The 72089-nt window shown below is 41.2% G+C and overlaps 1 protein-coding gene across 1 annotated transcript; it reads left to right on the plus strand.

Moving 5' to 3' along the window:
• The first annotated feature begins 20948 nt into the window (after positions 1–20948).
• On the plus strand, positions 20949–56725 carry LOC124621373 (zinc finger and BTB domain-containing protein 17-like). Its single transcript, XM_047147135.1, has 5 exons — positions 20949–21454; positions 45304–45510; positions 54783–54924; positions 55009–55123; positions 55303–56725. Exons 1-5 carry the CDS (start codon positions 21355–21357, stop codon positions 55486–55488), a joined length of 750 nt encoding a protein of 249 aa, XP_047003091.1. The 5' UTR covers positions 20949–21354; the 3' UTR covers positions 55489–56725.
• The last annotated feature ends 15364 nt before the right edge of the window (positions 56726–72089 follow it).

The raw sequence follows: 72089 nt of genomic DNA on the forward strand, positions 1-72089 counted from the left end.
GCGACGATACTAGGCACTTCTGACGGGGGAATACAAATTCTTTGAGATGCTCTACAATGTGGTGCATTTTTCATTGTCGTTTCAGTGGGACACCCTGTATTTGTATGACATTTGATTAAATAAACTTTCAGTGCCTCAGCTATAGTGATTCACTGTAGTTTGCCACTTCACTATCATTATTTTCTATGTGCTCTTACAGGAAAATTAACTGAACTGATAGCAGCAGATGCATTTGATTGCATTCCTGTACAGCTATATCCCGTGGGACTGTATATCCATATCAACTTGAAATTAGCACATCAGTGTCACCAATCCTCTACCCTGTTGCACTTCTCTGGAACGTCGTCATGCATCCCTTGGAACCAGCTCATCTAAATCTTCGTGAGTTGTCGGTGATGGTTGAATGGTCACGCATAGACATGACTTCACATCTGTCTGGAACCAAGCGGAAAGTACTAAAACACGATACAGGTTTCCATGTGCACAAATGAAATTTAATGGATCAGAGAAGAATACTATGTAGCATCAGCAAATCGATTGACAGACGCGACATGAGAAGTTAATTCAATTTTAGTATAGCTTGAACCACACGCAACATTTCACCAAAACAAATGAAATGCGAATGCATGCACAAGGACATACATCAACAAATCCTGTGAATCTGCATGTTGAAAGCGCACGTCTCAAAACATACAAGGCAAGCGACTACTTTAAACCACTTCACAGTGGGAGCTCAAGCAAAATTTTACAAGTGTGCTACAATGTGGGGGCCTAGACCGTTTTAACTTACAAGGGCAGTAATCGTGACTAAATTGAATGTATTAATTTTGCGTATATAAATCGAATTGTTTAAATGCACTGAAGAGCCAAAGAAACTGGTACATCTACCTAATACCATGTAGGGCCCCCACGAGTACGCAGAAGTCCAGCAACACGACGTCGCATGGACTCGACTACTGTCTGAAGTAGCGCTGGAGGGAACTGACGCCATGAATCTGGCAGGGCTGTCCATAAATCCGTAAGAGTATGAGAGAGTGAAGATCTCTTCTGAGCAGCACGTTGCAAAGCATCCCAGATATGCTCAATAATGTTCATGTCTGGGGAGTTTTGTGGCCAGCTGACGTGTTTAAACTCAGTGTTCCTGGAGCCACTCTGTAGCTATTCTGGATGTATGGGGTGTCGCATCGTCCTGTCTGGAATTACCCAAGTCCGTCGGAATGCACAATGGACATGAATGGATGCAGATGATCAGACTGGATGTCTACATGCGTGTCATCTGTCAGAGTCGTATCTAAACGTCTCAGGGGTCCCATATCACTCATACTGCACACGTCCCATACCATTACAGAGCCTCCACCAGCTTGAACAGTGCCCTGCTGACATGCAGGGTCCATGGATTCATGAGGTTGTCTACATATCCGCACACTTCCATGCGCTCGATACAGTTTGAAACGAGACTCATCCAACCAGGCAACATGTTTCCAGTCATCAACAGTCCAATGTCAGTGTTGACGAGCCCAGGCGAGGCGTAAAGCTTTTTGTGTCATGCAGTCATCATCCGCTTGATACAGTTTGAAATGAGACTCGTCCGACCAGGCAACATGTTCACAGGCCACCTCCCAATAATTTAAGAAAATTATTAGTTATATTATGCTTTGTAAAATCACAAAATTATATTGGAATTTTTTATTTTCTTTGTTAAACGATAATTACCTTTTAAAATCATTCAGTAATGAGATAAAACAAATAATTATTACGGCAGTAAGCAGGTTAACTGAAAACGAGTGGTATGAATCATGACAGTGTTACGGTGCTGCGGGCACACTTAGAATTTGTCTCGGTGGGCGAACCGTCGTGTAAAGTCTGGCGCCGGCGGGCCAGCGCTGCGGCCGCGGGAACATCAAAAGGACTGGAGCAGAAGCGCCTGGAACCCTCCGCCTTGCGTCGCCTTGACGCTTCGAGACTTTACGGCGCCGCGGCTATATTAAGCCCACCTTTCTGTCGCAGCCATTCAGTGTGGATACTTTCGTTCAGTGCATGCGACAGACGTGTTAAGTATCTAGTAGATTATTTTATATGAATATATTTTATTCGTTTACTTCAGTCTCTTAGTGTATTGTGAATTAAGTTTGCAAGGATAAATTTGTTACCAAAAGGGCGCGCTTGGAAGTTGATGATGCTGCAAGTCAACCTGCAACAATTATTGTGTCATCGATTACTTTGTCGTCTTCAGGCGAGAACCGTTCACAGCCGAAACCTCGACAATACGGTAAGGGAAGATCATTTCAGAAGTCTTGGTTGATCAAATATACATGGCTATAATATGAAGCATCTACCGAAAAAGGTTTTTGCAAAACCTGCAAAGAGGCATATGCTAAAAATCTATTACAATTTTCTTCAAAAAAAGAAGATGCATTTACTTCCATAGGCTTTTCTAACTGGAAAAAGGCTTTGGGAAATTTCCGTCTTCGTGAAAATATGTTTACGCATAAAGAAGGTGTTCTGAAACTAAATTCTATCACTAACCGAAGTTTGGCCTCCCAATTGAATGAACAGTTAGATAGTGATATGAAGAAAGGCCGTTTAGTCTTTGAGACAATTTTTACTACCGTGCAACTTCTATGCCGACAAGGACTAGTAATTAGAGGACACGAAGATGTAAACTCTATTTTTTTTCAATTGTTGGAACTCCGAAAGAATGACATACCTGAGTTTAAAGATTGGTTAGGGCGTTCGGGGTATAAGTGGATGTCCCACGGTATTCAAAACGAGATCATTGATCTACTAGGAAAGTCTGTGTTGAGAAAAGTATTGGCTTCAATCAAGAAGACAGAACATTTTTCTGTTATGGTTGACAAAACAAGTGATTCTTCGATTCACGAACATGTGTTATTTAGTATTCATACTGTCGATAATTCCTTACTCATCAGCGAAGACTTTATTGGCTTGTATGAGACCCCCAACACTAAATCACAAACTCTGTTTAGTATTTTAAAAGACGTTTTTGCTCGTCCTGATGTGTCAATGGATAACTTTAAGAGGACAGCTATGATGGTGCCTCGAATATCAGAGGTAAGTTCAAAGGACTAAAAAAGTTAGTTTTGGATATACAACCAAAAGCACGTTATGTGCACTGCACTGCTCACAGTTTATACTTGCCAGTTGTAGACAGTCTCTGCCATCTTACGTCTATGAGGGATGTTATTGCTTTAGCCAAGTGCTTAGTAAACACTGTAAGGGAGTCCAACAGAAGGATGGGACTTTTCAGAAACATGCACAGTTTGAGCGCCAACGACCAAGCTGGTCTACGACCCCTTTGCCCGACTAGATGGACCATGTGAGGTTCTAGCATCTTGAGAATATTGAAAAACTTTGAAGAACTTCTAGAGTTATTTGAAACATTCACTGCAGAGGACGAAACAGAGGCAGGTTACAAAAGTTACAATTCAATGTTACAGATCAAGACTTACTTCTTTTTACGTCTTTCTTGCCATGCAATGAACCCAGTAGAGAATGTCAATGAAAAAATTCAGTGCCGTCATCTAGGTGTTGCTGATCTGGAAACACTATATGAGGACTTGACTTGTATATTGAATGGAAGGCGTGATAGTTTTGAACACTTTTGGGAATTGTGTTTAAAAGAAAAACCTTCACAAGTTGATGATTCTTCTCTTCCTCAGAACCGAAGTATACCAAAGAAGTAGGAAAACAACGAAGCAGCTCACCGCACACTTTCAAAACCCCAAAGGAATACTACAAAGCGATTTACATTGAAGTTTGTGCACTCACACAGGTCATTGAACTTGAACAAGAGTGCTTGCTTTTAATAAACAGAGATGAAACAAATTAGGAAAAACCAAATGAGTTTTTCAAAAATGACCTAGACATTGAGAGACTGCGCTTACACTTCAATATGTTAGCCGATATCGCTAATAAAAAAGAACTGGTCTTAAAAAAATGCGTAGTGTAAGAAAGTACATTACACAAGAGCCTGCAGTTGGAGAAATGTTATGTGAAGTGTAGACGTCTGAAGTCATATCTCCAATCAACAATGGGACAGAAGCGATTGAACAACTTGGCTGTTCTTCATGCCCACCGAGATGTTGAACTGGGTATCCGACCAATCATCAACGACTTCAAATTCAGTAATCCAATCAGACGGTCGCCATTTGCACCTTTCTAAAGACGCTCTAGCCCTAATAATGGCACTTAGAGCAATATTAAAAATCTTTATAAAATATTGTTGTTGTTGTGGTCTTCAATCCAGAGACTGGTTTGATGCAGCTCTCCATGCTACTCTATCCTGTGCAAGCTTCTCCATCTCCCAGTACTTACTGCAACCTACATACTTCTGAATCTGCTTAGTGTATTCATCTCTTGGTCTACCTCTTCGATTTTTACCCTCCGCGCTGCCCTCCAATACTAAATTGGTCATCCCTTGATGCCTCAGAACATGTCCTACCAACCGATCCCTTCTTCTAGTCAAGTTGTGCCACAAACTTCTCTCCTCACCAATCCTATTCAATTTTCCTGTAGGCAGTATCTATCTTACCCCTAGTGATATACGCCTCTACATCCTTACATTTGTCCTCTAGCCATCCCTGATTAGCCATTTTGCACTTCCTGTCGATCTCATTTTTGAGACGTTTGTATTCCTTTTTGCCTGCTTCATTTACTGCATTTTTGTATTTTCTCCTTTCATCAATAAAATTCAATATCTCTTCTGTTACCCAAGGATTTCTAGTAGCCCTCATCTTTGTACCTACTTGATCCTCTGCTGCCTTCACTATTTCATCTCTCAAAACTATCCATTCTTCTTCTACTGTATTTCTTTACCACATTCTTGTCAATCGTTCCGTAAGGCTCTCCCTGAAACTCTCTACAACCTCTGGTTCTGTCAGTTTATCCAGGTCCCATCTCCTTAAATTCCTACTTTTTTGCAGTTTCTTTAGTTTTAATCTACAGTTCATAACCAATAGATTGTGGTCAAAGTCCACATCTGCCCCTGGAAATGTCTTACAATTTAAAACCTGGTTCCTAAATCTCTGTCTTACCATTATGTAATCTATCTGAAACCTACTAGTATCTCCAGGCTTCTTCCATGTATACAATCTTCTTTTATGATTCTTGAACCAAGTGTTAGCTATGATTAAGCTATGCGCTGTGCAAAATTCTACCAGGCGGCTTCCTCTTTCATTCCTTACCCCCACTCCATATTCATCTACTACGTTTCCTTCTCTTCCTTTTCCTACTGTCGAATTCCAGTCACCCATGACTATTAAATTTTCGTCTCCCTTCACTATCTGAATAATTTCTTTTGTCTCATCGTACATTTCATCAATTTCTTCGTCATCTGCAGAGCTAGTCGACATATGAACTTGTACTGCTGTGGTAGACGTGGACTTCGTATCTACACTCCTGGAAATGGAAAAAACAACACATTGACACCGGTGTGTCAGACCCACCATACTTGCTCCGGACACTGCGAGAGGGCTGTACAAGCAATGATCACACGCACGGCACAGCGGACACACCAGGAACCGCGGTGTTGGCCGTCGAATGGCGCTAGCTGCACAGCATTTGTGCACCGCCGCCGTCAGTGTCAGCCAGTTTACCGTGGCATACGGAGCTCCATCGCAGTCTTTAACACTGGTAGCATGCCGCGACAGCGTGGACGTGAACCGTATGTGCAGTTGACGGACTTTGAGCGAGGGCGTATAGTGGGCATGCGGGAGGCCGGGTGGACGTACCGCCGAATTGCTCAACACGTGGGGCGTGAGGTCTCCACAGTACATCGATGTTGTCGCCAGTGGTCGGCGGAAGGTGCACGTGCCCGTCGACCTGGGACCGGACCGCAGCGACGCACGGATGCACGCCAAGACCGTAGGATCCTACGCAGTGCCGTAAGGGACCGCACCGCCACTTCCCAGCAAATTAGGGACACTGTTGCTCCTGGGGTATCGGCGAGGACCATTCGCAACCGTCTCCATGAAGCTGTGCTACGGTCCCGCACACCGTTAGGCCGTCTTCCGCTCACGCCCCAACATCGTGCAGCCCGCCTCCAGTGGTGTCGCGACAGGCGTGAATGGAGGGACGAATGGAGACGTGTCGTCTTCAGCGATGAGAGTCGCTTCTGCCTTGATGCCAATGATGCTCGTATGCGTGTTTGGCGCCGTGCAGGTGAGCGCTACAATCAGGACTGCATACGACCGAGGCACACAGGGCCAACACCCGGCATCATGGTGTGGGGAGCGATCTCCTACACTGGCCGTACACCACTGGTGATCGTCGAGGGGACACTGAATAGTGCACGGTACATCCAAACCGTCATCGAACCCATCGTTCTACCATTCCTAGACCGGCAAGGGAACGTGCTGTTCCAACAGGACAATGCACGTCCGCATGTATCCCGTGCCACCCAACGTGCTCTAGAAGGTGTAAGTCAACTACCCTGGCCAGCAAGATCTCCGGATCTGTCCCCCATTGAGCATGTTTGGGACTGGATGAAGCGTCGTCTCACGCGGTCTGCACGTCCAGCACGAATGCTGGTCCAACTGAGGCGCCAGGTGGAAATGGCATGGCAAGCCGTTCCACAGGACTACATCCAGCATCTCTACGATCGTCTCCATGGGAGAATAGCAGCCTGCATTGCTGCGAAAGGTGGATATACACTGTACTAGTGCCGACATTGTGCATGCTCTGTTGCCTGTGTCTATGTGCCTGTGGTTCTGTCAGTGTGATCATGTGATGGATCTGACCCTAGGAATGTGTCAATAAAGTTTCCCCTTCCTGGGACAATGAATTCACGGTGTTCTTATTTCAATTTCCAGGAGTTTATTTTGACCACAGAAATGCGTTCACTATGCTGTTTGTAGTAGCTTACCCGCATTCCTATTTTTGTATTCATTATTAAATCTACTCCTGCATTACCCCTATTTGATTTTGTATTTATAAGCCTGTATTCACCTGACCAGAAGTCTTGTTCCTCCTGCCACCGAACTTCACTAATTCCCACTATCTCTAACTTTAACCTATCCATTTCCCTTTTTAATTTTTCTAACCCACCTGCCCGCTTAAGTGATCTGACATTCCACGCTCCGATCCGTAGAACGCCAGTTTTCTTTCTCCTGATGACGACATCCTCTTGAGTAGTCCGCGCCCGGAGATCCGAATGGGGGACTATTTTACCTCCGGAATATTTTACCCAAGAGGACGCCATCATCATTTAACCATACAGTAAAGCTGCATGCCCTTGGTAAAAATTATGGCTGAAGTTTCCCCTTGCTTTCAGCCGTTCGCAGTACCAGCACAGCAAGGCCGTTTTGGTTAGTGTTACAAGGCCAGATCAGTCAATCATCCAGACTGTTGCCCCTGCAACTACTGAAAAGGCTGCTGCCTCTCTTCAGGAACCAAACGTTTGTCTGGCCTCTCAACAGATACCCCTCCGTTGTGGTTGCACCTACAGGACAGCTATCTGTATCGTTGAGGCACGCAAGCCTCCCCACCAACGGCAAGGTCCATGGTTCATTGGGGCGGGGGGGGGGGGGGGGGGAGCTTTATAAAATAGAGAATTAAATACATAATGTAAAATTTTCAGTTTCGAAATATTAGTACTATTTAGTATGACTATGGTACCATAGTACTGTATTAGTTATTTTCAAATACTTAAATATTTTTAGGGTGTAAGACCCAATTAAAACCCGCTATTTACGTACTTTATGACTGAAAGTATTAGGCATACTGTAAAACTTTATTAACTGTATTAATGCATTAACTTTGAGATATTGTTTTTATTTAGTGAACCCTGAGCCTTATTCAAAGTAAGCTTATATTAGCTACTTCACTTATTAATCAAAGTGCTATTACTGTGCGACAGCAATATTTTATGTTTTATTCTTTTAATGATAGTTTAGGATTTATTTGAATATAATTTAAGTCTTTTCAGAGCTATATATTCACTGCTCTGTAATAGTCTATAAGTATGATTATTAGTGTAAATTAAATTAGCTTTTACGAAAATAGACAACGACCTTGCCGCTGTGGATACACCGGTTCCCGTGAGGTCGCCGAAGTTAAGAGCTGTCGGGCGTGGTCGGCACTTGGATGGGTGACCATCCGGGTCGCCATGCGCTGTTGTCATTTTTCGGGGTGCACTCAGCCTCGTGATGCCAATTGAGGAGCTACTCGGCCGAATAGTAGCGGCTTCGGTCAAGAATACCATCATAACGACCGGGAGAGCGGTGTGCTGACCCCACGTCCCTCCTATCCGCATCCTCCGCTCAGGATGACACGGCGGTCGGATGGTCCTGGTAGGCCACTCGTGGCCTGACGACGGAGTGTTCCTTTACGAAAATACCGTGCGTGTTTATGTTTTGTTTCTTTTTTCAAAGCCAAAGGCTTGTTGAGTTTCCCGGTGTGTCAAGTTATCGAGAGTCCAGTTTTCGGTGTTCTAATATTGATCATATGACTCTAAAATGCTTAAAAAACTTTAAAACTCACTATTTTCCATCTAAAATTTAGAAAATTTTATGGGGCAAGACCGCCCTGTTTATAAGTCGGCGCCTCTGAAGATGTTTCCAGTCATCAACAGTCCAATGTCGGTGTTGACGGGTCCAGGCGAGGGGTAAAGCTTTTGTGTCGTGCAGTCATCAAGGGTACACGAGCGGGCCTTCGGCTCCGAAAGACCATATCGATGATGTTTCGTTGAACGGTTCGCACGCTGACACTTGTTGATGTCCCAGCATTGTAATCTGCAGCAATTTGCGATAGGGTTGCACTTCTGTCACGTTCAACAATTCTCTTCAGTCGTCGTTGGTCCCGTTGTTGCAGGATCTTTTTCCGGCAGCAGGGATGTCGGAGATTTGATGTTTTACCGGATTCCTGATATTCACGATACACTCGTGAAATGGTTGTACGGGAAAATCCCCTCTTCATCGCTACTCGGAGATACTGTGTCCCATCGCTCGTGTGCCGACCATAACACCATGTTCAAACTTTTTTAAATCTTGATAACCTGCCATTGTAGTAGCAGTGACCGATCTAACAACTGCGCCAGACACTAGTCGTCTCATATAGGCATCGTCGACCGCAGCGCCGTATTCCGCCTGTTTACATATCTCTGTATTTGAATACGCGTGCCTATACCAGATTCTTTGGCGTTCAGTGTACATGTTTGTTGTTGTTGTTGTTGTTGTTGTTGTCTTCAGTCCTGAGACTGGTTTGATGCAGCTCTCCATGCTAGCCTATCCTATGCAAGCTTCTTCATCTCCCAGTACTTACTGCAACCCACATCCTTCTGAATCTGCTTAGTGTATTCATCTCTTGGTCTACCTCTACGATTTTTACCCTCCACGCTGCCCTCCAATACTACATTGGTGATCCCTTGATGCCTCAGAACATGTCCTACTGACCGGTCCCTTCTTTTTGTCAAGTTGTGCCACATACTCCTTTTCTTCCCAATTCTATCCAATACTTCAGCATTAGTTAAGTGATCTACTCATCTAATGTTCAGCATTCTTCTGTAGCACCACATTTCGAAAGCTTCTATTCTCTTCCTGTCCAAACTATTTATCGTCCACGTTTCACTTCCATAAATTGCTACACACCATACAAATACTTTCAGAAACGACTTCCTGACACTTAAATCTATACTCGATGTTAACAAATTTCTCTTCTTCAGAAACGCTTTCCTTCCCATTGCCAGTCTACATTTTATATCCTCTCTACTTCGACCATCATCAGTTATTTTGCTCCCCAAATAGCAAAACTCCTTTACTACTTTAAGTGCCTCATTTCCTAATGTAATTCCCTCAGCATCACCCGACTTAATTCGACTACATTCCATTGTCCTCGTTTTGCTTTTGTTGATGTTCATCTTTCAAGACACTGTCCATTCCGTTCAACTGCTCTTCCAAGTCTTTTGCTGTCTCTGATAGAATTACAATGTCATCGGTGAACTTCAAAGTTTTAATTTCTTCTCCATGGATTTTAATACCTACTCCGAATTTTTCTTTTGTTTCCTTTACTGCTTGCTCAATATACAGATTGAATAACATAGGGGAGAGGCTACAACCCTGTCTCACTCCCTTCCCAACCACTGCTTCCGTTTCATGCCCCTCGACTCTTATAACTGCCATCTGGTTTCTGCACAAATTGTAAATAGCTTTTCGCTCCCTGTATTTTACCCATGCCACCTTTAGAATTTGAAAGAGAGTATTCCAGTCAACATTATCAAAAGCTTTCTCTAAGTCTACAAATGCTAGAAACGTAGGTTTGCCTTTCCCTAATCTTTCTTCTAAGATAAATCGTAAGGTCACTATTGCCTCACGTGTTCCAATATTTCTTCGGAATCCAAACTGACCTTCCCCGAGGTCGGCTTCTACTAGTTTTTCCATTGGTCTGTAAAGAATTCGCGTTAGTATTTTGCAGCTGTGACTTATTAAACTGATAGTTCGGTAATTTTCACATCTGTCAACACCTGCTTTCTTTGGGATTGGAATTATTATGTTCTTCTTGAAGTCTGAGGGTATTTCGCCTGTCTCATACATCTTGCTCACCAGATGGTAGAGTTTTGTCAGGACTGGCTCTCCCAACGCTATCAGTAGTTCTAATGAAATGTTGTCTACTCCCAGTGTACTTAAAAAATTTAAAATCAATCGTTTGATATTGCGAGAAATGAAAGGAAGTGAAAAAAAAAATTATGGTAGCAGCAGGAGTCGAACTCGAGCCAACAAAATTAGCGGTTAGTGCACTTCACCACTGCATTACCGAGCCGATACAGAATCACTTGTCAAAAATCCCTCATGATTTTCAGAGAGCGCTTTAAGTTTACTATTGGTCACAGGTGAAATATTCTAGGAACTTGAATCTACCTGCATCTACTCACATTGTTTGACGCAAATCGATGAGGCTGAAGTTAGATTTATATTCGAAATAGATCTACCTAACTCTTTAAATCTCACTTTCTCATTCAAAGATCGACTGGAAAAGACTCTTTTTAGCAGATCATCTACTTTCGTACTACATTTCCTTGCTTTTTTACCACGTGAATTGCCTTTTAACTTACAAGGATTGCGATAGAAATCAAATTTTTATATATCAATTTTGTGTGTATAAATTGAATTGTTTAAATAAATTTACATTTTATCATTATGGTTTAATATCGCGCGAAACAAAAAAAAAATGAAAAGAAAAAATACAGATGCAGCAGCAATAGAACCTGTGTTGACGAATTGCCAGTCTATGGTCACTCGGCCACAGCGGCTCTCAAGACTCTGTCGTACTCTACGCTTCCGCAATATGTTACACGCATTTTCAGAGAAAAATGCAGACTTGGTTCTATGAGCAACGTAGCACTCACAGTGCTGGAAGGGGTGGCATCTCATTATAGCACACGCAGTCAAAAACAGACAGCTGCGTCACGTCGCTGAGTTGACCGCACCGCGACTGACCATCATTTCAGCACGTAACACCGGTTTCTAATTATCACACACAGAGCGCTACAAAACATGTTTTCTATTTTATTTGCATACCAGTACGCATTCGAAGAGAAATGGGGTAATTTTAGAGTGATTTCCTGCTCACATTCAAAGAGAAATGGGATAATTTTAGCGCGATATTCACAATGTGCTACATCTACATCTACATGGATACTCTGAAAATCACATTTAAGTGCCTGACAGAGGGTTCATCGATCCACCTTCACAATTCTCTATTATTCCAATCTCGCACAGCGCGCGGAAAGAATGAACACCCATATCCTTTCGTACAAGCTCTGATTTCCCTTATTTTATCGTGGTGATGGTTTCTCTCTATGTAGGTAGGCGTCAACAAAATATTTTCGCATTCGGAGGAGAAAGTTGGTGATTTTTAACATTTTTATGCAGCGACAGCAGCTGATATTGTTTATATAAGAATATACAGCCTACAGTTGCTAATATAATTTACTAGCGCATTATAATATTAACTTGTTGCAGGTTCTGAAGAAGACGTTATTACTAACGTCGAAACCTAGGTAAACGATAAAGTTAACCTGCAACTGTAGGCTGTGTACAGGGTGTTACAAAAAGGTACGGTCAAACTTTCAGGAAACATTCCTCACACACAAATAAAGAAAAGATGTTATGTGGACATGTGTCCGGAAACGCTTAATTTCCATGTTAGAGCTCATTTTAGTTTCTTCCACCTACGCTCAATGCAGCACGTTATCATGATTTCATACGGGATACTCTACCTGTGCTGCTAGAACATGTGCCTTTAGAAGTACGACACAACATGTGGTTCATGCACGATGGAGCTCCTGCACATTTCAGTCGAAGTGTTCGTGCGCTTCTCAACAACAGATTCGGTGACCAATGGATTGGTAGAGGAGGACCAATTCCATGGCCTCCACGCTCTCCTGACCTCAACCCTCTTGAATTTCATTTATGGCGGCATTTAAAAGCTCTTGTCTACGCAACCCCGGTACCAAATGTAGAGACTCTTCGTGCTCATATTGTGGACGGCTGTGATACAATACGCCATTCTCCAGGGCTGCATCAGCGCATCAGGGATTCCATGCGACGGAGGGTGGATGCATGTATCCTCGCTAACGCAGGACATTTTGAACATTTCCTGTGACAAAGTGTTTGAAGTCACGCTGGTACGTTCTGTTGCTGTGTGTTTCCATTCCATGATTCATGTGATTTGAAGAGAAGTAATAAAACGAGCTCTAACATGAAAAATAAGCGTTTCCGGACACAAGTCCACATAACATATTTCCTTTCTTTGTGTGTGAGGAATGTTTCCTTAAAGTTTGGCCGTACCTTTTTGTAACACCCTCTATTCTTATAGAAAGTTGGTGATTGGAATCTCGTGAGAAGATTCCGTCGCAACGAAAAACGCCTTTTTTTTAATGATTTCCAGCCCAAATCCTGTATCATTTTGTGACACTCTCTCCCATATTTCACGATAATACAAAACGTGCTGCCTTTCTTTGAACTTTTTCGATGTACTCCGTCAGTCCTATCTGGTAAGGATCCTACCCCGCGCAGCAGTATTCTAAAAGAGGACGGACAAGCGTAGTGTACGCAGTCTCCTTAGTAGGTCTGTTTCATTTTGTAAGTGTCCTGATAATAAAACGCAGTCTTTGGTTAGCCTTCCCTACTACACCATCTGTGTGTTCCTTCCAATTTAAGTTGTTCGTAATTGTAATGCCTAGGTATTTAGTTGAATTTATGGCTTTTAGATTACAATGATTTATCGTGTAACCGAAGTTTAACGAGTTCCTTTTAGCAGTCGTGTGGATGACCTCACACTTTTCGTTATTTAGGGTCAACTGCCACTTTTCGCACCATTCAGATATCTTTTCTAGTCGATAAACGACAGCGTCATCTGAAAACTACCTAAGACGGCTGCTCAGATTGTCTCTCAGATCGTTAATGTAGATAAGCAACAGCGAAGGGCCTATAACACTACCTTGGGGAACGCCAGATCTCACTTCTGTTTTACTCGATGACTTTCCGTTAATTACTACGAACTGTGACCTCTCTGACAGGAAATCACAAATCCAGTCACATAACTGAGACGATATTCCATAAGCACGCAATTTCACTACGAGCCGCTTGTGCGATATAGTGTCAAAAGCCTTCCAGAAATCCAGAAATATGGAATCGATCTGAAATACCTTGTCAATAGCACTGAACATTTCATGTGAATAAAGAGCTAGTTGTGTTTCACAGGAACGATGTTTTCTAAACCCATGTTGATTGTGTGTCAATAGACCGTTTTCTTCGAGGTAATTCATAATGCTCGAACACAATGTGTGTTCCAAAACCCTGCTGCGTATAGACGTTGATGATATTGGCCTGTAATTTAGTGGATTACGCCCACTAGCTTTCTTGAATATTGGTCTGATCTGTGCAACTTTCCAGCGTTTGGGAACGGATGTTTCGTCGCGCGAGCTATTGTATACGATTGTTAAGTATAGAGCTATTGCATCAGCATGCTCTGAAAGGAACCTAACTGGTATAGAGTCTGGATCGAATGACTTGCTTTTATCAAGTTAATTAAATTGCTTCACTAGTCCGAAGATATCTACTTCTAAGTTGCTCAAGTTGGCAGCAGTTCTTGATTCGAATTCTGGAATATTTATTTCGTCTTCTTTGCTGAAGGAATTTCGGAAGGCCGCGTTTACTAACCCTGCTTTGGCAGCACTGTCGTCGATAGTATTTCCATTGCTAACGCGCAGAGAAGGCATTGGCCGTGTCTTGCCGCCACCATACTTTACACACGATAAGAATCTCTTTGGATTTTCTGCCAGGTTTCGAGACAAAGTTTCGTTTTGTAAACCATCGTGGTCATCTCGTCTTGAAGTCCGCTCTAAATTTCGAGCTTCTGTAAAAGTCGCCGAAACTCGTTCTTCAAAATTTCAGGGTTCGCTATTTTCCTACCATAATTCTTATTATTAATACAGTGACTGAAAGAAAAGTATAAATGTGAATAAAGAATAGTCATTGTAGAATGCATAGAAATGTACACGAATTTACCCAAATTATCAAATGCCTGGTTCAGTTAGCATTAAAACACAGAGAATAAAAGTTGCTGCATACGAAATATAGACATTGTTAACTTATAGCTACGGTGGAACATATAATAAAGATGTTTCTGCTGTTTCTTATACTATAGTTAAGACAGCGTAAGAAGGCCCTGACAGCTTGCACCACTGTTGCCAGCTTTCAACTGCGAAGCACTAACGGCTGCAGGCTAAAACTACAGCCATCCATAGAGCTGTGGCAACAATGTGGGGTTAACATAGAGACGTTTAAAAAATCGCGTTACGTTGTTGGCTAAATTAGGACCGCGATAGTACTGCGCACAGCGCACTGCAACTGCAGGAATCAACTTACCCCGACTCAACTACAGTTTTTAAACAGGCGTTATTTTTTTTATTCTTGCAATAAAATAGAGCAAGCATATCAGCGCCCAACGGCTTTGCCGCAGCGGTAACATCGGTTCCCGTCAGATCACCGAATTTCGGTGTTATCGGGCTTGGCTAACACTTGGATAGGTGATCATCCGCGTATGGCGAGTGCTGTTGGTAAGCTGGGTGCACTCAGCTCTTGTGAGGCAATTGGGGAGCTATTTGATAGAGAAGTACCGGCTACTGTCACGAAAACTGACAACGGCCGGGAGAGCTGTGTGCTGACCACATGCCCCTCCTTACCCGTATCCAGTGACGCCTATCGGCTGAGGATGCGGCACCGTTGGGCCTCCCGAGGGCTGTTCGGACGGAGTTAAGTAAACCAACAGGAGTGTCTGGGCAGTTCAACTTCTGTAACCAGACTAAATTTTTCGCCAGTTTTATTGAATGGTAAAAGTACGATTCCAGTATAACTGCACGATGATATTAATCATCTAAGAACCACTTCTATATTACACTGTACCCAGAGGTCAAAACAATGGATTATACTGGGAGTTCAAAAAGTCTCTCCGCAGTGCCGTATGATTGTTAGCCGTGCGTGCCGTATGATTGTTCATTGGCCTGGGTTAATTCCCTTCAAGTGGATTCTCCCAACATTCCACTGTTTCCTTTATCTCAGCCAGCGTCAGTAGTATCGCTGTTGTGTGTCGTTACGTGTTGACCTGAACGTTGAAGTTTAGTTCCTTTGTTTCGTTTTTGTCACTGCTAAAATACTTACCATTGAAGAACGTGTGTTTTTAGTCGAACAAGCGTTCAAAGCTGGCAGTAAATACACAGTTTCAGTTCTTCAAACAGTTAATTCAGTTTTCCCGGAGACAACATTACCACATCGCGATACTGTGCGAGATGTGATTAACAAATTTCGAAGTACCGGTTCAGTGTTTGGAAACATGATTAGACGAATTGAATTGTGTATTCAACAACAGGGGGGACTCTTTCAACATATAATGTGAAAATTTGTACGTAAAAATAGATATTCAATAAATTAATAACTTGTATTTCACTGAGTTCCTTTTCGGTAGATTCACTGCAGCATACTGCACGCGCGACTAACAATCATACGGCACTGCTAAGAGACTTTTTGAACACCCCTATATTGGAATATTGGTATATAAACATATGTGTATTCGGCGGATCTGTATGCGCAGTCTGTGCCTTAGACAGAGATCTTGTGTCTCAATATTTTTCTTGTATCTTGCAGAATATCTTAGGAGTTATGGTTCGAAAGGCTCCGTCAACACTTCTGCCCAATTCTTCATTAGTCTTGTACGAAAGAAGAGTAATACGGGACTTGATTATTCCCTGTACTGAATTACCCTACGTGGTAATTATTTCAGTTGTGCTGAAGAAGTATTCCAAAACGGAGGACTCAAAAAATTGTTCATCGAGGAACTCATGCTTGTGAATAGCAAAGTGTGCTGGAGCCCTGTTCTGCTGTAGCCACACACAATTCATGATTCCCTTGTCTTCGAGTTGAGGTATAAACGTCGTTATCAGCATGTATCGATAAGAATTTCCATTCACCTCTCCTTCAAAAACGTAGGATCCCAATAGGTATCGTAATGATAGTCCGGCTCATATCATAATACGAGGTGGGTTCCTTTCCAACTTTTGCACATAATGACTATTTTCGTTAGACGAGAGAACCACATTCCTCCCTTGTGAACTGCTATACATAGTACTTTCAGCATAGAATGACACCTTTGTGTGAGACAACGCATGTGGAAATTGTGCCAAGAAAACACGGCAGGCTGCAACTCGGTGCTCCATATCGTTGCCAAATAATTCATTTACAAACATCAGTGTAAATCTTGTAATGTGGCGATATACTGTTGACCACAGTACTTGGAAGTTCAGCTGCTCTTCTCCTGATGGATTTCATTGGACTAACTGAGCGACTGTGCCACACGTTTCCTCGCGCGTTTTCTTACATCCACACACACACACACACACACACACACACACACACACACACACACCCTGCTAATGGCTCTTTCTGGACTCCTGTTTACTAGAACATTATTGCTTCTGTTAAGGTATTCTTTGACACGTGTCAGGTTTCGCTATTAATTATGACGCGTCTGTATACAGGGTTACTCAGGAGGTATGTCACATAATTTGTGAGGCGATTGTACATGTGAAAACAAACCGAAAAAGTCCTATGAACATGTGTCCGATTTTCGATCATTACGGAACTGCAATGGGTTGAAGACTACACACATTCATGAATGATTACAAAAACAAGTGTGAATATTATTTACCGAAATGCTGTGTAGGTGCTATGCTGACAGAAAAATGGTGGGAGAGATGACTTATCTGTCGTACAAGAGGTGTTCAAAACGTCCCCCACCCATCTTAATGCACTTAACGCGTTCGAAGGTGTGCGTGCTGTGTCATTCATCAAATATCATCTCGGCGGGTTTTAACGTTGGCAACAGTGTCGGCGATGCGAGCGACAAGTTCTTCACTTGTATCCGCAGCGTACTAATCCCCCTTCAACCAGCCCCATAAACAGAAGTCTAATGGGGCTAAGTCGGGTGATCTGGCAGGGCAGTCCATGGGTTCGCCACGGCCAATCCACCATTGAGGAAATGTGTTATTCAGATACTGGGATGCTTGTCTGGTAGAGTGAATCGGTGATCCGTCATGTTGCAAGTACATCTGCTGTCGTTACTCTAATGTCACGTCCACCAAAAGTGAAGGTCGATTTTCTATCAGGAAATGTGCACATGCTGTGGCTGTCATACGATATGACAGGCATATAGTCCCTATCACCAGGTCATCGATACTACGCCGGCTGGTCACTGAGGATCTAACTCGAAATCTTGTTTCTCTAAGCTGAACGTGGGTTGTGTTCCAAAAATGAACAGCATAGAGACGGAAGTGATGACACTTTCTACAGGACCTGGCCATCATTTTTCAGGACAGTGCTCAAGCACGTACAGTGCAAGCTGTTACTGATTTGTTTGACTGATGGGGCTGCTAAGTGCTATATCACCTACTGCACTCCCATGACTTAAGCCCTCGTGAGTTCAACTCGATTTCTAAACTGAAGGAAACACTTCACGGCATACGCTTCAGAACTGCTACAAATTCGTCGGGCAATAGACCGCGCCGCTCGAACTGTCAACACAACTGGCACTGCTAAGAGTATCCTACGACTTCCACCTCGCTGGCAACGGGTTATACACAATGCTGGTGACTACTCTGAAGGTCAGTAAAACTTTGAAACACGTATCTATTTTGTACGAGCTGTAAATAAATAGTTGCCACTATTAAAGTTCCAACCCTTGTATTTGTAGAGTGATTGTACCGGCGATCACTGAGGAGAATTGTGACGAAAAATAAGAGCACGACAGCTGGGAAAGTCACTGCAGAACTATAAGTCGCACTCCCTGTCAGCACCAAAACAACACGAACATTTGTGAAGCAAAAGCCAGTAACAGAAGCCATAAAACCAACACTATGGAGCAATGGAAGACGTTTATTTGCTCGGATGAGGCGTTTCATTTTCTTACAACTTCGCATTTTTGTGACGACTAAGAGCAGCTGTTTCATTGTTACCAAATATACATTATTCAAAAATTATCATAACAACTGTGTCTTAGGAACTGTTATAAAATATTTAGTGTCAACAAATTAAAATCTCGGTTCGCGGAAATCGTCTGTAATGCAATATTATACGTTTCCTTGATTTTATTTCCTCCGATAGTGATTTGTGTGACAATCGCATTTGCAACAGTTTAACTGTCCATACGAACTGCAAATTATTTAAAAAATTAACGATTTGAAACTTTTTCTGTGGTTTAAGTGAGTAAATAAAATTCACGTGTGTGAACTTTAGACTTTGCGCTACGTCCCGCTCATTCGCAGATTCCGGCACCAGACAGGAATACCTGCACAAACCGCTGTTGTAAGCGGTTCCTCGTGCGGAAAAAATGAGTAACTTCGAAACGGGCTGCATATGAATAATTTTTCGGGTTACTCTGATTCCTTTATGTGAAAAGCTCATACGGTCGTTGTGTTCCGTAGACAACTTCAGGAAGGAGAACCATGAGGGATGAAGAACGTGCCAAGATATGCAGTAACAAAAGACAAGAAATCATACAAACTTAAGCTCTGTGTTCACCATTAGGTTTTGCTGCTATTGCACTGGCCGTGTTTACAGATAAAAATTACTGGCTACAATGGCCGCCCGTTACGCAAAACAGTTATTTTATATAGGGTGTAGGCATGGCTGTAACGGATAGTGCAGCCACATCTCGATCCCTGAGTCAACAGATGGGGACGTTTGCAAGACAACAACCATCTGCACGAACAGTTCGACGACGTTTGCAGCAGCATGGACTATCAGCTCGGAGACCATGGCTGCGGTTACCCTTGACGTTGCATCACAGGCAGGAGCGCCTGCGATGGTGTACTCAACGACGAACCTGGGTGCACGAATGGCAAAACGTCATTTTTTCGGATGAATCCAGGTTCTGTTTACAGCATTATGATGGTCGCTTCCATGTTTGGCGACATCGCGGTGAACACACATTCGAAGCGTGTATTCGTCATCGCCATACTCGCGTATCACCCGGCGTGATGGTATGGGGTAGCATTGGTTACACGTCTCGGTCACCACTTGTTCGCATTGACGGCACTTTGAGCAGTGGAAATTACATTTCAGATGTGTTACGACCCGTCGCTCTACCCTTCATTCGATCCCAGCGAAACCCTACATTTCAGCAGGATAATGCACGACCGCACGTTGCCAGGTCCTGTATGGGCCTTTCTGGATACAGAAAATGTTCGACTGCTGCCCTGGCCAGCACATTCTCCAGATCTCTCACCAATTGAAAACGTCTGCTCAATGGTGGCCGAGCAACTGGCTCGTCACAATACGGCAGTCACTACTCTTGATGAACTGTGGTATCGTGTTGAAGCTGCATGGGCAGCTTTACCTATGCACGCCATCCAAGCTCTGACTCAATGCCCAGGCGTATCAAGGCCGTTATTACGGCCAGAGGTGGTCGTTCTGGGTACCGTTTTCTCAGGATCTATGCACCCGAATTGCGTGAAAATGTAATCACATGTCAGTTCTAGTATAATTTGTTTAATGACTACCCGTTTATCATCTGAATTTCTTCTTGGTGTAGCAATTTTAATGGCCAGTAGTGTAATAGGGAAGGAAGGAAGGAAATTGTGGTAACAGTAATCAATTAAAATCTTAACAACAATTTACTCATGCTACACAATAAAGAACAAAAGTAGCTGATCTGACGCCTGTATCTACATAATGTGCCTTTATCTGCTTGTAGCCCTTGAAAACGGACAAGTTAAAACGAAAAACAGAGTTTTTTCAACTTATTCATAATGCCCAAATGATGGTACGATCACCGATTACAACATAACTTTTGAGCCGAGTTTCAAAAAATTGGGATCAGTTAGGAGAATACTGGTGACTTTTTGTAATAATCAATCACTTTTCGAGAAGAGTAGTGAACGGTGAACGGACAGAGGTTTCATTTATTTGTCTGCTTAATTCAGTATTTTGATTATACGTATCTGGAAACTGAGGAAATCAACATTTTTCAGCATTTGTACAATTTCGACGTTTGTCATGGGAAAAAGTAGGAACAAACAACCGAAAATCGGTTATTTCAGAATCCGGTTATTTTTGGCGGTTTTAAAAATTGGTTACTCTGGCGTGGAATAGAAATGGTTAAATAAAAACCGGTCGTTTCAGTGATAACTGCCGTCCTAATCTCTTGTCAGACACCCCATGGTGCTTTGGGCGGTTCTTCACAGTCGTAGACCAGGCGGGCCCAGTCGGCGACGTAGCGAGTTCTGAAGACATATTTGGAAGCCCCCCAAGTCACCTGATACGGCTGTGCTAGGGCCCGTGCAGCGAACGCGGGGGGCAGGCGCTGTTGTGGGGCCCCTAAAAATAGACCAGCTGCTCCGGATCTCTGCGCACCCGCCTCGCAGGAAGCATGGCGGCGGCGCTGAAGTTCTTTGCTCTCCGCCGCCGAAATTTACGCAAGTGTGTTGAATGTTGCCGCCAGCGGTGTGCGGAACTTGTGAGCGCATGCCTAAAGCTGCAGCCACGCTTCGCCGGTGACAGCTGCGAGGGGCATCTCCCCCAAGCCAGCGTGCTCCCGGCTCTGATGTGTTATCGATTGGCCTCAGCAGGCGCCGCTCTCAGAAGCGTCAGCTTCGGCGACGCAAGTGCATTTCGGGCAACTGCGCCGCGCGCACACTCGTCAGCTGTGTGAGGCCGGCGTAAACAAATGCCGCTCGTATGCAGGTAACAGGGGCCCATCTCCCGCAGCATTAGACACATGTGCTTTTACAACATGCGGTGTGTTTGCGCAGTGCTTCATGTGTGATTCGCAGTCAAGCAAACAGTCATGGCGATTGGGACCGAAGCAGCTGCCGGCTACGGCGCAGAGCCTTCGAGACTGAATGTTGATGGGGATGGCGTACGCGATGCTTCCTTGCCCGAGAAAGGTAAATCCCGGCGATCAATAGATGACTGTAGAAATAGTAGCTTCGTTAAAGAGTCTCTTTATATGTAACTAAAATTTGTTGACAGACGTTAGGGATATTTTTGCTAGTACTCACCATATTTTATTTTTATCTGGAAGTCCAAAGCGTTTAAGAGAGCGCGTCAAGTCAGTACAATACAGTTATTAGTTTTACGAGCACACTGTCACAGATGGCATTAACAAATAAATGAATAAAATTTAGGTTGTAGTTCTAGTCTGAAACGCTATTCTCGTATAAATCAATAAACCGTGTCTTTCGTTTACTATTTGATGATAAACTGAAGCAGTTGTAACGCCCAAAAATATCAATGAAGTCTGTGGAGTTACAGCTTTTTTTAAAAAGACTGAGTATTCCTTATGAATAGTAGAAATGTCGTCAGCCTATAAGCGACAATCTCGAACAATTTAAAACGAAATGTCTGTTAAGGACATTGTTGGCAGAAGTAAAAAGGTTCTGTGTTTGAAATACTTGCGTACTGTGGGGAGGAAATGGCTTCCAGGCTTCGAGGGCTGTGTGTGTGTGTGTGTGTGTGTGTGTGACGTTAAGATTATTATTGTTTTTGCCGTGTTCATTTCTTTGATGCTAGTAATAATATTGGTGATTCGCAAAAAAAATCTTCCACTGAACACATGCCCTTTTCTTAACCTTATCCGACATGCAGCTGTTTGAAAAACACGGGCGTCAATTGAATGTTCTTCTTCACCAGCATTCAAATGCGAATACAACCAAAGCGACATTAGGCTACGTAGTGTTGTCTTTACTGACCATTTCAATGTACATCTCACTTCGCTCGTATTTTACGTGCATGTGCTGTAGTAAATAAAGGACCGTGCAGACGAGGTCAGATCAGCAACACAGCAGCTCTCTGTAAGAGCTGCAAAGTGCCTTACGGAGTTGATGGTGGGGACTTTTTGAACATATTTTGTGACGAAACTTTTACAATTAAACAAAACATTAGGTTCAAATTGGTTCAAGTGGCTCTGAGCACTATACGACTTAACTTCTGAGGTCATCAGTCGCCTAGAACTTAGAACTAATTAAACCTAGCTAACGTAAGGACATCACACAAATCCATGCTCGAGGCAGGATTCGAACCTACGACCGTAGCGGTGACGCGGTTCCAGACTGAAGCGCCTAGAACCGCATGGCCACACCGGCCGGCAAAAAACATTAGGTCACATTTCATTTGCCATCGCCTGCAGCCTGCATTTGCCCTGTTCCCCACTGTTGTCATTAATTCCTCGGAACCCATTAAGAAGAGGACATACGTTCATATGACTTTTTGGTTCAGAATCACTGTCATCCTCAAAGCATGTACAATTCCTCGTGACTCGCCCTGTATAGGCCTACATGTTATGCGACAAACTTGATACCAAACGCATTTCTTCCTATAGTCACTCTTGATTCTTATACATATCACCTAGTAACAGACTATGTTGCACCATTACCATTACAATGTTGCAGTGCAACCAACAAGTGAAACTGAATAAATCCATTTACGCTTTCCCTATGGGTAGCTGGAGTAAACAAAAACTCGACATTGATGCTGCCTTCACAAGGCGAATTGTCTTTTGTGGAACATTGTGTTTATCCCTTACACATAAACAACAAATGCTAACGAATAATCAGTAAAATAATGTGATCGCCAGGTATTATCTACTTCTGGACGGCAGCTGTAGTGGGCCTTTGGTAACTCAAGACAGTGTTGGAAACAGAAAATTACGTCATGACAAATTCAGTAGACGTGTTACGGTAAGGTATTTTAGTTTCCAAAGCCCACAGATTAATCTTCAGGACCTTTTCTGGATGGTGAGGGACATCCACTGCGGTGTCAGTGAGACATCTGCTCCCTTCATTTTGATGTAGATTTACATATCAGACAGGTCATTTCGCTGTAGTGCAAAACACGCAGACATTACTCTTCTGTTTATAAAAGCAACTGCTTATCTGCCAACCGCTTATCTGTTGCTTGTCGTATATTCAGTCTTACGGGCTTCATACGAATAATTTTTCGGGCTACTCTGATTCCTTTATGTGAAAAGCTGATCTTTATATTTCGTACGGACATTTCTGCGGGGATTACTCCGTCTGTTCACTCATACATGTGACCATTGTGTGCAGGAAGGAGAACCATGAGGGATGAAGAAGTGCCAAGATATACCGTAACAAAAGACAAGGAAATCATATAAACTTTAGCTCTGTGTTCACCATTAGGTTTTGTTGCTATTGCACTGGCCGTGTTTACAGATAAAAATTACTGGCTACAACGGCCGCCCGTTACGCAAAACAGTTATTTTATGTAGACCCAAACATGGTTCATCATCTTTGTGCCATCCTCAATGGGTTTTCTTTATTTAAATCTGTATAATTTGAATATGTCTTATGTGATAATTAATCTACGAAAATTAAACCTAAAATAGTTTTCATTTGTTGTTGTAATTGCCTTAATTTTACGTTATAGGGTTTTGCAGTACCCTCTGCATATTAACGTTTATTGGTAGCTTCTTATCTGCAACTACATTTGTTAATGTGAATTTGATTGGCCTTATTCAAGAAATCTTTCAGGCATCAATTTGAAATAGTCGAGATACATAATGGCTAATGGACAGGAATTGGGAAACTGTATCTCCACAGTACGAGTAAATTTTGCCCGTGAGTGACTGCTTCGCGAGCCTTTGAATTGCGTCCATTGACGCCCCACTTTGCTGTTTTCCCCGTTGTTGACTACTAATTTACAAGCAAGAAGTTAACGTTTACCACTTACACAGTGCTACGTCTCTTGCAGATCTGATGGAACGTGAAGCGTAATACATGTATAAAAGAATGGAGACATCGAATTAATGTAAAAATCCAACATTTCTGTAGATGAGTAAGAATGTAGCCTAGGAGTATTCTCGCTGACAGCGAAGTAGTAGTGCTCTTAATGTGATCCACGAATTCCAAGCAAGTTCTGATGCTCAAGAACGGCAAAGACGTCAGAAGACCGCGATAGAAGTGAAGTGGCAGGTTACTCGCTGTTTGTCACGATGTTACGGTTAGAGCTCTCAGAGGTTCTCAAAGAGGCTTGAGTCTTCCAAAGCCTTCGTCGAACATTCTGGGTTTATTAGCGTTCAAACTTCCTGTGACGCGTTATTTTTGGCTCCCTTCATCACGTAGCCCCAAGGAAGTGAATGTCTTCATCTCACCCCAGATGACGATAAAATAATAAAGAGTAGGGGAGAAATCTCCTTCCCCTATTATCGAACGCTAATTGATTTGATTTGTTTTAGTACAAGTACTTAACTACGTATTAAGTGTCAAATATATCAGCATGTTCCCCTACATGCTTGAAACACGTTTCCATAATCCTTCATGTTCTTCTTGACTTTTTTTTGAGCATGTCCCTTGTTACAGAGCGAAATGCATGCTCAACAGCATTGCGCAGTTCTTCGTTTGTAGCATAACGACGTGTAGATACATGCGATTTAATAACTCCCAATAACGTGTTGTCAATGTGATGAGGTCAGGACTTCTGGTGGTCATTTCAAGGGAACAGGTGTTGCTGATGAACCATGATCTACACACCATCCTGGAAAGTGTTCATTTACGAGCTCACACACTGAAAAGAGTATAGTGAGGAGTCACTGCGTCTTCCTGCAACCATAAGCGTTCCTGAAGCTGAGATATTAACAATGTTTGTAACATGTTAAATAATTTGCGCCATTCACAGTCCCTCCAAAAAGCATGGTCCAAGCAGATGTGATGTCATCGCAGCCCATATCATTACGTGAGGGTTCTTTTGTAATTCGACCGTGCAATTGAGAACTCTCTGTGGCCCAAACGACAATATTTCTAGCACGTGAACCATGATAAATGGCACATTTATCTGACAACATAATCTTGGCACGGTTCACTGTATTTCGAAAGTGAGTTAATAAGCTTGGCACGCAAAAAAACGCACCCATTCCGGCCTGTATCTGATAACTGCCTTTACGAACGTCGGTCGAAAATGTCTAACCTTAAAGTCCTTTTTTCATGTGATCTCGCATTATTGTTCTCGGTATACGGAGTTTTGAAGCGCGTGTAAGTGTCGCCTACACAGGAGATAGTTCAATAGAAGCAGTGACTCCGGCATACATTTTTCTCGTCTCATTCCTTACATTCCTCGGCGTGTCTTCAACACGGCTAAAAGCGAAAACGCGCCTTTTTTCCACTCCAGAGATGTTGCGTTTCGCGCTGGAGCCTTGTTAAGTCTTTTCTGGAACGCTTCCATAATCTCTTAGTGTGTGCCCTGTATGATGTCGTTCGTGCATCCACACACCTGTCACTAAGCGTTCCTCAACAGTGTAACTGTGACCAATCACATCTGCCTTTCCACACAAAATTTGTTTCTAAGGTTGTTTTGAGGGTCTAAGAACGACAACGCCAGTCTTCTGTGATTAATTGGTGATTGCTACAGGCGATTTCTTTGGCTCCAGTAAGATAGAGGTGCTCAGCCAGGTCCTTCAAGGTAGAGGCATCGTGCATCACGCATGTGCGCTTAGCAGCACTGGTGATCACCTGGATATTTTCAGAGGGGTCCAAAGTTGCCGTATGCTTAGCACCATTGCATCGTACAAGGTCGGCGTGACAAAACTAGAGAAATTTCCGCACGCGTAAGTCCGTTTTACTCGAACAACTTTTTGTCAAAATCGACTGCTCGTTGTGAGTGCGTGTGACGTGCTTGCGTGTAGACCGTGCTATCACTAGGCCGGCTACCATGTCGCGTGTGGGCCAGTGATGTAAATGATCAACTGACTGCCGAGTATGGAGTTCTAAAATGTTGAGTGTGCTGCAGACTGCGCATGTGCAGGGACAGAGAGGACTGTTACGTCGTCTACTAACATCAAAGTTAACCACCACTAGCCCTGCTCACTCAAGCTGTAAGAAAGGATTTTGTGCTTTTGTGTCTTCTAGTCCTTATTTTATTGTTTGCTTTGTTTTTAAGACACATTGCAAAGGTTGCACGAATGTTCTTCTGATGTTTTCCCACAAGAGGGACGAAATATCTGTAAGCAAAAGTTACCTACGTTTTTATAGCGCCTAGACAAGGAAAAAACTTAGGCTATGTATAAATAAAACATAATTCAATTTTTTAATCAAAATAGCTTCAGTACCGAAAAATTCGCATCTGTTTAAGGGAAAAATAATAACACTTCTTTCTATTGTTTGAGTTCTCAGGAATATGGAGAATTTAGCATGTGACGATTCTCAACAACGCAACAATGAATTTTGCTTTGATAGGTCACATATTTTGTTACCGTAGCTCTTTCGTACATTCTGTTGTTACATTTCGCGCTTTTCACCAGAAGGCTTGCCCCTCATTTCATAGTCAGGTGGCGAGCTGCACAAGAGAAGTAAAAACCAGGGGCGCTGCATTAGACTCATTTGCCAGACAAGACCGGATCGAGGTGCACGTATGTCAGTTGCTGCTACTAATCGTGATACACACTGTACACAAATCTTGCACTTCAGCGCTCCAAGTGTTGACTTGTATCGCTTGGCCTTAAACCAGTCCTGTTGCCACAAGTTGTCACATAAGACAAGAAAGTCTCTCGTGTATAATGGGCTGTAGTCATAAAGCAACAGACACGTCCGCCAAACCGGTCTAAATAGTGCAGAACTAATACTTCCAGATACCTTTTCCTATACACGACTTAGAATCCAAAATTTTCGGGGCTGGTGCTGCCATCTGGAAAGTAGGAGTAGTATCTTTGCACCGCTAGGTGGCAAGTGTTGCATATCTGATGAATCAGTGTGCGGAGTGGCATTCAGCTGGAAGGACGTGTTGCGTGTCCACAGTGATTTCTGTAATACTCCGTGTTTGGTGTGTGGCGATTTTACAATGGATCCACGAACAGAACAGTGCGTGTGTATCAAATTGTGTGCGAATCTTTGGAAAAGTGCTACCGAGACCCTTGCAATGATTCAACAAGTGTTTGGGGGACACAGAATGAGCCCTGGCATGCTCAGTTCAGGGCCGTACAGACGTCGAAGATGATGCTCACACTGGAAGGCGCGTTAGCCTCACAACGCGAGACATTGTTGCCAAACTTCAACAATTGGTTCGTGCAAATCGACGTCAAACCATTCAAGACCTTGCAGATGAAGTGAGTATTGGTTATGGGACATGTCAACGAATGACTGATGAATTGGACATGCATTGTGTCGCCGCAACATTTGTGCCAAGGATCTTGACTCCAATCAGAATGTTCACAGTGTACACGGACCTTCGTCAGACTGCACCTGATGATCCAACCTTCTTGTCACAGTGAGAGGTGGATTTACGGTTATGACCCAGAGACAAAGCAACAATCATCCCAGTGGAAGAGCCCGGCTCTCCAAGACCTAAAAAAGCGAGACAGGTGAAGAGCATGATCATCATTTTCTTTGATACCAAGGGAATTGTGCACAAAGAATTCATCCCACCCAACCAAACAGCAAATTCCGCATACTATTGTGACGTTTTGTGACAGCAACATGAGAATGTGTGGCAATGACGGCCTGAACTTTGGTGTCAAGGGAACTGGCTGCTGCATTAAGACAATGCGCCCTGTCACACGTCCTTGCTTACCAGGGCCTTTTTGACAAAAAACAACATGGCGGTTGTACCCCCACCCACCATACTCGCTGGATTTGGCACCTTGCGACATCATGTTATTCCCAAAACTGAAACTCAGGTTGCAAGGCCGTCAGTTTGACAATCTAGAGAGGATTCAAGAAGCATTGCTGGCAATGATAAGCACACTCAAAGAACAGGACTTCCAGAAAATGTTTGACCAGTGGCAGAAACGCTGGGACCAGTATGTACATGCAAATGGGAACTACTTCGAGGGTCATGGTGACAATTAGTCCAAAGGTAAGGTTTTCAACAGATGGCAGCACCAGTCCAGAAAATTTAGGATAGCACCTCGTATTGTATGGTCTAGGCCATGTCCAGCAAGGGCAGGACGGCATGTAACCCACTGCCCCCCTTACCAAGGGGGGGGAAAAAAAAATTAACTGAATTCTTATTCTGCTTCGCAAGACGGACAGAGGCATCAATTCAGTATGAGTATGAAGGAAAACACAACTTCATTTCCAACCTTAACTATATTATGACCATTGTTGTTCATTGCTCACGATCAGCTAATTTTGGCGATTTGCCATTTCAAGTGTTTATTCACATAATCGTAATTTCAGACAGTCACGCTGTATTGGTGTATACAAAGTTGTTATGTCAGTGACAGGCATACTTTGAAAATGACACATTGCCAAAATTGGGTAATAATGTGAAATAAATGGCTGTGATTGTAAGACAGCCAAGGTTGGAAATTGAATTGTCTTTTGATAGATTTGTGGCTACGACTATGCTACCCCTCCCCCCTCCCCATTCATGAACTGGTCACACTGATGAGTCCAAAGTGAGTGATGAGAGTTCTATAATTGGCACAAGAGTAAATCTCGTACTTGGAGGAATGAGGTGCGAGTCCCTTGGTGGTATTTTTTTATACATTACCTGACAGAAAGAGTGAAGTACCCAGAAGGAGATTGGGAAACAAAATGATAGTACTCATGTTGAGGGGGTATGTGATGTCATTGCAGTACTTACAAAATAGTCAAATTTCCAAAGAACTTGGCATTATGAGTCCACTTACCAGTATGACCTTGCATCTCCCATGGCCATGATTCAATTTGTAAGGGGTAAAGCCATTGTATGCTGTTCTGAGGCAAGCTCACCCTCAGTTGCTGTAACTGATTCTTGATAATGTGGGTATGGGCACTGGGATGGAGCTGATGCGCGAGTTCATCCCACATATTCTGTCGGTCACAGACCTGGGGATCTTGATGGTCGTGGGCGTACCTCACCATCACAGAGACAGTTCTTAGACACACGTGTCAGTTGTGGATAAACATTACTCTGTTGAAAAATGGCACCACGGTGCTGTCACATGAGAAGTAAGACGAGAGGATGCAGGAGGTCAGTGTTGTACTGTTGTGCCTTCAGAGTTGTCTCAGTCACTGTCACCCATGACCTGTATTCATATACAATGGCTCCTCATGCCATGATGCCAGGAATAGCACCACTGTGCCTCTACTAAATACTAGAAGAAAGGGACAACTCTCCATGTTGCCATCATATTTGCTGACGCAGGTCTCCTCAGTAGTGCCGAACTGTGACTCATTCTTGAACACAGTATGATGCCATTCATCATAGTCCATGGTTAATTGCCATAGCATCACTCTGAAAACCACTGTTTGCACTGTTACTGCCTATGGACAGGATGGTAATTCACTAATCCAGCTGCTGTTACTCTCCGACCAGTGTGTGCGGAATGACTCACAATGGTGCGAGGAGTCTGTTACTTGTTCTCTGATCACAGGGACAATTGTGAAGGGTTTATAATGTGCTTGGTGCACAAGACAGTGATCATTTCTTGTGGTGGTCACATGCGGGTGACCGGAGCCTGGACCATAAGTATGTCTACCCTTTTTCCCATAAATTCCAACATTGGACCACTGTCACCAGACACCAGTTTTAAGCTGAAGTGTATGGAAGGGGATAGCAACTGAGAATTGTGAGGGATAGGTCTGCACCTTATGTACAATATTATTCAGTCTGTACATTGAGCAAGTAGTAAAGGAAACCAAAGAGGACTTTGGAAAGAGAATTAAACTTCAGGGAGAAGAAATATAAATTTTAATGTTTGGCAGCTACAAAGACAGTAAATAACTTGGAAGATCAGTTGAATGAAAATGATAGTGTCTTGAAAAGAGTTGAGAAAAGATTATTAGATGAACATAAATATAAGTAAGGTAAAGGGTATTCGAGTGTAGTCTAATTAACTGAGTTGCTGAGTGAACAAGATTAGGAAATAAGAGATGAAAAGAAGTAGATAAGTTTTGCTATATGGAGAGAAAAATAACATGATGCAGATTTTAAGAGGATACAATATGTAGACAGATGAAACAAGAAAGCTTTTCTGAGATAGAGAAAAGCGGTAATGTCAAATCTAAGTTTATTATGTTAAGAAGTGATCGAAAGTTTTTATTTAGAATGTAGAGTTATATGAAAGTGAAACATTTATGATGAACAGCACAGAGAAGAAGAACATGGAAGCTTTTTAATGGTAAACAGTAAAGGTAAAAAGAGGAAAGTGTCTTCTAAATGATGGTGTTACAGAAGAATGCTGAAAATTAGGTGGATAGATCGAGTAGCTGATGAAGGAAGGAGACAAGAAATATATGGCACAACTTGACTAAAAGGGGGATTGGTTAATAGGATGCATCCTGAAACATCAAGAAATAGTTAATTTAAAATTGGGTACATTTGAGGGGTTTTGAAAAACTGCTCAAGATAACATACATTGAGACTGGTGTCAAAATGGGGACACATCAAATTCATCACAAATGCTGAAATGGCAAGAACTGGGCTTGGAAACCAGTACATGATATCAAAAGCACCCACACGATAGTTTTTAGGGGAGGTGTGGGGAGGGGGAAGACCTGGGGCCTGGAGTATTTTCGGTACCTTGGAAGATGAATAGCAACTTGCAGGTAGCCATAAAAAAGATTCATTTTCATTGCTGTTAAATACCTCTGTAATAACGACTTTTCAATCATTTTGGTGAAAGAATAACACCCATATTTTTTCCTTTCTTTGTGAGCTAGGACGGGGTGGGGTGCGGCCACTCCTTAACTCATGGGTATGGGCGCCCTGGATCATAATTAGCAGCTAATCACAAAATACATGTGTCAACCTGGCTTACCAGGTGGCAGGCTGCACACTAACATCCACTGATGAGACGGAACACTATGACTACTGTCCACCGCGACGTTGGACGCCACCTGGTGGCGTTGTGTGCACATGATATGGTGACAAAAATATGTAAGCAGAGCAGACACGGATGGCTAATCACCCTAGTGAAGATATGGGCTGCAAATGAGGAAATCCATCAACATAAGGTACTTTGACAAAGGGCAAATTATTATTACGCAGAGCCTGTGAACGAGTATCTCAAAATCAGCAGAGCTGGTTGAATGCTCACATGATACTGTTGTGAGCATCTATAGAAAGATGTAGGACAGTGAAACTACCACTGGGTGCTAAGTGGTTGCACGTTAACAACTCTGCACAGAATGTGGAGTTCGGAGGCTTGTTGCCTCTGTAAAGTAGGATAGATGGTGATCTGTGGCATCTCTGCAAAAAGAGTACAATACTGGTGCATGCACAAGTGTTTCAGAGCATGCTGTTCATAATGCATTGTTGAATGTGGAGCTCCACAGCAAACCATCCCCACATGCTCAAATGTTGATCCAACATCATCAATTACAATTGCAGTGGGCATGTTACCATTAGGATTCGACCATTGCTCAATGGAAACTTGTCAGATCTTCGAGTGAATCACATTTTTGTTACAGTAGGTTGATGATCATCTCCACAAGTGCTGTCATCGAGATGAATGGTGGCTAGAAACATGCAGTGCGCTACGGACACAGGCTAGTGGGAGCAGTATTTTATCATTGTGTTCATCGTTGTCTTCAAGCCAGAACAAGCTTTTTGTTCAAGTGTCAGTGACAGATGAACCATTAATCCTACAACTGATAAAGGGAGACATTCTTCTACCCTTGTATGGGAGCTGTGGTAATAATTGGAGAGACACTGACAGATGCAAACCACTTGCATCCCTTCATGCTTGATGTCTTCCCTGAGGGTGATGTCATCTTTCAGCAGTATAACTGTCTGTATCACAGAACCAGAATTTTATTACAATGTTTTGAAGATTATAGTGAACTCCTGTTGATGACTCAGCAACCAAATTCGCCTGACATAAATCCTATGGAACCCAACTGGGTCATTGTCGGGTGCCATCAATGGGTACACAAACCAGTGGCCTGTTATGTACGGCAATTACATGACCTGTGCATAGGTATCTAATGCCACATACCTCCACAAACCTACCAACAAACTGTCGGATGCCTGATATGCAGAATCAGTGATGTCTTTCATTTCAAGATGGACAAACAAGCTAGTAAGCAGATGGTCATATTGTTTTGGCTCCTCAGTGTACGTAATCAATTCCAGCAAACTCTTAACTGCACCATGTGCTCCCTACATATTTGAGAAGGGCTGTCCTTGTGTGACTGCTGTGTGTTAAAGGGATGTCTAGAAAAATTAATGTGGGAAAAGGCTTAGTTTATAAGGAATGTTAAAGGATCCACACCACTGCAAATTTCCATGTTTCAATTGATTTTGTCAAGTTGTAGATACACTATGTCATGGTGTCAGTTGTACAGGCTGTTGGTGTGAAGGCTGTAGTAACCTGACTGTTACTACACCTACTGCCCACAGTGGACATAATTTGGGACAGTACAGCAAGTATAGCCTGCACTAATATTCAAATGGGCCACCAGGGCAGCTCGGTCACTGACAACAATCACCAAGTCTCCAGTGCATGCACAGTAATACCCCAGCAACACCTGCCATAGATAGTATTTTTGTAAGGACACACATGAGCCTCCAACTCTCAGTTGTTGAAGGTGATATAGATGTGTTCACTACTTTCTTTGTATTCTTGTCGATGCCATTCTGTGACCCAATAAATTTGAATCTCTTTTGTGGCCATGTTTTTCCTTGTGTTCGTACTTAGAACACAAGTAGTGATGAGTGAGGATCAAAGTTTCCCATGTTTTGGATTCTGTGGTTTCTCTGCTGTGAAGTTCTTTCATGGGTGCTTTACTTCATTCACTTCTGCACCAGCAGCAGGAACATACAGCCTGCTTGGAATGGTTGTTGGCTGTGCTGAATCAGGCTCAGCTGCTTGTTGTTCACCCACTGCCGTTTGCCATCTATAATGCATCTGTGAAAGACTGAGGCGCTTACAATATGTGGCTTCACCAACATTTCAGGTGTTCCGAGTGGTCAACAAAGAAATTTGTAAGGCACATTCCTTATCATAGATACCCCCTCATATGTGTCACTACATGTGTGAATCAGTGTCACTTTATTTTGATGATATGTGTAGCTTATTGCCCACCTATCACCACAAGTGTGTGCATGCAATTGCTACATGTGTTGAATTCCACTGTTGTTTCAAATAGCTGCAGCAATCATATCAAGCTTGGATGGCTGAGTTTCACAGCCTCAGTCTTAAGTGTTGGTATGTCATGATTAAGTCTCAGGAGTCTTATGTGGATACCACGGGCAGACACATGATCATTTGTTTGGCTCAAATAAGGAGGTGTGTCAACGTGCCCTTCAGTTTGAGAACTCTATGTTGGAAGAGGTTTTGAATATTGCACAGCTGATCCAGGGTTCTTACATCATGAGCCACCAATCAAAGGCTAGGGGTGTTGACATTGTTGACAGCACACATTCTTGGTGCATGAAGACCAGCATACTGGGGGAAGAGGTAGCTGCAGTACAAATAAGCCAACTGGGCCAACACTGACAAACATATAAGTGGCAGCAGAACAATTGAATGCCACTTCCTTCATGCACATTGTATTTCACACAACATGAGTGCCGCAAGCAGTGGCGCTCTTGCATAAATGTAAACAAAAAAGAAGTCGTATAGCAGTGGTATGTCGACCTCTATACTCAGGAGTCATTGCAGGACTCAACAGACACCGATACTCATATTGTTTTCTCACTGTGTTTTTCATTGTCTCCAGGCCAGAACAAACTTTTCGTTGAAATGTAAGTGATGGATAAACCATTAATTTTACAAATTGACACAGTGACCATGTCCCTACGCAACTCATTGATGTACGCCAGGAAAGACTTCCCACAGTTAGCATGCATTGAGCTTCAGTCGATAAGCTATAATAAACAGCAGATTCCTGCAGGCTACAAGTCAGTTGTCCATTCTGTTACATACTTGGTGATCAATGATGCGAATACTGAAAATTTGTTTGGGTTTGATGCTTCCCTACTTTTGGTTCTGCTGTTGCTGATGCAGTTCATCTGTTGTCAGACCAAGCGCCTTATCAGGAACTGGATTCCTCGTGTTCTGAGTCTACAGATCTGTTTGCTCCAGGGTTAGGTTGTGCAAATGGCCAAATGGCTTAACTCCGGCCACCCTCACCCTCCTTTTTTTTTGGTGCGGCCAGTCAAGATGGAACTTGATCGTTTAACTTCATTGGGAGTAATTAGATCGATTTCCTCAAGTGAATGGGCTATGCCATTAGTGATTGTAAAGAAGCCATCTGGTCAGCTTTGGCTCTGTTGGTGACTTCAGGGTCATTATGAATGCACAGTCACAGACACTTACTCCCTGCCTTGCCCAGAGGAGATGCTCGCAAAGCTGGCTGGGAGTCAATGCTTTTCGAAAATCGACGTGGCTAAAGCCTATCTTCAGATTCCATTGGCTGAACCATCAAAACAATTGCTTGTGATTATACACCTTTTGGCCTCTACCAGCATCAGTGGCTAATGTTTGGGGTCACTAGTGTGCCTGTCATCTTTCAACGTTTTTTTAGAAGACATGATGATGGTTGTGGCTCATTGCGTTAACTGTATCAGTGTTTACTTCTACAGACTGTGGGCCTTAAATGTGATCTCGTCAAGTCTCACTTTTTTCAGCCTTCCATTTTGTATTTGGGTCATGAAAGTTCCCAGCAGGGTGTATACCCCATGGAACATGTCACCACCATTTACAGTTTTACCTAATCCACCTAATCCACTAGAACTTCAGGTTGTTCTCAGCAAAGTGGCATACTATCACAAATTTATTCCCAGAGCAGCTGCTATCACCAACCATTTGCATCTGTTGCATTGGAAAGCTACTCCTTTTGTTTGGTACGCAGCTTGTGAGTGTGGTTTTGTGCAGCTTAAGGATTATCTTCCCTCTGTGCTGTTTCTTGTGACATTTCAACATGACAAACATCAGTTCCTGGTTGCAGACGCAGCCCGTTATGTGGAGGGATTAGACGTGGCCCATTGTCCTTGAGATGGCTCTGAATGTCCTATTGCCTCTACATTGAAAACACTCAACTTGGCTTAACAACATTATTCTCAGGTTGAAAAAGAAACTCTTGCCATTGTCAGCGCCTTTCCTGTATGGTGCAAAATTTCATTTAAATACTGACTATAAGCCCTTGGTTTCCTTGTTGGACCCACTGTCAGCCTTACCAGACAAATCTGCTCACCATCTTCGGTAGTGGACTCTATTATTATCCCAACACAATTATGAGATCAATTTTCATCCCACATCACAACATGTAAATATGGACACTCTGTCCCAGCTCGTCGTGGGCCCCAAGTCCTCATTCATCCAAGAGAAACGAAGGCAAAGCACAGATTGATGGCTGTCCTATCACCATTACCCATATTGCCTCTGGTGTGCTGGCAGATCTGGTGCTTTGGCAGGTCATATGCATGATACAACATCGGTGAATTGGGTGTCCTCCTGGCAGGGAATTGGACCTTCTTCAGAATCTTTATGCATTGGTCCACTGCCTTTCCCCCTTTTATGGTGTTACTCTCCTATCTATGGAAGGATGTACTCCCTATGTCATTGTTTCAGTGAGTCTGTGGTGAGAGGTCCTCCAATAACTATATCAGGGTCACTGGAGGCTCTCTCTTACAAAACTATGGGCTCACTCCCATGTTTTTTCAGCAGTACACACCTTGTTGCAGCCTTACACAAGTGTTCAGGTCAGCAAGTTGTGCTTCACACTGTTTTTTTTTGTTGTTGTGGCCAGTCCCTACACAGCTTTAGGAAAGAGGCCACATTGATTTTGAGGTCTTTTTAGATACATTATAGTTATTGGCCATTGATGCTTTTTCTTGATTTCATTATGTCTTGTGTTATGCATCGGTGATGGGAGACAACTGTCAGGCTGTGTCAAAGCTATTCTCCATAGAAGGCTTGCCTTGTACCTTGGGTTCTCAGTCCATGATGCAATCTTTCAAGGAGTTTGGTACACACAATGGTATTCACCACATCATGGCACCTTCCTTCCATCATCAGTCAAATGGTGAGGAGGAATGCCTTATCCAAAAATTTAAGACACAGGTGCACAAGTGTGTAGAAGACTTACTGGCAGAGGAGGCTCTCACATATTTTTTTTTTTTTTTTTCACCAATGGTGGGCCAAGAGTCCTGCTGAGCTGCTGCATGGATGTCAGCCATGGACTCTGCCCAACCTCTTGCTGCTGGGCAGATGTTCACTGAAAGCATCAGTTTTGTTTCTGAGCACACCAGTCGAGCAAGATCGATTTGTGGCTCACTACCAGAATCAGTAATAGCCCAGGATGGGCTATTACTCATTATTCGTCAGCACCGATGGCAGTTTTGCCAGTGCCAACACCTCCCACAGTGCTGTACAGTTGCCACTGTCTGTGGGGTCAGAAGCTTGGTCTCTGTCTCCAGAACATCTTCTCTCCAGCCCATCATTGCTGCCCAAGCTAGCACCCTTCAGTGTAGACTCAGACGTCCAGATGGCTCCTCTCGCCTGTCACTGGTCCTGTCCACCGATCGCCCCTGCGACCGCAGGCAGTGGGAGTGCCCTCATCCTACTCACTTTTACTCAAATGTTCCAATCCAGGCAGATGGGAACTTCTTGCACTTTTGGATGCAGCCCCCAGCACTGCCACTGATGCCACAGACATCTATCCAGTCACATAATTGTGGACGGAAATACCTTTTCTTTTTTCCTTCAAGGAAGGAGGAGTGTAGTAATCCACCTACTGCCCACAGCACCCACCCACAGCACCCATAAATACGGCCACTATGGGTAGCATAGTGCATGCTGACACTCAAATAGCATGCCCGCAACTACCAGCCACCAACTAGTCACAATATCAGCCATGTGTGTACAGCACTACCCCAGTGACATCTGCTGTGGATAGCATCTTTATAAGGACATGAACAGGCCACTGGGCCTTCTGTTGCTAAATGTATTATAGAACTGTACACTACTTTCTTTGTATTCTTGTTGATTTCACTCTGTATGACCCATTAAATTGGTATGTCTCTTTTGGTGCTGTGTATCCTTGTCTTCCTAGTTAGAATGAAGGCACATTTAAATAACAATTAGTCTGATCTCTACAGGATGTTTATAAATGAATATTGGGGTTTTAATGCATTATGGTATTTATTACATTAACCCTTTGTTGCCTGACGGTACTTAAAAGTACCAGTTTTGACTTTCATTATTTTCTCCTGGTTCAGTTTCGTGATCTGAGAGCCTGTCATTACGTAACAGTAACTCTGCTCTACTGTTTCGTAGATGTTATTGTGCAATACATAGACCTCTCTGGCGGTCAGAGCTTGAAATTGTTTTTCGTGCGCTGCTGTGAAAGCAGAAGATTGTATGTGCTTGTTTCCATGGTGTTGCCTGAATTTGTGCGCAATTTATTGAAACTTCCGTTCAGTTTTCCATTGCACGTACTTACCTTCTTTGTTTTTTTATAATAGTTTGAAGAATTACGTTACATGTGAATGAGATAAAGTGGAAAATATAAGGCGGACTTATTAGTACCGTCAGGTTGTGTGAACACTTTATTGTAGCAACAATGCATTACCTCTCACTAGTTGTTCTGTCCACTTTTTCTCACACAGAAATCGGTAAATACATTTGCCTTTGGAACAATTAGAACAAACAGGAAAGGTTTGCCAGGGAATTTACCTAAAGAAAAATGTCTAAATCAAATCACAGAGAGTCATCTTTATCATCTTTAGACCTAACAGTATTTCAATGGAAGGAAAATAAAGTAGTGTATTTCGCGTCAAACTTCCATAGCACTGAACAGAGCGTAGTGACAAAAAATCAGAAAGATGGAACTAAGATGACTATACCATGTCCAGTTATTGTATGTGATTACAATAAAAACATGGGTGGTGTGGATCATGCAGACAGATTACGTTCAACTTATGGTTTTGACAAGCGATGAAAGAAATGGTGGCACCGTCTCTTCTGTGGAGCAATAGAAATTGCTCTTGTCAATGCTTACGTCATTTTCAGTGATCTACATGGGGCACTGCCACTGCTGAAATTCAGGCGTGCTGTGGCACTAGGGCTAATGAATGAACAGCAAGTGCCAAATCTCAAAAAGAGAAACTCTGGTAAAGATGAAATAACTCTCCCAAAGAGAACGAAGGATAACTTTTCTGTTCCGAAGGATGTACGTCTTGGTAACCAAGGAAACCATTTTGTAGTGTTCAGTTGTAAAAGAGGACGATGCGAAATGTGTGCGAAAAATAAAATTCAGTCGAGACCACATTTACAATGTAGTACATGTAAAGTGTATTTGTGCTGCAATGAAAAAAAGAACTGTTTCCTACAATTTCATGAGGTATCACTAAATATGTGATATGTATACACTGTCAAAAATGTATAGCTAAGTTACTATGCATTGTGAAGTTGCTCTAGAATAAATTTATGTGAAATTTAAAAAAAAAATTCAGAAATATCATATTTCTGTTAATTAATTTACTAATGTAAAAATATTTAATATTTATGTGGAATAAAATACAAGTTATAAAAATTGGAGCATTTTTCTGCGCATGTTGTGATTCTGTCCATGGAGTCTGACGGTACTTCTGAGTACCAGGAGAGAAAAAAGTTGTGCAAAATAAAATAAAATTTTACAAAAAATCCTACCGTCATTTGAGGCCACAATAGCATAAATTCTGCAAAGAAAATGTTAAAAAGCAAATTTTTTCTTATGTCAGGAAACAAAGGGTTAAACTTACAGTTATAAATGACATGTCAGATGAAAGAGGAACTCAAACAGTTGTGTTTGGCACCAGTGTGCATGTGCAGCACTCAATATTTCGTCCGCAATCCACTAGAAGGTGGTAGCAGCAAAGATGGCGACTAGTGAACAGAAAGTGTTTTGTGTTTTGCAGTTTGCAAAGACCGAATCTGTAGTTACTGTGCAACGTGCCTTTCGGCTGAAGTTCGGGTGTGATCCTCCAAGTGATAATAACATTTGTAGATGGTATCATCAATTTGATGATACTGGCTGCCTTTGTAAAGGGAAGAGCACAGGACGATGAAGAGTTAGTGAAGAGACTATTGAGCGAGTGAGAGAGTCGTTCACTCGTAACCCAAAGAAATCAATCCGGAAGACTAGTTGTGAATTACAAGTTCCCGTGTTGACTGTTTGGAAAGTTTTAAGAAAATGTGTACAACTACGTCCTTACCATTTACAGTTATTACAGGCTCTAAAGCCGGCAGACCATGGATGATGTGCCAACTTCGCAAATGAAATGTTTCATGACAAAGATTTTCTGGATCATGTTGTCTTCAGTGATGAATTGTTCTTTCGCCTTAGTGGACATGTTAACACTCACAATGTGCGCATCTGGGGCTCCAAAAATCCTCACAAAGTGGTACAAGTGCAACGAGATTCCACTAAAGTGACTGTTTTTTGTTCTGTATCCGGCGGAAAGTTTATGGGCCTTTCTTTTTTGTGAACCTGCTGTAACTGGCACTTCTTACCTTGATACACTAGAGCAATGGCTCTTCCCTCAGCTGGAAGAAGATGAGCCAGAAAACTTCTTCCAGCAAGATGGTACGCCACCTCACTGGCATAGTGAAGTATGCGACTGGTTGAAGTCCGCTGTACCCAAGTGCTGGATAGACCGCAAGGGGCCCAATGACAGAGCTTGCTTTGCATGGCCTCTATGTTCATCCGACCTAACACCATGCAATTTTTTCCTTTGGGGCTTCATCAAGGATCATGTGTGTACGTGGCTGCGCTACCAGCAGACCTCCCTGAATTAAGAAGCCGGATTGAAGCAGCTGTTGCTACTATCACTGAAGACACCCTTATCAATGTTTGGGAAGAACTTGGCTATAGACTTGATGTGTGCTGTGTGACAAATGGTGCTCACATTGAACATTTATAAGGTTCTTGGTAAAACGGTTTGAGTTACTCTTTCATTTGACGTAACATATATAACTGTAAGTTTAATATAATAAATATTATAAAGTGTTAAAACCCTGATATTCATTTATAAACACCCTGTATTTTTGAATGAACTGTTGTGGTCTGGAGGGATTATTGTGATGCAGAGGAATTTCGAGACTTGGTGATCCTATTTCCTGGAACAATAAAAAGTTTTCCTAAAAGTCATCTACCTTGCTGTTGTTGCCTTTTTCTTCAACAGAGTCCTGCCTCTCTCACCTGCTGATCAAACCGCAATGCCTGGATAGGAGAGAGGTTGTGCCAGATCGAAGCAATCAACTAATATGCAACTGAATGCTTATTATGTATTGATAGCATAGTAATAGCAAACATTTATCTAACTTGGTTTCTCAGATGATCCTGCTCAAATCATCTCCTTAAACAGAGGAAGGTCCCTGAACCACTAACTCACTTTCACATTATATATGTACGACCACTCTTTACATTTTTGTCTACGTTTACATCTGCATCAACATGGATCCTCTGCAACCATGGCTGATGGTACTTTCTATGATTTATGATCATTTCCTTTTCTGTCCACTCACACAGAACACAGGAAAGATGATCTAATTTCCCTTACTCTCTCCTTTCTTGAGGTGAATATTAAATGCATTCAGATCATTCTGCAGTTTTTTGCAAATGCTGGCATTTTATGAAAAGATTGTCATTCTTCTTGTAAGGAGTCCTCGAAGCTCACAGAGCATGTCTGTAGCACTCCTTTGGCCAAATGGATCAATGAAAAAATCTAGTGACACACTTCTGAATTCCTTTGATGTCTTCCTCTAATGTGACCAGGTTGGAACCCCAAACACTTGAACAGTACTCCAATGCAGGCCACACAAGTGTGTCTATTCTGTGCTATATAGGTGTTGTACTCTTCTGCAGATATCTCTCAATTCATTGTAGTCAGCCATTAGCCTTCCCTTCAATTGACCTGATGTAGGCAATCCACTTTCATGTTGTTTTGCAACACTATGCCCAGATATTTAATCCACGTGAGTGAGTCAAGAAGCATACAGTTAATACTGACATTTATCCAGATTTATAGGCAGATTCATGAACGACGGTGGTTTGCACAGGTCAGGCATGGGCAGAGATTGCAGTATTGCCAGTTCCAAGTGACAGCTGCACTATACTCATACATAAGTTTTGCACCCAAAGAAAGCAAATTATTCCTATCACTTGCTTACGTAGAATTTTTCAGTTACTTCCACATTCAGCTATGACAGCTTGCAACCAATGGAATAAAAATTCACTAAATTACTCACAATGATCGCATTCACAGTACAGTGCTCAGAAGTCAGAACAATATTGAATGCTCATTAACTGTTGGAGAATGCTTGTCATAGGTGTGCAGACCAAGCCTAAACTCACCTGTCATCACCTGTGACTCCAACTACAACAAACTGTCAGTCTTTCCACCAAATAGAAATTATACAGTTACAGCCATTATGTTCTAACCTCTGTTAGGGATTGAAAGTTACATAGTTGACATTGGTAGGAGCCATCATCTACATTTATCTAGGAGATTATTGTTAATTAATTTCAACTTTGAAATGAAAAATTAAGAATCACTGTCACATTGCAAGGAAAATATGGCATCACCTTTCTTCAGTTAAGTGAGAGAGTATCTGGGGACAACTGATGCTGGAGAAATCAGTATGAGTTAAAGTTCTTATATACCAATATTTTTTCACTAAATGAAAAGACAGACTTTTTGGAAATAGGAAGTGAAATTCAAATAACAAAAGTGAAACGCGTTTAACAGAGCAAAAGATAAAAAAGAATAATGCTATGACAGAGATTAAGAGGCAAAAAGAATCCCTTAGAGTACCCACTGTTTATTCTTACAGGCAGTTCTTTAGTCTGTTCTAGAGTCACGTAATTAGAATGATTAAGGTGGATAGTCATTCATTCATTCACACATTTAGTTCTATGCATCTCATTCTGAATGATAGCCTTCAGAGATTTGGAATGAGTCAAGTTATGCTCTAACAAATAGAAGCAGCCACCATAATCTACTTCTGTAAAGTATAGTAACATCATCCTACAACTGTAGTTGGAGTCACGAATGATGGCGATCGAGGTCAGGGGTGTTCCGCGCATCTATGTCCTGCTTTCTCTGACAACCAATGAGTGCTCAGCAGTGTTCTCACTGCTGTGCCTTGAACGTTATAGTCAATGCAAGCATTGAACGTGATCGTAGCAAGTTATTTAGTGACTTATTCTTCCATTTGTTGTGATTTGGCACAGCTGACTGATGTTAAGTGACAAATTCTCTATAAGCAAGTGAGAGATGTAATTTGCAGTGTACACACTTTCTTCAAGTGCAGAGCACGTGTATGTGCTTACTGCAACTATTGCTTGAAAATGGCAACAATGCAATCCCCGTCTGTGTCTTGAGATGCGTGAACCACCATCATCATTCATGGATTGGACTATAGAGCCAATCTAATCAGACTGATAATTTGGAACTTACATCTGAATTGATTTGCTATTATCTTTTAATCTGATCTGGTGGCTATCACAGATACTTTGAGCAGTACTCAAGGACAGATCACACAAGAATTCTGTATGCAGTCTCCTTTATAGGAGTTCATTTCTGTAGGTCTCTTCCAACTAACTGTAGTCAGTCAATCTTCAATTGACTTGACAATAAAAATGAATTAAACAACAAGTTTTAATTTTGCTAGTATATGAGATCTGTTAGAAATGTGTCCAACTCTGCAACAGCCAGGTGTGAAAACATTCAGAAGATTCAAACAGCTTTCGGTGACAATGCTGTGTGCATCACATAGATTACTGAGTGGTACAACCAGTTTAAAGACAGCTGCACATTGGTGGAGAATGAGCCACATTCCGGTCGGCCATCAACATGCTGAAGCGACCAGGTCATTGCTAAAGTAAATACTCTGGTGATAAGGGACAGTCATTTGACTATCAGAGAAATTGTAGAAGAGGTGGGCATCAGCACTTTTTTGCACATTCCATTATGACCAAAGATTTGGCCATGAAGAGAGTGTTGGAAAAATTTGTCCCAAAGCTGCTGATGACAGAGCAAAAGCAACTTCTTGTTGAAGTATTGCAGGACATGCTGGACTCCACAAACAGTAACCCCGACATTGTGAACACCACAATCACTGATGATGAGTCGTGGGTGTACAGGTGCAACCCAGAAACCAAATCCCAATCATCACAGTGGAAGTGTTTCTCATCACCAAGACCAAAGAAGGCCCACAAAGTGTGCAGCAAAATCAGAGTGATGCTGACTGTTTATGACTCCTGCGACCTGGTACATTATGAGTACACTACACACATGAAAGAATACCGAGATCTCCTCAATCACCTAGACGGTGCTGTTGATCACAGGTGGCTGGACTTCCGGTCAACAGGAAATTGCCACCTCCATCACAACAATGCTCCAGCACATTTCTTGCACTTGATTCAGACTTTTCTGGTGAAAAATCAGATTCCTGTGCTTCAACAGGCTCCTTGCTCTCCTGATATGGCCCCTGCAGCTTCTGGCTGTTCCCCAAACTCAAGAGGCCATGGAAAGGAATTCAATTTTAGATGACAAAGGACACAACAGATGAGCTAAACCCCATTCCGAAAGAGGCTTTTTTGCCATGCTTTCAACAATGGCAGCACTACTGGGAGGAGTGTGTAGAGTCCCAAGGGAACTACTTCAAGGGTGATTAGGTGTCCCAACACTCCATGTAAGCCAATTTTTCTCCCCAGCCAAATGTCAGATACTTTTCTGACAGACCTCTGATAGTCAAAAACAGCCCTTGTGTAGCCACAGTCTTAGAAAAATTTTCTTTTTATCTCAGAAATGCTGAGATTTTTGTTTATTGAGAAAGTATTGGCATTTAATATGTGAACCTTCAATTCATACTACCGATTTCTCCAGTATTAAGTTGTCTCATGGTTGCTGTCTTACTTATCTGAAGGAATGTGATGCCGTATTTTCCTTAATGTAAAGCATTTGCTATGCATTTATATATTAAGAGACAAGTAGCTGCTTTACAAAAAGCCTCTACTATGCTTCCTACAGTACTCGGCTTCTGCCTTTAACTATTTGTCAATGATGTAGTGGCAAAGTTAAAACTTGTTGTTTAATTTGAACATTAGGGTTAAGCAGAATTTACATCCTTGTGTCCCAGTATTCCTATGAAGTATAAGGGAGTGGCTAATGCAGTAGGGCTATGGTTTACTTTATATTTGAATTTAGCAGGTTTTCAGTTTCCAGCCTGATGTCTACTGTCTACATATTATGTGCTTCTTGGTCAGAATGCAAAACTCTGTCTTGAACCATAGACAGAGACGCACAGTCTACATGGAAAATATCTGACTTTTAATATTATGGCTCTGATGCATAGAGTTAATCCTAGATTCATTCATATTATTAACCACAAATGCCATTATGGAGTATGTATTGGCATTTGATTTTAAGTATCCCTGGTTCCCTGAAAAGGCTCTTGCCAGATGTTCAGCTGTCAACTTACTTGCAGCATTCTTACTGAACACTCTTGTACAATAAATGGTACCTTTTTGACATTAGCTATATTGCTCCAGAGATTAGGAAGTATTCTAGAATTCGCAGAAAGTAATCAGAAGATCCTCTCTGCAGGTCAGTACAACAACAAAGATTTATTTATTTATGTATATATAACAACATAAAATAGCAGACACCTGACTAACTGGAGTAAAATAATGAGTTAGGTTTTCTGCTCATACTGAACATTACCAAATGAAACAAGAATGATTATGAGTTCTGGAGACCATTTTCACACTTGAGAAATTGCAGCACCAGTTTAAATCATCTTGCCAAGTCAACTCACCTTTTTATCATTGGAAAATTTATCCTAAAATAATGTTTTAAATCTTTTCAGAACTCCATCAGTGTCCCAAGTGCAAAAAGGCATTTGCACACAGACAGATTCTGCAGCTGCATATCAGAGTCCATGAGGGAGATGGGCAGAAAACTGAGGACTGTACACGGGTAGTGACTGCTGTACATGAGCCAGGCCAGAGCAGTTCCTCTGCAGCAGTATCCCACCCCATGCAGCAGCAGCAGCAGCAGCAGCTGGGTCTTCCTCGTGAGTACAGGCTATATTTTGTTTCACAGGATTAACGTGACACTATAGACTAAGGCAGCAGTCATCAGATAGTCATACTATTGTGACATCAATGATAGACAGGATAGAATGCTTTTGTTATTTGTCAACTCTCACTGAAATTAACATCATTATTACAATTAAAATTTTTAGAGATCAGTAAAAGTTTAGTTTGCAAACCAGATGAATTTACAGAGTACATACACCATGTGATCAAAAGTATCCGGACACTGCCAACAGCGTATGTTTTTCATATTACGTGTGTTGTGCTGCCACCTCCTGCCAGGTACTCCATATCAGTGACCTCAGTAATCATTAGACATTGTGAGAGAGCAGAATGGGGCACTCCGTGGAACTCAAGGACTTTGAATGTGGTCTGGTGAATGGGTGTTGCTAGTGTCATACGTCTATGCACAAGATTTCCACAGTCTTAAACATCCCTAGGTCCACTATTTCTGATGTGTTGTGAAGGGACACATATGGCACAAAAATGTACAAGCTGACCTTGTCTGTTGACTGACATAGACCGCCGACAGTTGAAGAGGGTTGCAATGTGTAATAGACAGACATCTATCCAGATAATTACACAGGAACTCCAAACTGCTTCAGGATCCACTGCAAGTACTATGACAGTTAGGCGGGAGATGAGGAAAGTTGTATTTCACAGTCGAGTGTCTGCTCATAAGCCACACATCATGTCGGTAAATGCTAAACAATGCCTCGCTTGGTGTAAGGAGAGTAAACATTGGTTGATTGCACAGTGGAAAAACGTTGTGTGGAGTGATGAATCATGGTATACAATATGGCGATCAGCTGGCAGGGTGTGGGTATGGCGAATGCCCAGTGAACATCACCTGAATGTGCCAGTGCGTGTAGTGCCATGGAGGGGGCTTAGCCCCTTGTTATCTCACATGGCACTATCACAGCACAGGCCTAAATTGATGTTTTAAGCACCTTCTTGCTTCCCACTGTTGAAGAGCAATTCGGGGATGGTGACTCCATCTTTCAACATGATCGAGCACCTGTTCATAATACATGGCCTGTGGTGCAGTGATTACACGACAGTAACATCCCTGCAATGGACTGGTCTGCACAGAGTACTGACCTGATTCCTATAGAATGCCTTTGAGATGTTTTTGAACGTCAACTTCGTGCCAGACCTCAGTGACCAACATCAATACCTCTCCTCCGTGGAGCACTCCTTGAAGAATGGCCTGTCATTCCCCAAGAAACCTTCCAGCACCTGATTGAACATATGCCTGTGAGAGTTGAAGGGTAAGGGTGGGCCAGCACCATATTTAATTTCAGCATTACTGATGGAGGGCACCACGATCTTGTAAGTCATTTTCAGCCAGGTGACCAGATACTTTTGATCACATAGTGTATATACTTTACATCAGTACAGCTTAAACTCATACAGAAACTAAAATATTTTTACATCTATTATAATTGTGTTAACTTGTACATACATCTGTCACATAACAATTTTTCGAATTGCTTTTCAAAGGCATCTGATTATGGAATAACTTGCCATTGGGGAAGCATGTGATAAGATAATATACTTTCCACAGTATAATATCTTTGATAGATTTTGAAACAACTGGACACACTGACAACAGCTGCATAGTATGTTTTCTTCCTTGTGAAATTTACTGGTGACAGTCAATAACAGTTTGAAAACATCAGTAACATTCATAAATACAATACTAGAAGGAGAAGTGACTACTTACTGTGATACAGGTAGGATAAGAGGGTTGGTTGTTGTTGTGGTCTTCAGTCTGAAGACTGGTATGATGCAGATCTCCACACTAGTTTATTCTGTGCAGTCCTCTTAATCTCTGAAAAACTACTGCAACCTACATCCATGTGAACTACTTATACTACAGCCCCCTATGTATCAGACACCTTTGGATTGTGAGCATAAGATTAGAATAATTACTACACAAACAGAGGCATTCAAGCAGTCAGTCTTCCCATACTCCATACGTGAATGGGACAGGAAGAAGCCGTAATAACTGGAGAGTGGGATGTACTCTCTGCCATGCACCTCATGTTATTTTGCAGAGTATAGATGTAGATGCAGAACCTTCTTACTCTATGCAAGCTTGATCTCCCACTACAGTTTTACCCTCCCGCTTTCCCCATCTCCCCCCACCCTCACCCCCTCCCACCCCGTCTCCCCCATGATCCCTCCTCCATTACCAGACTGATTATTTCTTGATGCCACAGGATGTGTTCAATCAACTCATCGCTTCTTTTAATCAATTTATGCTCCAAATTTCATATTTCCCATATTCAATTCAGTAGCTTCTCATAAGCTATTCAATCTATTCTTGTAATCTGCAGCATCTTTCTGTATCAATGCATTTCAAGAACTTTTAGTCTTTTCTTGTATAAACCACTTATTGTCCATATTTCACTTCCATATGAGGCTACACTCCAGAAAAATTCCTTCAGAAAAATACACGCTAACAGTCATATTTATGTTTGTCAAAAGTCCTGTTATTGTTATTGTCTATCTATATTTTATATCTTGTGCCACCCAAATAGCAAAGCTCATCAACTACTTTCAGTTTTTCAGTTCCAAATTTAATTATTTCGAGACTGCCTGATTTAATTTGATTACATCTGAAGGAGAGAGGTATTCAGTCATAAAAATCTTTGACCACCTATCCATTGATGTAAAGAATTTAATGGATAATAAAACTGTCTTCACACAAAAATTGCAATCGTAGCTGCTTGACATCTCCTGCAACTCCACAGAAGAATTTATGAATGAATTATTATTATTAGTAGTAGTAGTAGTAGTAGCAGTAGTAGTGTGTGTGTGTGTGTGTGTGTGTGTGTGTGTGTGTGTGTGTGTGTGTGTGTGTGTGTTAAGAGAGGAAGAGAGAGACTGAACATAGTTACATATAAATCATTGTATGTGTGGAAAAAAGAAAAGAACCATGACAGGAAATCATGCAAATGGTCTGCATGTTGCCATATTTTTCACTTAGAAAGTGTACTGTAGTTAAAATTGACCCAGCCTGCATCATAGTGAGAGTTCACAACTATGATAATCCGTGAATGAAGAAGTTAGCTAACTCCTTACTGGGTTAGTCTTTGACAGAAATTTGTGACTTATTGTACAGCTTTATACCACTGTATTTAAAGCTATGTTATTTCTGTTTTTGGTTGCAGTGTATGCTACATCTATGTTATTTCCGTTTTTGATTGTGGTAGGCATGGATAGTGCTTACTTTTGAGTTGTAGTCAAGGTCAGTGCTTACTTATGGTGCATTTTTACTGAACGAAGGTGGACTTTAATGTAAAGCGAAAATACTGTTAATGAAGTCTTTCCGTTAAAACTGCCCGTCTACTTAAGATTGTCGTGGAGCAACAATGTACAGTCACTGTGCACATGTCCTTGGAATTCCTCATTTCACAAAGGTGCTCACACTGTGCATTTCTTTCTGGAAGCACTGTTAGTTGGGTACCATTTATACAAAAATATGGGCCTCATCACTTTTGGTTGCCTACAAATCATGATCAAAATGCTACATGTTGTTTTTGAAAATAAAATCTGGACTGCAGATAGTGTAATTGTTTTGGTCATCTAAATGGTCCAGTGTTGTGTTGGATTATGGTCCTGGTTTTGGTACACCCAGGACTGTGAACTGCCTTAGGGGGAAAGTGGTCTTACATGCTAAGCCTTAGCAGCCTTGTCTCATGCCATTTTGTTCACCATGTTTTTGAAGGCTATGCATATAGATAATTATGCTTCTTTACATACATTTAAGAGAGGGAATGTAGTTAGGACATGTAGTATAAAGTAGACATGTGATTGGGTGATAGGTTGTCTCCACTAATTAAATCACAAAACTTAGCCAGTTACTTCAACTGAATTCTACCAGGAATGGCTTACTGGTGGGCATTACTGCAGGTACAGTCCAATGCTATGACTAAAAGGAAATTGTATTAATGGGTAAGATTGTTCTACAACAGACTGGACAATGTTCATAATGAGCCACAGTAGAACTAGCCTTCTGTAATCGCAAATTATTTTTGTGGGCACAGCTTTTAGCAGTTCGCCTTCTTTAATTCTTCACTTGTTTGTCCTCGGTGTCAACGTACTGGCTGAAAAATGGGTTGTGGAAGTCCAACTACTGTCTACTGTAAGTGATGTAGCCAACAGATGCACAGTTGCGTTTCACAGTCTTTTACTTTCAGTGTTCACAAGCCTCCGATATGACAGTTGTATGGCCAGTACACTATTATTTAACTTTTGATAAGCCTCATTAATAGTAAAAACCTAACCACAGTGTTCACAGTTCTTGAAGAATAAACAGGTACATATGGAAACAGAAAATGTCGTTGCTTTTACACACAGCCTATTGGTGTAACACTTTTTTCATTGTTAAGTTGATGCATTGTTGTTGTTCTAACCAACACAGGTTCCTCATCTGAAACTTGGTCATGGACTGACTGTCTTGGGACCAAAAGTTGGGCCCTTATATATCCTCACAATAGTAGGTGTTGAAACTGCACATTGTTCGATGTTTCATTGATAGAAATCACATTTAAAATTTAACTCATTAAATTAAATGAACACATCAAAAAATTCGTTCCTTTTAACATTTGTTTAAATGATTAAATTAACAAATATCATTATGCAAACAATACTTTTGATAAAACTGTTAATTACTTTGGAATTAATTAAGGACTGGCTTTGCGAACATGTTTTCGAAGAGAGTGAAATAGATATTTTAAGATTACAAGTATTTCATCTTCCAAATGTTTATAATTATTACAGAATTTACATTTGTTTGTAAGTCAACAACAGAATTTATGAAACAACTACTGATTTCACCATAAAACAAAAGATATTAACTAGGAATAGTCAAAATAAATAAGAAAATCAATTACATACATAAAAGTAAGCACAAAATTACATCTGGGGTTATGTTCTTTAAAACTGAGGGCCAACCTTTCTCTTTCATGAAAATGCAGATTATACTCACGTATGTTAATAGTAATTACTTAAAAGTGGGGGGAAAAATGAATTCTAAGGAGGCAGATGGGAAAACAAGAGGGAAAGTAAGAATATCCCAGCTTGCTTCATCACAAGTTGTTGCAAAAATTTATGAGGACTGGTGGTGTATTTCACCTTTTCACTGCAAAATTGCCATTACTTTCAAGGTCAGTGCCATACAGAATCATTTTAGCAAACTTGCAATTCAAAAAATTGTATATGTGATGCATTCCCAGGCTGCTTGTTGAGGAATATTAAATAGGAGAATGGTCTGTGCTTTGAAATTTCTGATTCAAGACAATGAGGACAGAGGTGACGTGGACCACATTGACACTGAGGACGAGACACAGCTGCCTCAACTCCAAGAGCAAAGCAACAGTAAACGCAATAGTGACATAAAAATTCCCAGCTAATGTGAAAGCCGAACAAACAATTTCCACATGCAGGATTATAGCAGTCATGTTTTTAGATGGTTTTGATGTTCTGTAGTTGATTTGATACCACAAAGAATGACAGATAACTTCAGATGTGTATGTTCAATCTTTGGGATGCGTTGATGAGCAGTGAATAAACAATATGGCCTACAGGTAATGAATTTTGATACTGCACAAAAACGCACATCCTCGTTCTGCTGCTCAAACTCAAAGAACTAATTAGATACTCTGCATGGGAGGGAATGGACTACCCACCATAAAATGTGCACCTTCCACACGTTCCACCAGTTGAAGGGGTTTCTCATATGTCAGTGGCTTGACTAATACACTCCTGGAAATTGAAATAAGAACACTGTGAATTCATTGTCCCAGGAAGGGGAAACTTTATTGACACATTCCTGGGGTCAGATACATCACATGATCACACTGACAGAACCACAGGCACATAGACACAGGCAACAGAGCATGCACTATGTCGGCACTAGTACAGTGTATATCCACCTTTCGCAGCAATGCAGGCTGCTATTCTCCCATGGAGACAATCGTAGAGATGCTGGATGTAGTCCTGTGGAACGGCTTGCAATGCCATTTCCACCTGGCGCTTCAGTTGGACCAGCGTTCGTGCTGGACGTGCAGACCGCGTGAGACGACGCTTCATCCAGTTCCAAACATGCTCAATGGGGGACAGATCCGGAGATCTTGCTGGCCAGGGTAGTTGACTTACACCTTCTAGAGCACGTTGGGTGGCACGGGATACATGCGGACGTGCATTGTCCTGTTGGAACAGCAAGTTCCCTTGCCGGTCTAGGAATGGTAGAACGATGGGTTCGATGACGGTTTGGATGTACCGTGCACTATTCAGTGTCCCCTCGACGATCACCAGTGGTGTACGGCCAGTGTAGGAGATCGCTCCCCACACCATGATGCCGGGTGTTGGCCCTGTGTGCCTCGGTCGTATGCAGTCCTGATTGTGGCGCTCACCTGCAAGGCACCAAACACGCATACGACCATCATTGGCACCAAGGCAGAAGCGACTCTCATCGCTGAAGACGACACGTCTCCATTCGTCCCTCCATTCACGCCTGTCGCAACACCACTGGAGGCGGGCTGCACGATGTTGGGGCGTGAGCGGAAGACGGCCTAACGGTGTGCGGGACCGTAGCCCAGCTTCATGGAGACGGTTGCGAATGGTCCTCGCCGATACCCCAGGAGCTACAGTGTCCCTAATTTGCTGGGAAGTGGCGGTGCGGTCCCCTACGGCACTGCGTAGGATCCTACGGTCTTGGCGTGCATCCGTGCGTCGCTGCGGTCTGGTCCCAGGTCGACGGGCACGTCCACCTTCCGCCGACCACTGGCGACAACATCGATGTACTGTGGAGACCTCACGCCCCACGTGTTGAGCAATTCGGCGGTACGTCCACCCGGCCTCCCGCATGCCCACTATACGCCCTCGCTCAAAGTCCGTCAACTGCACATACGGTTCACGTCCACGCTGTCGCGGCATGCTACCAGTGTTAAAGACTGCGATGGAGCTCCGTATGCCACGGCAAACTGGCTGACACTGACGGCGGCGGTGCACAAATGCTGCGCAGCTAGCGCCATTCGACGGCCAACACCGCGGTTCCTGGTGTGTCCGCTGTGCCGTGCGTGTGATCATTGCTTGTACAGCCCTCTCGCAGTGTCCGGAGCAAGTATGGTGGGTCTGACACACCGGTGTCAATGTGTTCTTTTTTCCATTTCCAGGAGTGTATGAAGAAGTCACAAAAGTCTTTGAAGATTGATAGTATTCACAGGTGGTTGACATATGCATTGTTTAACACTACATTAGTACTTATTTGTGAGATACACCTGATAAGAATTGTACTATATTTTGCATTTATTCAATATAGTCAGGTAATGTGTTGTAATGTTTTCCCCTGGAATAATTTTGTCCATTTTGCTACATTTTTGTGCATAAATAGTGTATATGTTGTTGCAGTTTTTGGCTGATATTGGGTATGTGAACATCTGAGTTTTTGCAAAGAGCTTGTCTCTGTTCTGTATAATTTTTAACATAAATGTTGTGACTTCCAGCAGATATAAGGAAGGCATCCTAAAGAATTATAGCATTTTCTTCTTTTTGTGTTGTAAAGCATTTTCTACTTGCAGGATGGTTTAACCAAAAATATTCTGTATTCAAAAACACTAGATGATATTTTCATCTGGTCACCTAGCTTTGTAGGGAATCTGGGTAATGCATCCGGTGAGATTCTGATTTTTTGCACGAGTACGCAGACATGCCAAATGGCCACCCAATTACTGTTCCTACACCTCTTAGAGTAGCTTCTTGTCACCCTCTCAACATTTGCAACATCCTGATTAGAACATATGCTTCTCCTCAATCCATTACCTTGCTGTATGCTTCAGTTCCTTGTGACCAGCCGTAACACAAAACTTTTCCTATGCACTGACATACCACTCCCAATCCAGCTCCATCAGTAGCAAAACCTCTCTTATTAAACAGCGATATCCAATTGCATACACCATTTGATGTGCACCAACTCTTCAACTTCACATGTCACCATAAAATATACTACCGCAAAGCACACTGTGCAAGACAATAGCCATTGCCTTGCTGCTATCTTCATTTCACATGCTATTTGAATTCTTGTCCTGAGCAGCAGTAACAAAGACCTTACAGGTAGTAATTTTTTATACAGTATCTGCTTCATGCTCGCCACCAATAAAGCTCAATCACTTCTGTCATTGTTTACTCCCATTTATTATTCCTCATCTGCTCTTCGTTTTTCCACTTTACCATATTTCTCCCCGTCTCTTATTTTCACTTACTTCTAATTTTCTCACTTGTGTATTACTCTCTGATTTATCTTGCCTTTTCTTTCATTGGCTGCTTGTTTTCCTCCATTTACTTCTTGATTTTTTCCCTTTTGTTGCTCAGTTTTGAATAATGTGTATTTTATTTTCATCTTGTATATCCTTCATTTTTGACTTGTTGACTGCTCATTCTCTTTTCTGGTAACTCACATCCTGTCAGAATTTCATTAACTTTTCAGAAATTTAAAGTTCATATATTGTTTCAACTTTAATTGTGTATTTCTGTTGACCTGTATTTCTAAATATCTCATCCTTTTTAGTCACATCTTAAAATTGTGTGTAGTAAATCTCTTACATGTTAATTAGCCCTAAGAAAGACACACAATCATTATAAAGTCCCATGACAAGTATTAATATATTGTAAATAGGTCTCTGTTGTTGTGTGTAACTATCTTCTTCAAAAAATACAAACGTAATCAGTTAAATATCAAGATACAATATAAATGGCAGCTATTTATATAACTAAGGAAGCAACAGTTTTTTACTTTTGGCCTGGCCCTCGTATATTAAATTGTTTACGTTCAGGTGATGCAGCACAAATAGTATTAAACAGCACTGCATAGTGATAGTTTATTGTTATTAATGTTGGGAAGGTTAAGTTTCTGTGGTGTAAATGTCCTTGTATAGAGTACCTTGACTTGTTCCACATCCCTGAAGGCTCTCCTTTTTGATGGGATCTATGGAACAAGGAATAAATGAATGAATGATATCGTAAGTTCAGAGGCAGAGATCACATTGAATTTAGACACTGGCTAGCTTTTACCTGTAGTATTTTTTTAGAGCAAACAATGTGAATGAAAATCATTACCCAAAGGAAGAGAGTTTGAAATAAAAATTCTAATATGTATCTTTTTAGTCATGTATGTTTTTATAAAGGTAGAGCAAAGATAAAACTTATACTAAAAGTTTTTTTTTGTTTCTTTAACTTTCAGAGAAGAAACCTGTTGGACTTACAAAAATACGGCTTGAAGATTGTCTACGATGTGATGCTTGCTCCTGCATATACATAGATAAAAGTGATTACAACAAACACATGAGAAATTTTCATCAGAAAGTTACATCAAAGAAACAGAAGTAAATTTCTTTCATTGTAAGCTGTACATGACCATATTAATATATTTATTTCATTCTAACCACCAGTGTTATCTGTTGTTGCAGAATAAAAAAGGAGTGCAAGTCATGTTGTCGACATTGTAACTGCAAAGGAAATCATAAACATCACAGTGTTGAGAAAGAAAGGGGTAACAACAATCTCTTTCATTACAATATTAAGGTATATTAGTTTGGATAACTGTTGCTCTTATTGTTTGAAACACTGTGTTTATGCTTATTTTCTTTGGTTTCACACAAACAAAATGCAGTTGCAGAATGTAAATATCATATTATTACCAATTACTGGAATGCAAATAAACACAATAAAGCAGGTATCACAAGAATTTTAATCTATTTTAGGATCGATGGAGCAAAATGGTCTCACAAAGAATAAATATCAAAGAGGTGAAGCAGAAAATCAAACAAGAACCGCACTGTGAACCAGAAGCTATGGACTACAGTCATCTTTTAAGTCAAGTGGAAGTTAAGATCAAAACAGAACCATCTGAAGAGGACTACAATATGAGCAATGGAATTTTAAGCTGATTATATGCGTGACCAAGACAGTTTTGCAGAGCGTCAGTTCATTTGTTTATTTATTTATTTATTGCATAGATGTACTTCTGCTACTATTCTAGTCATTATAAAATCAGAGATTTACTTTTTTGTGTTAAATATTTTTAATTTATTGACTCATCTATTTATTGGTTTATCAGTGGATTTTCCTACACAATTGTGCTTTGATACCAAATATGCCATGATCTTGCATTTTAAGGAGATTGGTGGTTAAATAGTAAATTATTTCCGAATATTGACTATCAGAACAATGTTCTGAAAGAGTACAATACATAAAAGTAATATTATGAAAACTATTACTAAGTATGCATATTTTTGTACAGTGACTGTGTATTTGAACTACATACAGCCAAGTATTTTCTGAACAAAACAGTGCATGTGCCTGGACTAAGAATCACTTCATTTGACATGAAAAAATCATAAGAAATAATATTTTGGTAGTGAAAAATATTTTGCTAGTGAAAAATATGATGCCCTGACCATATTATATATAAGATCAAGAGGGAAGTTTTCCATGAGAAATATTTGTGCTGAAGTTGGAAAATGAAAGTTAAACATATTTAACCATTTTTACAGTAGTGTTTAGTACGAATACCAATGGAACAGGTATCTTTTTATCACTATATTAGTGTCTAGTGACATGTACTTTTATAATAGTGAATATGAACATAACAAATTGGAAAACTGCATGTCTTTTTAAGACATGGAATAACATGATACTGCAAAAATGTTTAGGAGAAAAATTTTCCAAACAGCATCTGACCTTCTGTAAGTTGGACTTCTCTCTCATACTTGGTGAAAATGAAAGAGACTGCTATATTGTGTATAGTTCTTGCTCCAAATTCTTCAAACATCTTACTGGATAAATCATTGATTTGTACACAATAGTATTATTCATAATAGAGAATGTATGTTGTTTGTATTTATTTGTATTTACAAGTAAACTGAGGGTGTGAAACATTATTCTAATCTTAAAAGCTTTAAAATTGAGAAAGATTTACATTGCTCTTACTAACATGCAGATGTACAGAGCAGAGTCATGTCACAAATAAAATTTATACAATTTTTATTCAAATAAGTACTTTTTAACTAAAAACATTTCTTTAATACATCACTGAACATTATGCCATGTAAGGTTGCCAAAACCAGAACTGTTATGATAGATATGTTGACTTTAAATCTTCATAAAAAAAATCTAAAATCTGTACATCAGTATTTACTTTTCTGTACTAGAGTTAATTTGACATCTGAGTCAATGACACAATGTTTTACAATTTGTCCCAACATATCTGAAAATTATTTTAAAAAAATATGGAACTGTGAAATTGCTGCAGAGTATCTGAACAACAACAGTAAATACACAACTTAAGCATTGATTCAGTTATACTAATTTTAATATGGAAAGATGCTCTCCTCCATGGTCTGTTAATAAGAAGAATTTGTGAAAACTATGGAAAATTCCAACAATAATGGCTTGATTAGGTACGAACATTCATATCCTGTGTATATGGGCAGAATTCATACTTTACAATGCATTTTATTGACTTAACAATCATAAAAACACATAGAAGCAAGCCTAAAATAATTATATATGAACAGTTTAATCTACCGTTCCATTGATTTCAGTGAGTTATCTCATAACATATTTCCAACATGGAACAGTAGAAATTAATTCATTTGAGTTTTAAAACGTGTTGTTTATGTTGTGGACTTGGGGGGTGTCCACTTTGATGAAAATCTCACTCCTACTGAATAAAGATGTCCTGGTAGGCTGGATGCATGGGTTCTATGATAGTGCATGCAAACACACACAACGAAGCAAACATGACAAATTCAAACAGATGCAAAATCCCCAAGATTGGTGATCTTTTATAGAAGCTTGAAATTTAGTGTGGACTTCAATGCTTACAACAGTTTCCACAATGAAACTCACTCTCGAAACCTGGCAGAAAATCCAAAGAGATTCTGCTCGTATGTGAAGTATGTTAGTGGCAAGAAACAATCAATGCCTTCTCTGCACGATAGCAATGGAGATACAATCAAAGACAGTGCTGCCAAAGGAGAGTTACTAAACACAGCCTTCTAAAATGCCTTCAGAAAAGAAGACACTGTACATATTCCAGAATACGAATCAAGAACACCTGCCAATATGAGTAACATAGAAGTAAATGTCCTCGGAGTACTGAAGCAACTTAAATCACTTAATAAAAGCAAGTCTTCTGGTACAGACTGTATACCAATTAGGTTCCTTTCAGAGTATGGTGATGCATTACCTCCATACTTAACAATCATATACAACTGTTCACTCAACGAAAGATCCATACCCAAAAACTAGAAAGTTGCACAGGTCACACCAATATTCAAGAAAGGTAATATATCATTAACGTTGATATGCAGCAGGATTCTGGAACATATATTGTATTCAAACATAATGAATTACATTGAAGAAAATGGTCTGTTGATGCACAGTCAACATGGGTTTAGAAAACATCATTCTTGTGAAACACAACTAGCTCTTTATTTGCATGAAGTACTGAGTGCTATTGACAAGGGATTTCAGATTGATTCTGTATTTCTGTATTTCCAGAAGGCTGTTGAAACTTTACCACACAAGTGGCTTGTAGTGAAATTGCGTGCTTATGGAATATCATCACCTCAGTTATGTGACTGGATTTGTGACTTCCTGTCAGAGAGGTCACAGTTCATAATAACTGACGGAAAGTCATCGAGTAAAACAGAAATAATTTCTGGCATTCCCCAGGGTAGTGTTATAGGTCCTCTGCTGTTCCTTATCTATATAAATGATTTGGGAGACAATCTGAGCAGCCGTCTTAGGTTGTTTGCAGATGACACTGTCATTTATCAACTAATAAAATCATCAGAAGATCAAAACAAATTGCAAAACGATTTAAAAAAGATATATGAATGGTGCAAAAATTGTCAGTTGACTCTAAATAACGAAAAGAGTAAGGTCATCCACATGAGTGCTAAAAGGAATATGTTAAACTTCGGTACATGGTAAGTCAGTCAAATCTAAAGGCCATAAATTCAACTAAATGCCTAGGAATTACAATTACGAACAACTTAAATTGGAAGAAATATATAGAAAATGTTAAAAATGTTGTGGGGAAGGTTAACCAAAAACTGCATTTTATTCTCAGTACACTTAGAAAAGGTGACAGATTTACTAAGGAGGCTGCCTACACTATGCTTGTCTGTCCTCTTTTACAATACTGCTGCACAGTGTGGGGTCGTTACCAGGTAGGACTGATGGAGTACATCGAAAAAGTTCAAAGAAGGGCAGCACATTTTGTATTATCATGAAATATGGGAAAGAGTGTCACTGGTATGATACAGAATTTGGGCTAGACATCATTAAAAGAAAGACATTTTTCATTGTGACAGAATCTTCTCATGAAATTCCAATCCCCAACTTTCTCCTCCAAATGCAAACATATTTTGTTGACACCGACCTAAATAGGGAGGAATGATCACTACGATAAAATAAGGGAAATCAGAGCTTGTATGGAAAGATATAGGTGTTCATTCTTTCTGCATACTATACGAGATCGGAATAATGGAGAATTGTGAAGGTGGTGTGATGAACTCTCTGCCAGGCACTTAAATGTGATTTGAAGAATATCCATGTAGATGTAAGTGTAGAAAGTAACACAGAATAGTGAATAGTAAAATATATTACTAAACTTTGTTTGATAATGCCGGTTACAGAAATTGTAGAATGCAGGTTTAGGCTCTGTGTCCTGCATTGACCACACAACTTCTGTTTTGATGTACTATTCAAAGAACAGTTCCAAACTAACTACTCAGTTAAATTTCTAGGCAGATGGTCTCTGTCCATGCATGATAATTCTATTCACCGTTCAGTCTCTACTGAAGACTAACCACTGTCTGTCTATTGACCACTGTTTCTATCTCACTCGATAACTCAAAAGAGATGACAAATGTTCTGCAGGAACTTCCCTAGCAAGACTTAGACAACACACATCACTCTTCCTGGTACCACTGTTACTCCAAGGGTGTGATTCTCATTGGTGTGCGTGCAGCAATGTTCCTGCTGTCGATGGACATCCATGGTATTTCTGGTACCACCTCTTGCAAACTCTTTTTGTGTGGTATCTCAGTACATCACACTCCTCCCCACAAACATCCTTGCTTTTGTCGGGTCCTGTAGCATTTGATAAAACAGTGGGGGAAGGGGGGGGGGGGGGAGATGTAAAGGCAAGGCTTGGTCACTGGTGTAAGTGATGGAGCAAGCACTTGAACTATGGTTGATGGGGCGGCACTGGTTGCGGCCCAGCATCTGCCTAACAAATGCCTCAAAATACCAACTAAAAACAGACTGTAAAGTGCACACACATAACCAAGGTCTGCTGATCTTCATTGATCATCTTTTTGTCTTGTGGTGGATCCCTGATGTGGATAACCAATGGAAGCCACGTGAAACATCTTTAGTTTACGATAAAAAACTTGATGTGTTTACCTGCAAAATACCCCTAAATCCAGCTCCATATTTTCTTTCAATAAATTTATATGAATTTTTGAAGTTGTAAAGCCCATTTTTGAACATCCTGTATTTATAGAGCTTGTTCCTGACTGGGAAGCGTGAAGCCCGTTCAGCTGCTTTTAAAAGTATGTAAAAAATGTTCAGCATCTCTGCTAGACTGTAAGTGGAATGGGGCACTTGTGATAAATTGAATGCCAATGGTATAACAGAAATGTTTAAACTCATTTGACACAAACTGTTGTCCACTGCCTAAGACAGTAAGTTCTGGGAGTCCTTCAGTGCATAAAATTGAAGTTAGCACTTTGGTTGTCTGTGAAGCAGTCATGGACAGCATGGTTACAACAAATGGAAACTTCCTGAAAGCATCCACCACTATTAAACGTCTACTGTTCCAGACTGGACCAGCATAATCCACATGCAGTCTTTGCCATGGAACTTTGGGTTTAGGCCAACAAAAATTTGATGCTCTGCACAGGACTGACAATTTTCAGTTAACTATAGTATTTGGAAGTCCACACTGACTCAAGTACAATGGCTTTGGATAAGTTATGTTGTTCTGACTATGCCCCAATGACCTCTATGCAACAAATTAAGAACCTCGGTTTGTAATGATCTGGGTATGGGCATTCTGGACTGATCTGTTTCTGTGTGGAGAAGAATCACACGTTAGTTATTTGAAAGGCGATATTGGTGTGCAAAATACTGATAAACCAACAAATTCTGAATTGCTTTAATTGTCTGTGGACAACCAGTGCTGATGTACTGAACCTAAACTTGCAAATCTGGATCCACAGCTGTTTCCTGACCAGTCCTACTGTACATCATTAGAAACTCTTTGTATTTCCTCTGTGTCCTGCACCTCTACATAAAAACACAAGTACTCTGACTTGTCGAATACTGGATCACTTCCAACAGGTAAATGGACAGTGTGTCACTGTTGGAATGTTTCGGCATCGAACAGCAGGGAATCTCATACTGATAATTAGGCAGAATGAGAGACCAGCACTGTAACTTTTGAGCTGTGCACTGTAGGATAGGGCAGGACGGACTGAACATTGAAGCCAGCAGTTTGTGATCCATGATGAGGTAAAATTTTCACACTTACAAGTACTGGTGAAACTTGTTTGCACCATATGTGATTACCATATTCTCCTTTTTTAATTGGGAATAAGTGCACTGTGCTTTAGTGAGCAATTTAGAGGCAAATGTAATTCGTTTGTCAGCACCTTTAATTCTATGGAACAAGGCTTCACCTATTCCATGGGATGATTTGTCAACTTCCAAAATTACTGTTTTGGGCGGGTCGAAATGCGTCAGGCAACTGACACTCAACAAAGCATCTTTTAGTCACCTGAAAGGAGTAACACACTCTCTTGACCAGACAGACTGAATGTTGTTCTTATGAAGATGATGCAGTGGAGCTGTAATTTGTGAAGATTTCGGAATAAACCAAATGTAATATGTTGGTTTGCCTAACTGCATGCATTTCTTTGATACTGGGAGGCTCTTGTACGTCAAAAATGGCTTTGGGATGTGCTTGTGATGGACAAATTCCTTGAGCGTATGTCACAGGACTCAATTATGCAAACTGTCTGAAATAATGAATATTTTTACATCAGAATCCTGCAGAGGAAAGCACTTCAGATAATGTTCTATGCTCTTCTGGCATACGGCTATAAACTGCAATGTTGTTGAAGTACTTTGAACATGATGGTACCTTTGCTGTCAGCTGTTGTGAATAACGTTGAAATACACATAAATGAAGTCAATTTCAAAAAGTACTGACCAGCACCTAATCTCTCCATATTTGCATCTGGTCATGGCAACTGATAAGAATCCACAACCACGAGGATTTGCTATTGGCTATAAACGTAACTTTTCATTCAGTTTGCTCAAAGTTACCCAGGAAGAAGCCCATTGGCTTTCAGCAGTTGGTTTAAAAGCACCTTATTCTTGCCACTTTTTTAATTCTTTTGCCACTTTGTGTCTTATGTCTTATGAAACAGGCCAGGTGTAAAAGAATTTCAGTCTCACATTGTCTTTCAGAGTTACATGCACGCAAAAACTGTTTGCCTTACCCAATGTGTCCTGAAATAGCTCACTAACCTCATTATATAATTGAGAAACACTGTCATTAGGCACAGAAGTGTTCAGCGACAACACATTGTCTTGTATTTATAAGCCAAACAGATAGAAGGCATCCATGCCAAGAATGTTTGCACTGTGTTTTAACTGAAGAGCTACAAAAGAAACTGTTTTCACCATGTTTTTGTATGTTGTTGGAAAGCTACAAACACAAAAACCTATCACCAGAGCATCATCTCCCTTATATATCAATGAAACTTTGTGATTGAGACAGTTTTGGATGGCCTAGCCATTCATTCATAAGTTTGTCTGTTCAAAAAGTGTTACAGAAGCTCCAGTGTTGGGTTGCATCTGCACTTCTTGATTTGAAATGTTTAGTGACTTAATTTATTACCCTGCCTGTGAATGGGAGATGATTTCTGTGAGTCTGACACAGATTTACACACTGACGTACATTTTATTTTGCCACAGTTTACGCCAGCAGGTTTTGACAAAACTTCATTCACACTCATGGCTGAATCTTTATTAGCACGGAAATGTGATCCTTGCTGCTTAAATTTTGGTAAGAATACAGACTGAATATGTCTGTGCTTCTCACAGTCGTAACATTGTTCATTACGGCAAGGGTGTGCCTGTCGTTTCTGAGACTTGAAACATTTTGGACAAAACTTAGCATTATTTCCTCATCTGTCATGAAATGGGTCTTTACCACCATGTGGAACCTGTCTAGCCTGAGTCCCAAGTTAGTTGTGGTCTGTCAGGCTGCTTGGAGCTGGACGCGGCATGTGTACTTTGCGCACTGGATATTTACACTGCCTACTTTGAAGTACAGAACTGTATGTCACTCAAACCGTGATGCAGCACTATATAAAGTATCTTGAGCGTCTAATAGCTCTAACACTTGTTTCATAATAGGGTCTCTGTACTTCAGAATTTGGTCTCTGACACGACTGTCTAATACATTTTGAGCAAAGGCATTGCATAACATTTCATCTGCAAGTGCTTGCCACACTTGCATTTAAATCTGTCAGGCCTCCCAAGTCTGCTACCCACTCTTTGTCTGATTCAGCTTTGTCTGAAGCATAAAACATTTAAACCTAGCAGCCATGATGTGGATCTGCTCCTAGAAATGTTTATTGAGAGCAGCCACTAGTTTGTCATACCCAATGTTTTATGGCCACATCTCAGGGAACAACTTGCAGCATAGCCTATATAAATCTACTCCAATTGTGGTCACATAATGTGAAAGGCACTCCCTACCTTGTATATGATATGCGGTGAAGAGCATGTGGACCTGACCGATGTATCTGTCCACTCTTTCATTTGTGCCTTGAATTTGCAGGATTGTGGGGCACAAACGGGTGTTGTTAGGTGCAACTGATGATGAGTAGCTGCCCATTTCATAAGCTCTGTCATTCCAGTTATCATCTTCTGTATTTTCTGGGCCTGTAACTGTATGATCTGTGTTAGAGACATTTCCTGTGTATCCCTATTTCATAAGCAAAATTTCAACACTCTTATACAAAATAAAAAGTCAGTGCTTATCAAAACAAAATTTTTGCACACAAAGACCAAGAACTGCTGGAAAAAGAAAGGTACTTTTAGTTGTGGCAGGGACACTCTGGAAAGAAAAAGAATACGCTTTCATACTGCTGTTCTTGGCCTGTTCCTGAAAGAAAGCAAAGTTATTGCACAATTTTACTGGCAAAATAATTCTTCTGCTGTGGCTGTTGCAATGACTAAGCTTCATCATGTTTGATCCTTGTCACTATGTAATGGACTGGGGGGAAGGGGGGGAATCACCACTTTGACAAAAATCTCACTGCCTTTGAAAAATACTAACAAAGGCGTACTCATAGGACAAATGTGTGGGTTCTAGGGCAGCACATACACAATGAAAGTAACAAAAAATACTGGATAGTAAAATATATTACTCAACTTTGGTAATGCTGGTTACAGCAGTTGTAGAGTGAAGGTTTAGCCGGTCTGTCCTGCATTGACTACAGTTCCATGAACACAAACCAAATAATTTTCTCTGAACTAAAATTGTAAGAAAAATAGTCTTCTGTCTTGATTTACTATTCAAAGAACAGTTCCAAATTAAAAGTGCTCAGTTAAATCTCTAGTCAAATAGTCTCTGTCCATATGTGATAATTCTATTCACTGTTCAGTTTCTACTGAAAAATAACTACTGTCTGTTATCAGCCACTGTTTCTGTCTCACATGATGAATTGAAGACCTGAAGATACAGCAAATGTTTCGCAGGAACTGCCTAGCAAGACATGGACTGTCGTACAGCTTACAGCTGACTGCTTCTGCTCGAGCACGGTTACTTAAGCGCGCACCTCTCTTCCTGCTGGTGTTGCAGCTCCAGGGGGTGATTATTGTGGGCAGTGTGATTGGTTTGGGTGCAGCCATGTTCCTGCAGTGGGCAGATGTCAACAGTACTTCCAGTTCCAACTGTTGCACACTCTTCTTGTGTGGTGTCTCATTACACCACAGTTTACTTGTGCACAGTTGTCTGATATTCAGGGTGATTTTTTCCACCATGCACAAACTCTAGAAACTGATCGATGACAAGATATAGAACAAAAAACGGTCTAATGAATATATGTCTAGAAATGCATGGTTTTCATGCTAGAGACCCATTTATTTAATCATACCTTGCTACAGAAATTGTGGTCTAAAATGCACTGTACCATGCAGCTACAGTTACAATATGCATGGTTTCCTTTTAGAGGGTGGTATTGTTCCTCACACACCATGCCCTGGTGCCCTCTTCTGCCATAATAATTGGTAATGTTGTGTCTGATTCACTTCTCTTGCTGATTCACCTCGTAGTGGATGTGATACAGCATTGTACACAATGGTTCTGTAGTTGCATGAAAAGCTTGCTGACATGGTGTTTGCTTACAGAAAGACAAACAGCAACGGGTGGTGGGCAACGAGGTTGTATCAGGAGACCCATTCCCACTGATAACAATACCAGCATTCAACATTTGCAACAGTGTTTTGCCATTTGTCTGAGATGGGGTTGTTTCAGGAAGCAGGAAATCATGAAGGACGTATCTGAAATGTTTGGACATCGGACTTGGAGTAAAATGTGATCAACATTGTGGAAAGCTACCGCTGTGTCAGTACTAGGCAGTTGGCCCACCAGTTCAGGGTAAGCCAGAAAACAGAGTGGAACATTATCCATGACAATTGTTACTATGCTTATCACTTACAGCACATGCAGGGCTTACTAATGACAGACTTTTGACATTGGGAGCAGTTTTGTCGCTGGTTTCTTCACGAGGCAACCATGATTCTGGGATTTGTGTCATACACCCTATTCACAGATGAGGTCACCTTTTACGTGTATTGGTGTTTTTGAATTTTTGTCACACTCATCGGTGGGGTAGTATGCAGAACCCCCATGCTGTGGCGACAGTGGATCATTAGCATCAGTGCAGGTGGAATGTATGGCAGGGATAATTGGTGACCAAATTTTGGGACCAGTCTTCCTCCCACATTGCGTTACAGGCTGTAACTATTGGCAATTCTTGCAGATGACTTTACGTCTCTTGCTGGAAGAAGTGCCATTGATGATTCAAAGGGTTATGTGGCTGGCACATGATGGTGCTCCAGCCCACTTTGCTGTTAATGTCTGGATCCATCTCAAGCGTGTCTTCTCTGGCCGGTGAATGTGACAAGGGGGTCCAGCTGCATGGCCTGCTCATTCACTGGATCTCAGCCCTTGCGATTTCTTGTTATGGGACTGTCTCAAAAGTATTGCATATGCGGGCTCCATTCCAGATGTGGAGACACTGGACAGCATATTCATACTCCCTTTGATACTTTTTTGATGCAACCTGGCCAATATCAATGTGCGAGACAGAACATGTTATGTGACACACACCTGTGTTGAGGCACATGGAAACCATTTTCAGCACATACTGTAACTGTGTCTGCATGATACAATGTGTATTAGACCACAGTCTCTGTAACAATGTACAATTGAATAAATGGTCTCTAGCATGGAAAACATGCTTTTCTGGACGTAAGTTCACTAGACATTTTTTGTTCCGTATCCTCTCATTGATCAGTCTCTAGAGTTTGTACATGGTGGAAAAAAATAACCCAGTATAACAGAGTGTATTACTTCAACAATGCTTTTTTCACTGCCACCTCGTCATGGGCAATTTTCATTTGAGGATCAGTTAGGTAATTGAAACAGGTCAAAGAGTATAAATAAATACTAACTTGAACTATTTTAAGATCCATTTTTGATAATCAGTTCTCACCTGTTGCTGACACTGTGGCTAACATTATTAGCCTTTGACTGTATTGGTAAAAGTTGCAGTTTTTTTCTTTTGTATTTAGACCTCTTCCCATGATTTTTCTTTTCCAGTCAGTTGTCCAGAAGACTTGCATAATATTCATTGTGTTCTAGCCTTTCAGGATTTTTCATTTTTGTGTGTTATATAACAGTTGTCCATTGACAAAACAAAATGATACTGCTGGATTTTTTCCAGTCTTCAGGTTCACATGGAAACATTTGCATCAATCATATCTTAAACAGTCATGGTGACAGTTCAATGCCTACAACAGATTTTCAGCAAAGAATTTAACTTGCAATCTTACAAAAAGCGACATTATCGAGGTTCAAACAAATAAAAACTATATGCTGTTATGAGAAATATATATTATGCTCATGCCACTAGATAATGTACAAAATTCCTTTTATGCTGCCACATCATTTTTGTCATTACCATTCACCATGACTGCCACAAGCTAAAATGGACTCAGTATGTGCACAACCCAATTAAAGAGGTTCAGCTCAGCATCTGCTGCGCTTACAAAACAACTCTCACTTTGTTACACTGAAGACCAGGATGATGAATTGTTTCCGTAATTTCACTACCTGTCTCCTTCCAGATTTATGTTCTGGGCCAATGCAGGTGCAGTAACAAGTGGTTTCAGTGGTTTCATTCTGCAGAAGTAAACAGCAAAAGTACTGTATAAAGTAAGTAACTTCACATCATATACAGGATCCTTTTAGAACTTGAAATTGTGATTCCTTTACCAGTACATTTACTCCTCTATGACATTTGTTGTCCATAATAAAAATCAGTTCAGGTAAAGTGTCATCACAGCTAAAAATAGAAGCGTAATTCCTGTGTAGTCTTTCCCTTCTGCCTAGAGTTCAGAGTGGGCCCCTGTTGTCTGAAGCAAAAGTCTTGAACAAGCTCTGATTTGACACAGTTTAACGTATTGAGAATCTTTGTAAACTGTAAAGAAAATTCAAAACATATTTTATTAGCCACCCCTAAAAATTATATCATTATCTATATTCAAGAATTAATGATCCTTGTTAACTTTGTGTCAAGCAGCAATGCCCACTGTAAATAGATATCTATGTGTAAGGCATATAGGTAACAACTGTTCTATGACAAATAACAGTGTGATGACATTCTTTACTCCTTATTTGTCTGGGGAACATTTCTTACAGTGATATTGGACATGTCATGTTTACATAAAGTTTACATATACATAGAGAATACAGTGATATACAGGGTGTTACAAAAAGGTACGGCCAAACTGTTAGGAAACATTCCTCACACACAAATAAAGAAAAGATATTATGAGGACACGTGTCCGGAAACGCTTAATTTCCATGTTAGAGCTCATTTTAGTTTCGTCAGAATGTACTGTACTTCCTCGATTCACCACCAGTTGGCCCAATTGAAGGAAGGTAATGTTGACTTCGGTGCTTGTGTTGACATGCGACTCATTGCTCTACAGTACTAGCATCAAGCACATCAGTACGTAGCATCAACAGGTTAGTGTTCATCACGAACGTGGTTTTGCGGTCAGTGCAATGTTTACAAATGCGGAGTTGGCAGATGCCCATTTGATGTATGGATTACCACAGGGCAATAGCCGTGGCGTGGTACGTTTGTATCAAGACAGATTTCCAGAACGAAGGTGTCCCGACAGGAAGACATTCGAAGCAAATGGTCGGCGTCTTAGGGAGCACGGAACATTCCAGCCTATGACTCGCGACTGGGGAAGACCTAGAACGACGAGGAGACCTGCAATGGATGAGGCAATTCTTCGGGCAGTTGACGATAATCCTAATGTAAGCATCAGAGAAGTTGCTGCTGTACAAGGTAACGTTGACCACGTCACTGTATGGAGAGTGCTACGGGAGAACCAGTTGTTTCCGTACCGTGTACAGCGTGTGCAGGCACTATCAGCAGCTGATTGGCCTCCACGGGTACACTTCTGTGAATGGTTCATCCAACAATGTGTCAATCCTCATTTCAGTGCAAATGATCTCTTTATGGATGAGGCTTCATTCCAACGTGATCAAATTGTAAATTTTCACAGCCAACATGCGTGGGCTGACGAGAATCCGCACGCAATTGTGCAATCACATCATCAACACATTTTATGTGAATGTTTGGGCAGGCATTGTTGGTGATGTCTTGATGGGGCCACATGTTCATCCACCTACGCTCAATGGAGCACGTTATGATTTCATACGGGATACTCTACCTGTGCTGCTAGAACATGTGCCTTTACAAGTACGACACAACATGTGGTTCATGCACGATGGAGCTCCTGCACATTTCAGTTGAAGAGTTCGTACGCTTCTCAACAACAGATTCGGTGACCGATGGATTGGTAGAGGCAGACCAATTCCATGGCCTCCACGCTCTCCTGACCTCAACCCTCTTGACTTTCATTTATGGGGGCATTTGAAAGCTCTTGTCTACACAACCCCGGTACCAAATGTAGAGACTCTTCGTGCTCGTATTGTGGACGGCTGTGATACAATACGCCATTCTCCAGGGCTGCATCAGCGCATCAGGGATTCCATGCCACAGAGGGTGGATGCATGTATCCTTGCTAACGGAGGACATTTTGAACATTTCCTGTAACAAAGTGTTTGAAGTCACGCTGGTACATTCTGTTGCTGTGTGTTTCCATTCCATGATTAATGTGATTTGAAGAGAAGTAATAATATGAGCTCTAACATGGAAAGAGAACGTTTCCGGACACATGTCCACATAATATATTTTCTTTCTTTGTGTGTGAGGAATGTTTCCTGAAAGTTTGGCCATACCTTTTTGTAACACCCTGTATACCAATTAATGTGTGACTACATTTATAATCTGACTAGTATATATATCTACTAGTTACTACAGAATTTCCGGAAAAATTGTCATTGAAAGTATATTATAAAAGATAACAATGATAATATGGTTCATTTTTCTGTAATTCCTTGGTATTCATTCAGCACTGCCAGGAAAGAGAGAAAAAGAAAAGTACAGCAGCATCGACATTTTGAGACAAAATATTATTTTATGCATCCCCACATACTAGAAATGAGTGTACACACAGTTTTTAAATTGTTGCTGTTCATCTTTGCATTGTGTACTGACATACTATTTAAGTTTTTTACTTCAAGATATTGTTTAACACTGTAAGGGCAAATATTGTTCAGATGGATTTTTAATTCTCTTTTCAAAAGAGAGATACTTTCTACCATCTTTATGCACTGTGGTAAACTGTTGTGGAGTATGTGTCCAGCATTTATAAGTTCTTTGTCTGTTAATTTTAGCCTATTTCCTTCTATATGATAGCCATTTTTCTCTTCTTGTATTATGTTCATGATATTCTTTGTTTAGCAATGCAGTGCAGTTGGTTTCTAAATAGATAATTATTTCATAATATTAAAATTTTTAGTTCCCTGAATTTATTTCTTGAGCATTCTCTGGGTGATACTTTTGTGATGGATTGTACAACTGTCTTTTGTAATCATATTAATACCCTTTGTGTGTGCACATTTGCACCATTTCCCCAACCCAGGATTCTGTATGAGAAGTGTAAATGGAATAGTCCATAGTACCGTGTTTGTAGAGTGTGTCTATTTACTGACTTTGACATTTGCTTGAACCTATTCTGCTGCAGATGTTACTTATGTGATGATTCTCCCATGTCATATACCTATCCACTGTTCCATTTAGACATTTATAGCTTTTGTCTCCTTTACTTCTAGAACTGCAAGCCTGATAGTAATGTTGTCCAAAGCATGTTTTTTGTTTGTGTGAATCTGCATATTTGTTGTTTTGTTTCCATTTATAAAGAGATTTTTCCCATGAAATAATTGCTTCCACTTTTCATATTTAGTGAAACCTTCACTTACAAGTCATCTGTTGTAGAACTAGTAACAACCCAAAGCTGATTTAATGATGTTGACTGCTTCCCCCCTTATACCATAACAATGAATCTTTTGTAATAAAATGTCATGGTGTACACAATCAAATGCTTTAGACAGATCAAGGAACATATCATAGACCTCCTCCTGTTCATCAAGTGATTTAGTTACAAGTGTTACAAATTCAGCTATTGCTGTTTTGGTAGATTTTCTCTTTCTGAATCCATGTTGTTCATTGTTGAGAAAATTGCTAGTTTGTATAAAATTTAATATTATATCTTTTATTATGGTTTCTATTACAAGGGTCACTCCGAAAGAAATGCACAGTATTTTTTTAAAAATCCATCTTTTATTCTTCTTGTTTGACAGTTTTACAGTGTGTAGATACATACTTTAGGAACAATATTTTCATTTCTCCACATAATGTTCATCCCTCTCAACTGCCTTATGCCATCTTGGAACCAGCGCCTGTATACCCACACGGTAAAATTCTGGACCAACCTGTTGGAGCCACTGTTTGGCAGCGTGCACCAAGGAGACATCATCTTCAAACTTTGTTCCACGAAGAGAGTCTTTCAGTTTCCCAAAGAGATGATAGTCACCTGGAGGCACATCAGGACCGTATGGCGAGTGATTCAGTGTTGTCCATCTGAGTTTTGTGATCACTTTCATGGTTTTTTGACTGACATGTGGTCGTGCATTGTCGTGCAACAGCAAAACATCCTGCTTTAGCTGATGTGGTCGAACATGACTCCATCGAGCTTTAAGTTTCTTCAGTGTCGCCACATATGCATCAGAATTTATGGTGGTTCCACTTGGCATGATGTCCACAAGCAAGAGTCCTTCGGAATCAAAAAAACACCATAGCCGTAACTTTTCCAGCAGGTGTGGTTTTGAATTATTTTTTCTTGGGTGAATTTGCATGTTGCCACTCCATTGATTGCCTCTTCGTCTATGGTGAAAAATGATGGAGCCATGTTTCATCACCTGTCACAATTCTTCCAAGAAATTCATCCCCACCATTCTCGTACTGTCCCGAAAGTTCACTGTATACTGTTTTTCTTGTTTCTTTGTGAGCCACTGTCAACATCTTGGGAACCTGCCTGGCACAAACCTTTTTTAACGCCAACACTTTCAGCATTCTGCAAACACTTCCTTCTCCTATCCCAAAGTAGTGTGACAATTCATTCACTGTGATGTGTCTGTCAGCAGTCCCCAATTTGTTAACTCTCTGCTCATTGTCTGGAGTGTGTGCAATATGAGGCCTGCTGCTGCGACGACAGTCCTCAATATTGCCGTGCCCGCTTTCATCACATAACCTGCTTGCACACCAACTAACTGTACTGCAATCGACAGCAGCATCTCCATACACCATTTTCAACCTCTTGTGGATGTTTCCCACTTTCTTGTTTTCACAACACAGGAATTCTGTGACAGCATGTTGCTTCTGACGACCGTCAAGTGTAGCAGCCATCTTGAAGACATGCTGTGATGGCGCCACTCATGGGAACAGGTTGAACTAAGTTTGAAAACAAGCGGGAAGGATGTATCTACACACTGTAAAACTTACACACATGCAGAATGAAAACTGCATTTTTACAAAAATAGTGTGCATTTCTTTTGGAGTGACCCTCATATTTTAGGGAGTACAGATGTAATAGTTATCGGTCTGTAAGTGCCTGGGTCTTTTTTCAGCCTCCTTTATGTATAGGCTCTACTTTACTCCTTTTCACGCACATTGGAAATATTCTG

The sequence above is a fragment of the Schistocerca americana genome, chromosome 1 (genome assembly GCF_021461395.2).
Source record: "Schistocerca americana isolate TAMUIC-IGC-003095 chromosome 1, iqSchAmer2.1, whole genome shotgun sequence".
In the NCBI taxonomy this organism is placed as follows: domain Eukaryota; kingdom Metazoa; phylum Arthropoda; class Insecta; order Orthoptera; family Acrididae; genus Schistocerca; species Schistocerca americana.

Excerpts from the sequence above, each read along its gene's own strand:
- LOC124621373 (XM_047147135.1), top strand. The coding sequence starts at position 21,355 with ATGGCGATTGGGACCGAAGCAGCTGCCGGCTACGGCGCAGAGCCTTCG. Across the intron at positions 21,455-45,303 it reads TGCTTCCTTGCCCGAGAAAG|AACTCCATCAGTGTCCCAAG; the intron begins GTAAATCCCGGC and ends AAATCTTTTCAG. Across the intron at positions 45,511-54,782 it reads GCAGCAGCTGGGTCTTCCTC|AGAAGAAACCTGTTGGACTT; the intron begins GTGAGTACAGGC and ends TTTAACTTTCAG.